General features: G+C 52.6%; 1 protein-coding gene across 3 annotated transcripts; it reads left to right on the forward strand.

Moving 5' to 3' along the window:
- The first annotated feature begins 16760 nt into the window (after positions 1 to 16760).
- On the forward strand, positions 16761 to 53322 carry LOC106489864 (Krueppel-like factor 5). 3 transcript variants are annotated; one of them, XM_013949136.2, is made up of 5 exons: positions 16761 to 17010; positions 36728 to 36772; positions 40176 to 41079; positions 44811 to 44870; positions 48612 to 53322. In XM_013949136.2, the coding sequence occupies exons 1-5, from the start codon at positions 16843 to 16845 to the stop codon at positions 48788 to 48790; spliced, it is 1356 nt and encodes a 451-aa protein (XP_013804590.1). In that variant the 5' UTR covers positions 16761 to 16842; the 3' UTR covers positions 48791 to 53322. The 3 variants fall into 3 exon arrangements, with proteins under 3 accessions (XP_013804590.1, XP_013804591.1, XP_013804593.1); XM_013949137.2 differs by having other exon boundaries at positions 52366 to 53322; XM_013949139.2 differs by lacking the exon at positions 16761 to 17010 and adding an exon at positions 35906 to 35914.
- The last annotated feature ends 16544 nt before the right edge of the window (positions 53323 to 69866 follow it).

Consider the following 69866-nt stretch of genomic DNA (forward strand, 5'->3'; position numbering starts at 1 on the left):
GCCGCTCCGCTCGGAGCTGAGAGCGCGCGGATTTTATTTTTCCTTAAACTGAAAATATTCAGGTCCCCAATAGTCCCTTCTGAAGGCAAGCAGACAGCTGATTTTTTTTAAATTATTTTTTTTCTGTCCAAGATCAAGATACAGGTTTGCAGGCGCCTTCCAACCCCGGCAGCGTCGGAAGGCGGGATGGGGGCGCTGGAAACGGAGGCTTTTCGCGCGGCTCCGAGGAAAGAGGGCAATAAAGCGGAGCTTCCCCCTCGCAGAGGATGCTGTGCTGACGCCCCTTTGAGAGAGAAGAACAGACTCTTTGCAGTTGCACGGCGAAGCGCTTCCACCTCTGGGCGCTGTTTACTCAGGAAAGTGCCCCAGCGCGTGCAACAACTAGGCGCAGCCCAAACCCAACGGCGGAGCGCTCGGCTCGGCGGCGGCCGCGAGCGCCGCGGATGGGCTCCCGCACGCGCGCCTGGACGAACGCGCCGCGGCGCCCGTGCTTTTGCCTGGGTGCTCGTGCACGCGTTGGTGGCGCCTCGCTTTTGCTAAATAGGGGGGGGAGGCAGAAGTGCAGGTTGCTTTGGGGTCCCCCCCCGCTCTGGCCACTTGGGGCTGCTGCTTCCCTGGTTTTTCCGGGCTGGCCCCGATCCTCCTTTTCTCCCCAAAGGGGCTGAGCGAAGGGTGGTGACTCCGGTGGCCTCCGAGGTGACGTCTGCTGCTCGCTGGGAGGAGGAGGAGGAGGGGGGGGGGGGAAGCGGGGGCGAGCAGCCCTGCTACCTGGCGTATCTCCGTGCGAATGTGAGCTGGGTTTTGCAACGGCCCCGACCGGAGGAGCAGCCGGCTGTAAATATTTACCGTGGCGACGGGTGCGGAAGGAGGCCCGGCGTGTCTCCGCAGGCAGCGCCCGCGCCCGCTCCTGGCCGCTCTTCCTCGTGCCGGCGGCGGCCCCGAGGTGCGGCCCTGCGCTCGGCCTCTTCTTAAAACTCCCTTTGGCCGCTCATCTCCCGGGCAGGTCGTCTCCTGCTCCGTGCCTCGGTTTCCCCAGCGGCGGCACCCGGGCACAGGAGGAGTGCGGCGCTGGAGTCACCCCGGGAGGGGGAGAAGTCCCTTAGCGGGGAGCAGCGTCGACAGGGAGGCGCCAGCAGGCTCCGGAGCCCCTTTCCAGGAGGCAAATGGGCCGGTTTCCGGAGCCTTTGGGGATCTCCCCCGGGTCCGATCTGCTGAAACGCGGCTTGCCCAGGCGCCGGCCCCGGCGAGGCCTCTGCGCGCCGCCCTCCCTTCCCCATCGCCCTCGCGAATCCTCCCCTGCCCCACGCAGGGAAACTGAGGCAACCCAGCGACCGGGCCCTGGAGAGCAGCCGGGCCTGTTTCGGGTGGGAACGGAGCGAGAGCTGGGTGGGAACGGAGCGAGAGCCGGCCACGTCCCTTGGCCCCGTGGGCCGCCGGCCAGCTGGTCCGTCCCCGTTTTTATGGCAGGAAGCCGCGGCCCTTCCCTCTCCTCGCCCTGCCCCGGCGCTCGGCACCTGCTGCCCGGCCTCTCCGCCAGCGCGCGGCGCGAACGGGGGCGACGCTCGCCCGCACCCCGGCCCCAGCGGGAGCCCGGCGCCCGCGGCACCCGCGCAAAGCCCCGCCATGCCCTCGAGGGCCCTGCCAGCCCCGCGTGGCGGCTCCTGCCCTCGTCCGGCGGCCTGCGGGCATCCGAGGGCGAGGGGGGATCCCCACCGCGCGAGGCTGCAGCTGGGGCCGGAGGCGGCCTGGCCCAGGGGAAATGGCATTTTGGGGGGGGGGGGGGGGCGCAAAGTCCCCAGCATCGGAGCCAGGCACGAAGGGCGTCTCGTGCAGCACCTAGCACGAGGGGGGGGGGGGGGCTGCCCGCGGCCCGAGCCGGGGCCGGCGTGGAAGTGCAGCTTTGCGATTCGGCCGTTTCCCGATGCCCCTTCCGTCCCTCTGTCCGTCTGTCCCCGCAGGTGCCGTTTGCTTCTCCCTGGGTTTTTGCATGTGACCGGGCCTGAGCGGTTGATCCGAGCGCGACCGGCCGAGTGGCATTATCGAGGCAAGGCAAACACTCCAGCCCCTGAGCAAACATCCCTCCTCTCGAGCCGCGCTCATGACTCACGGCCTTTCCAGCCGAGCCCTGAAAGCAGAGTGCGCCGCCTGATATATGAGCTTGTAAAACACTCAGTGAGGGCCTCCCGGTGCGCGAGAGATCCCGCGGGACGGGCCGTGTGCCGGGGCCGTCCGTCCGTCCGGCACCCGGGTGGGAAGGGCCGGGGCGGGAAGGTGTGAACGCAATGGTTATTCCCCGCTTGCGCGGTGCGATTTCGGCTTCGGAGCCCTCCCTGCGCCCCAGGAGCCGCCGGTCGCACTGCCCGTGCTCCCGCAACCGGCTTGCCGAGGGAAAAGGTGGATTTTGGGGGTTTTGGCCGCCCGGGAGCTGCCGACTCCCGCAGCGAGGTCTCGCCGGCCCCGAGCGCCGTGTCCCCAAGCCCCGGCCGGGGCGGTGGCCGAGGCGGGTCGGCTCGCGGCTCGGCACCGCTCGTTTTTGCCCCGTGATGTCAGCACTCCTCCGGCAGCGGCAGGATTACGAGGGAGGAGGCGGTGGTGATATAACCGGGGAGCAATCCAACGGACGGCAGCGGTACCTGCCAGGAACGGCAAGAGGAATGACGTCGCCCAAGGAGAATGACCTCCTTTCACCTGCCACCCATGCAGGGGACGTCTCGACAGGAGAGAAGCCGTGGCCCGAGCACCTGCGCTCTCAGCCCCGGGGCAGCCCCCTTCGCCCCGAACAGAGCCCGGGGCCTGGTCGCACTTCGTGCAACGTTTGATGCAGCCCAGGGCGATGCAAACCGCAGTGGGGAGGTGGAGACCCCTGCAAGAGCTCCTGGCCTTGCTCTGCGCCCCACGGGGAGCGATGCACGGGGGGCAGAGCGAGCTCCAAGCACCGGCGAGCTGGGTAGTGACGGACCGAGGGGCAACAGGAGACGTGTGTGTGTGTCTGTGTGTGTGTGGTTCAGCTGAAAGCACTGTTCCCCTTGGGGCTGCAAGGGCTTGTCCTGGTGGGCTGCAAAGGATGCTAGGACCTGAGCGATCAGGGTTAAAGGCCCAAAATCACACCGAGTGATTTGGACGGTAAAGGAGCATGATAAAACCAGTGGGACCCTGCAGCCTCGCTCCAGGTGGACACCAGAGAGCAGCTGGATGCTCCCTGTCTCCACGCATGAAGTGGATCAGGTCTGGGTGGTTTAACCCTTTTGCTAAAGGCAGGGACAAGCGGTGCCACCGCTGGCGCTGTCAGGTTGGGCAGCGCTGCGGTGTTGTCTATGGTTTTTGCCTTAGCCAAGGGAGTGCGGAAAGAGCAATCTCCCCTTCTCATCCCAGCTGTCGTTTCTGATGTGCGTGCTGGTCCTGCATCCCCCGCGCCGCTGCGCTGTGAGCGGTTCCCGTGTCCCCTTCTCCCGGGAAATCCTGGCCTCGCGCAGGGTTACCACTTTCTAAGAACCGGGCTGCTCCGTCTCACCTCTGCGATACTTGGCCGGGGGCAGGAGATGCCTGCTGCCAGGCTGCCGGGCTGACTCACCCGCTCAGATTCCCGGGCCCTGGCGTCATTGCGGCTCCGCACAATGCCTGACGGTTCCTGGGGGCTGGGAGGTGAGGTGAGACTTCCCGGGGGCTGCTGATCCAAGGGAGGGATTTTTCCTGGGGAGGAGACACTTGTGCTCTTCCCAGTGCTGCTGGGAGCAGCCGTCATCCTGCAGCCCGTGCTGCCTTCCCCAGCGTCGATGTCTGGCCCTTGCTACTGCCGGTGACATGGAACAAGTGCAGGTCTCGCCCGTGCCTCAGTCTCCCCATCTTCTTCTGCAAGAGGAAAGAAAGTGTTTGCTTTACCAGTCATTGTGATAACAGCCAGGGGTCAGCTCGATGTGGTGCAATTGCCGGAGGAAAGCTCCAGCCCGACAGGTTCATTCTCTGGCATCCCAGCCTCTGAGCACCTTCCCCCTCCTCCCAGAGCCGTGTGCTTCCTGCACCAAGGCAGCAAGGCAAGGGCCTGCACATGGGTGCCTCACAGAGGTGACTTTTGCTGCAGATCAGCCTCAAGTCCACCTCTGGTGCCCCAAACTAACCTGTCGTTTCCTTGCTGGGACCCTGGTCTCTGCCCAGAGCTGCTCTGATGGACCCTCAGCTATTTTAGGGTGACTGGGAGTGTTTGGAGCTCTGGGCCAGGTTGCTCTGAGGTTTATTCAGTCTGAAGATCTCCATAGCCTTTTCCAACATCCATGAATTGTAATCCTACCTGGGGACACAGAGGACAGTGACTTACGTTCATGGTTTACGGAAGCGTTGGCCTAAATGACCTCTCAAAAGGGTGCAAGCATTTCTGAGCCCCATGCAGAGTCCTGGGCGAACTGGGTCATGCCATGCATTCCTGAAGACCTGGCCTGCCCACTGCAGTGGTGGGGAAACTGAGGCATGGGGTGGGAAAATGTCTTTTCCATGCTGGGCAAGGCACTGGTGTTTTCTGATAACCTCCTACCACCAGGACACCAAGGTGCCTAAAGGAGTTAGCCAAGCAGAGGGCTCTGGCAGTCTTCCCCTGCCGGGAGGCAGCATCCTGTTACGCAGGTGTTTGCTGACTCACATTTGCTGGCATTTCTGCCCTGCCTGTAAATGGTCTGGCTATTTATATCTCCTTTCATTGCTCATTCTTGGCTTTTATGAGTTCTTGGGAAAGGACTTAGGCCTTTTTCACTCGCCCACTGAAGGCAAAGAAACCACAAGCCATTGTACGCTCGTGGCAGCTCAGATCGCGGGGCAGGGCTCTGCAAAGGAGACAAGGAGGAATTGCAACGCTGGCGCCATCGGTCTTGGAGGGGTTGGTGTAGCCCAGACTGAAAGTCCTTGGGCTGCGGCTTTGTTTCAGAGGTGACCACCCTTCCCAGGGTTTGCTTGGGACTGGGGGAATAACCCTGGGGATGGCTATTAGGACGGCCTGTTCCCAAAGACGGAGGCCATTCAGCTTCGTGGAAGGCTGACCTGTTTCTGGAGCCTGCTCAGGCATGCGAAATGCAGCAACTCAGCGCTTGCTGATGAGCTGGTCGCTTGGCTTTGGGCATTGGACTGATTTCTAGTGAGGAGAGAGAGTGAGGGGAGAGAAGGGAACAAAATCACTCCCTGCAGCTCGAGGGTTGTGGTGGGATGGCCAGACAGGTGGCAGGACAGATATGCAAAGACTGATTGATTTGCCAGGATCTAAACCTTGACAACCTTCTGCTAGGACAGCCCCAAACCTGGGAGAGAGGACCATCTGGGCATGTTTCCATGCTCTCTGCACACTTCTCAGTGTTGGTGTGAGAGCAGCGAGGCAGCAGCCCAGGGACCATGGCTGGACCCGGGGCTGGAGCAGGTCGGGTACCACACTAGTAGCTGGGCTGCCTAGCCGTGCTCCCCATCACCGTTAACGTCACAGGCTCCCCCTCCTCGTGAACTAATGTGATGCCCCTCCAGAAGGAGTCCCTCTGACCCTGCTGTCTCTTAGCCAAGCCTCCCTTGAAATGTGAAGGTTTCTTTGTAGGTGGTGATGCAAAGAGGCATCAAGGTGGGCACCTGAGCTCTGGCATCTGGGGACTCAGGGGTCATTTCCCCAGTTTCTCTAAGTGTGGAAGATGTTTTGAGGTGACTGGTATCACAGAAACAGCATGCTGGTGAGGCTGGAGTGAGACTCAGTGTGCTATGGGCTTCAGAAGTGCTTGAAATCCTCGCGAGGCAAAGACGGGTAGGCCTGAAGGGGTACTGGGCTTCGGCCTGGCTTAGATCTGCATCCAGCTTTCAGTTCAGATTTCATGGTATTCATTCTTTCAGACGCTTCCAGAAGATTTTTTGCAGTGTTGGACCTCAACAACTGTCCCAAATTTAGATCTGAGAGTATGGGATCTGGGCAAGGTGATGAAGAGGATAGCTCAGAGCAGCTCAGGCCAGAGGGGGTGATCCTGGCCTGGTCCCATAACTGGGGACAATTGTATCCATATTCAAGGATGAATTCTGAAGTTGGGGCATGTTTGGGTCAAAAGTGAGGAAGGCCTCAATCCTAGAAGGAGGTGTGTGTGGCACAGAGTTGTGGGAGAGTGCGTGTCCTTGCCATTTGCGTAGGGGCCTCTGGTGAAAAGCATGTGTCAAAGGGAATGTTAGTCCTTTTTCCAAGCTTAGTATCTCTCTGTGGTTTAGGAAGACACTCAGGTCCTGACAAAATGGCAGTGGGGTCCTAATCCCTCCCCAGGACCACAGACTAACATCATCATTTCATAAGGCTCAAGGGACTGTTGTTTCCCTAGTCTGATCTCTTGTGCCAGAGCCTGGAGGGCACAAATTGGCCTTAATTGTCCTAACCAGCCTCATCTGGGACCTTCACCTCCACCCTGCCCATTGGCCCAGGAGCCCCATTTAAGCTCAGTTCTGGGCCTTTGGTCCCTTTCTGGGATATGTTGTAGGTGTTTCTAACTCCAGTGTAGCTATGCCTGGCTGCAGACCCTTCTGGTCTGGACCCTGACACACAGACTGATGTTCCAGTCTGTCCTTGACCCACTGCCACACAGGTGTCTGATGCCTGGGGCTGTCCTCCGGCCTGCCCTGCTCCTTTGCTGGGGGGTGGTGGAACTGGCCCTCACCGGGAAGGCTGTGCTCTGCAGGCCTGGGGATCCCTCACAGTGCCCCTTCCCCAATGGAGCTGCTGCCCTGAGTGGTGTCTCAACTCCTGTGTGCCGTGCACAGAAATCTGCATTTCATGACCTTCATGCTGAGGCTCCAGGCACCATTCGGTAAAGCTTATCTTCCCCCAAAGCCAGCCAGGCTCTGTTTTGGAGACAGCAGCTCTGAATCTTGACCCCATGGTACCCATAGGTGCCTTTCCCACATCTCTGGGAGCCCTTGAACTTTCTAGCTGACCCTGCTGGGACATGTGTTCCTGCCCAGACTGACTCGATGCCTAGGAGAAGTCATGTTCAGTCCTTGCTTTTGCCTTTGTGTGTCCGGAGAAAGAAGAAGGTGAACTCCAGGAAAGCGTGTGCCAACCCCTTTCTCTCTTGGGGGGAGCAACGCCAGGTCCAAACCCAGCCTGGGTTCAGCAAAGCCCCTCAGTGGCCTCCCAAGGCTGCTGAATTGCATGACATTTTGGGGAGCTGCATGGGTGCCTGCTCTTATCTACTGGGCATGGAGACAGCTGATTGCAGATGAAGCGAAAGTGAACAACATGCAGGTGAGTGAGTAATAATAGAGGTAAAAGGAGTATAATAGTAGGATAAAAGCAGGATAACTCCTTGAATTTGCAGAAATATAGGGCAGGAAGAAAGCACCAAGACTTTCTGGTGATGCTGAATCTGGCTCTAGGGAATCTCCATCAGGGTGGCCCATGTTTCCACAGTTGGGGCCCTCCTGGGGCAGTGGTGTTTGGATCTACCTTCCCAGCCATGGGCCAGGGCTGTGGGAAGCACTACGTGGCCCTCCAAGAAGCTACTCTCCCATCCCCACTGAAACTGTGGTGATGGGTGCTTGTGAATTAGATCCACTGCCTGGACCTTGCTGCTCCCCTCCTGGGACGCCTCTTTCTTCTGCCATCACGTGGGTCCTCCCCATTGCTGGAGGTTTTTGTTTCCCTCCTCTTGCAGGTGTCATTGCCCTTCCCTCCATGCTGGCTTGCACGGCCCTGTCTGCAGATGAAGCCAACTTCTTTCTGTCCCATCCCTCCTTGCCCTGTCCACTCACTCATACCAGTCAAAGCCAAACTGTGATTTTTTGACCTGCACCCAGTGCGTGGTGTCCTGCACTGGCAGCCTGATTGTGGTCCTCTGCTGCACCAGGTCTGTGGCAGCCTCCACACCACCCTAGTAGACATGGCTACCCTGAGACTCCGTGTCTCAGGTACAGCCAGGTAGCCCTTTTCTGCCAAAAACCTTTCTTGGGGGGCTGCTGCTGTGGTCGAAACTGTTCCTCCAGCAGGTTGTGGAAGGAGAATCAGCAGTACAAAGGCACCTTCCAGCTAGGAAGGGCTGCCCCAATGTAAAGCCCTGCATGGTGTAGCTGAGTGGATCCACACCAAAGACAATTCCTCCTCACCATGGAGCTGAGACGGTGGAAGCACTGGGGCCTGGGCAAGTGCACTGCAGGGAATGAAGTGGGAGAAGAAGAAACCTGCTGAAGCTGTAAGGAACTGTGTGCACAGGCATGTGTGTACGTGCAGTAGCTGTCCAGGCTATGCCCAGCTGGGGCGCTAGTCCTGCCTAGCTTGAGACCTGAGGAAGATGTCCTTCAGAGCTGCAGAGGGTAATTACGTGGAAAATGGGGAGCCAGGAGATCTTCATGGCATTGCTGCTGATTCAGGTAGATTGTGGACTGAGGAAAGATCAGGCTGGAAGGAGCAAGGGCAGATCTGCATGTCTCTCCCTGTCCCAGAGCTGGGGCAATGTTGCTACACTCTTTGTGGAGGCTTGTGAAGCCTGTTCTAAGTCACTCCAAGGAGGACAAATCTGCTTGCTCCATGGGACATCGGTCCCAGTCTTCAGTAGCTTTCCCTTTAGAAATACTTTCTCTGAGCTTGTCTCCAATTCCCTGGCTGTCAGCAACCCCTGCTCACAGCCCTTCCCTCCGTTTGAAACCCAACCAATCTCCGTGTGAATTCCTCCAGCGAGTGAAATCTCTTCTGGACTGAAACCTGGGCACAACACAGAGGCTGATGAGCTCTTCCCTACAGTGTCTGGGCCTATTTTTTGGTTGTGGGCTGTAAAATATCCTTCCCTGCCTTCTGGATGAGCCCTCTCTGTAGGACCCCACTCCAAGCCTGACCCTTTCCCCCACCGCCTCCCCCTGCCATGGCATGGCCCCCCTGCACATTGCTCTTCTGCCTGGTCCCAGCCAGACCTTTGGAGAAAGCAGGTGTGGGGTGGAGAGGTGGTGGTAGGAAGGGGTTAACCCTGCAGGAACGGTGTTCTCATCCCTCCCGTGGTGGTGCTGAGCCCTAGTCTTGCTCCAAGCTGACTTGGGCTCCTGGATGGCTGCCAGGAGCAAAATGCTTGCCAACGCACCTCCGCAACAAAGGCTGACGCTCCTGCCCTGGCGCTTGGTGGCAACCTGGTGAGACCCAGCCCCTCGAACAGCGGCCAGCGGCTCCAGGACTGCAGTGGGTCTCACCACACCTTCCTGTCCTCTCCACTGGCTTCCAGTGCTTCTGCCAGCTGCTCAGGCCTGTCTGAGCTGTGCCCTTCCAACTGCCTCCCTCTGCGTCAGGCTCTGACTGGGTGCCTGCTCCCCATCTCCGCTCTGCACCTACGTCCTCGTTCCTGAGGGCCCTGGCTGACCCATGCCGTGGACATTCCTGCTCATGGGTTGGTTTGTTGAGAAGACCCAGGTGGGAACAAACTTCCTGAGTGTTTTCTGATGTTCTTGGCATAGCAGACTCAAAGGTATGAGGCTGAATTTTTTTGGGGAAGGAAGGAGACAGACTCTTTCCCCTTTCTTCCACACCCACAGATGACCTGGAAACCCACCTTATCCTCAGACCCTTCTGCTTCCTCACAGACATCCCTGCCTGCCTGCCTTCTGCTTTCCCAAGAAACCTGGGATAACTGAATTCTCCTGCCCTCAGGAGCAACATCTCCCAGTGACCCTGCTCCAGTGACAGCCACCTGGGGACACTCAGGACCTCCCTGGCCTTATCCTGTCTTGAATGGGTCCATAAGCTTGTCAGGGCGTGGGCTGGGTCCCCCAGTATGATTTGTACAGCACCGGACGTAATGGGGCCTGAGGGCAAGCAGGGCCCCTTACGTCACAGACCCATCTAGTTGCATGAGCAGAAGTTTCTTTCCCCCCGCTGTGGATGAGCAATCTCTGCTCAGAGGACTTTAGCTTGCCTATGCGTTTCCTGTTGGCTGCCAGACTTCCTGTGTGTCTTCTTTCCCACCATGAGCCGTGCCACTGTGGGTTGTGTGATGCTGGTGGGCAGGGGGTCCCGTGTCAGACAGGGCTGTGGGAAAGGTGCTGCCAGCACCGCTCTAAATGGTGCGGGGGTCCTGCAGGGTTGCCCAGCCGGGTAATGTCCCTCTCCTACTGGATCCATGCCATCCACACTTGCTGATGTGTGGGGAGCAGGGCTTCGGTGCTGCAAACATGCAAGAGTGGGATGAAGCTATGAAGGGACAGAACAAGGGAGCAGGATAGATGAGCATTAGCCTCATCTCAGGCCAGAGATAACTGCCAGGACTAGCAGGAGGTAGAGGATGGGCCTGGAGATGCCTTCATCCCGGAGGGATCCGATGCTCCTCGAGCTCTTTGCTCTGGGGAGGTCACACAAGGTCTCTCCGCTGCAGCTGACCATCTGGCTGATTTCTCAGCAGTTTCCTGGTTCTGTCTCTGGCCCAGCTTGTCATCCCGTTGATTCCTGTTGCGTCAGGGAGGTGGGGTGCCGGAGGCCTCCCTTGTCTCTCCTGGCCTCTCCTCCGAGCCAGGACCGCAGTGATCAGACTGGTTTAGCAAGTGGATGGGCTGCGAGGCTTGGGGGGCTGGGAGGGGCGGCCGCTTTCCCTTTGAAGGGCTCCCAGGAAGGATTTGATGGCTGGAAATTTCACAAGGAGGAGAAAGAAAAAGACAAAATAGGTGGTTTTGGGTTTCGGTGGGGGAGAGGGAGTCAAGACAGCAGGCCACTGGTTGTTCTGTCAGCTTTGCAGACCTTTGTTTCCCGGCTGTGCTGAAAGGCAAGCGGCAGAGTGGGAGGGGGGGACTTTCCCCCCTGCTCTGGCCAGTATGCTTCTCCCATAAGGCTCTAAATCAGCACCTGAAAGCACAGAGGCTGAAGCACAGCTCCGTGCTCAAATCTGGTTTGGAGTCACCCCAGTGAGGCGGAATGGGAGAGGATTTGGGTGTTACCAAAAGGTGTGACATGGGGACGTTCACTTCTCTGCCACGGTGCAGTGAGAGGTTGGTGCTTCAGTCTCTGAGCAATTCCCACTGCTGTGACACTAAAGCTCTGTCTGGCTGTAGTAACAGCAGGTGAAGGGCTGTATCAGGCTTGCAGCAGATGCAGGTGTGGGGAGCTTGGGTTTTGCTGGGTATGAGTTTTGGGCCATAGGGTGGGAAAAAGCCACTGCAGAATGAAAGCAGGGCTCAGCAGCCGCTAGCTAGACATCCACAGGAGGAATCAAACCTGCAGCATCTTAGACCGCAAGTGTCATCCCCCTTCCTATGCCCCAAGTGTCTGCCTGCCACAACCTCCTTGGCAGAGCATGCTGTGGATTCATAACCTCTTGGGGACCCCAGGCAGAGCTGCAATCTGGGGTTTGCTGCTCAGCTGTGACCACCTGGGGGTCCTGGGGTGGGAGGCAAGTAGAGACCCACAGGGATATGGCTGCCTTATGACCTGACTCAGTGGTGGCTGGGCATATTGCGTTGTACAGGCTGGGACCCTGCTAACTGGAGAGGTGTGGGGAAGGATCTAAATACCTGTGTCCCAGGAAACACTGCTGGGTACTGGCTTGGAGGGTTTGGGATCATGGCTCTGCAGCTGCTGGCAGTGGCACGGATGGTTTGGAGGTGGGATCCAAGATTCATTTCTCATCCCGATCCAAACTTCCTTAAAGTTCAGAGACTTTCTTGCTTTTATCTAACCAGTAAATTGTTAGCTCAAAACTCTGCATAACTCAGTCCAGGGCTTTCACCTCTTGGCTCCTGCACCTTACTCCTCTGCTTACTGTTGAGGAAAGGACCTGGACATCCTTCCTCACCATTCTCATAAATCCTGACTGCTTGATTCCCCACCCACTCAGAGCCGGGAGGAGAACTGAGGTCCAGCTCCCTCGTTCTTCCCCACTGACCATGAGGAAGCCCCCTTCCCTTCCCTTCCCTTCCCTTCCCTTCCCTTCCCTTCCCTTCCCTTCCCTTCCCTTCCCTTCCCTTCCCTTCCCTTCCCTTCCCTTCCCTTCCCTTCCCTTCCCTTCCCTTCCCTTCCCTTCCCTTCCCTTCCCTAAGATGTCAGATATGGCCCTAGGTTTGAATGTCTAATGTCCAGTTGCCTCTGTCAGCTCCACAGTGAACCTTCCAGGGCGTTCCTGATCCAAAACCCCTTCAGCACCTTGGAGTCAGTTTTCTACCACAAAAAAGATTTTAACAGCACTTTTTGTACTCTCAATGACTGGAAGAAAGTGGATTGCGTAGTCAGGTCATAAGAGAACTGCTGTTATCATTGTACGTCAGTTAAGCAAGACATATTGTCCTCGCTGTTGCGTGACACATCAGGACAAAATGGAATTTTAAACCCACGCCTCTCAGGTTTTGTCTTACTTCATGGATTTGGTATCTCAGGGCCTCCTTGGAGGCAATATCTGCCTTTGATTGGAAAGGTTGCAAAGGTGTTGTATGAAGCAAAGTGCCCTGAATGTTGATAGACTCAAGGCCATTTCCTTTTGATTGGACTCATGGCAGATAAGAGTGCTGGAGATTGCTTTGTCTGATTCCTGAAATCAAAAGCTCCTCTTCCTTGGGAAATCATTTACAGGCAGAGCTCTCCAGCGGCCCCCATGGCTCGGGTGGCCTGGATGTGAAGCAGGCTCTGAAGCAGGGGAGAGCTGGATAGGCCTCCATCCTGCAGGCTCAGGCCTGGCTTTCACCCTGCTTCCAAGAGTGGGATTCCTCTGGTCTCACTTTTGAAGTCTGCAGGTCTCGCTGCCTCCATTTAAGCTGATCGCCAGGCTCTCTGGATAAGCCCAGCAAGAAATGAGTGCTTTCTGGGCCATGTTTTGGGTATCTTCTTCAGGCGAGATGAATTGCTCTCCCCAGTCTTTCTCCATCAGCTGCAAAGGGAGCCCATGGCAGTGTCACCCTGACCGCATGTATCTCTTAGTGCTTGATGCAAGCTGTATTGGGGTTGTACCTGGTTGGTGTGCACATAGCATGCTGAGGCCCTCCACCCTTAGCTGACAGCCCTCACTGGCTACAATCTGGCAGGGCTCAAATCGGACACAGCAGCGACTGAAAAGAAGAACACCTGAAGGTCCCCCTGAACTCTTAGGGAGCCTCAGGAAATATGAGAGGTAGTGGAAGATCTGTTTGCTGCAAAGGGGAACAGTCTGGGGAATAGTCACCTTAAAATGAGAACAATGAATATCTGGTTTCAGAGCCTGGGTCCTCAGAAACACCTCCTTCCTCAGTACTTCACAGGCCCTGATAAAGATGATGGGAAATACTGTTTTTTTTCCAAAGGGTAGTTATACAAACTACAAGATCACGTATATTTGTTTATCCTCAGCTGTGCTCTGGGAACACTTTTAACACTGCTGAAGGAGAGTTAGTGTTGGAAAGAGCTTGCGCTGCTGATGTTGGTCCACTGACTTGTTTCATTCATCACTGACGGTGAATACTTGTTTTTGCTTTCACTTCCCTGCTTCTGGTGTTCATTTCATGGCCCGAGGAACTTTCATCTGAGCTCATAAGCTCTGTTGGTTGGTTGGTTTAAACTTCCAAGTGTGGCTATGCAGGTTCTGCAATGTTTTGTGGAAAATGTCCCTGATTTCCCCACCAGCCCCAGCATGATTTGAGAATTATGAGCTTCACACTTAGACTGCTCCTGTCCTGGTTCCCAGTCTGCAGTGCTGCAGGTATATAGCTGGCTTCCAAGAACAACACTTGCTACAATCCTGCTGTGACTGGGTTCCCTGGAAAACAAAGAAACACCAGAAAGACTCTTCTGATAAAGCCTGATTTATTCCCACTTGTGATTAAAGGGACCAACATTTCTGAACATCTAGTCCTGCCTGCCTGCCACATTAGCTGAACTTTCCCTCATTCAGTATGCTGGCTTGGAGCTGTTCCTGGGAGGGAGGATCTGAACGTTAGTCGGTGTCCCCAAGTCCAAGGTCTTGCATCTGATGTAAATGATCTGGTTTGCATATTTGTTGTGCGTTACAGTGCCAGAAGCCACGGGTGATTAAAAGCTGGTTGATTACTATCATACATTGCTTTTCCAGTGTTTATCAGTGGTGGTTGTATTCAGGGCTTCATCCTGTCCAGGGCTGGTTGCATTCATTTCTCACATGCTGTTGCCTGCTGCAGGGCTGTTGAGTACATAGCTGCCTGTTTATACAGCTATGACTGCGGTTTACTTGCACCGTCACTGTGACGAGGGGCCAGGAACTGACTGTGTAGAGGCTGTTCATGAGTGTGCTAATGAAAAACTTTTGATGCTTTTGCTTGTTTAAAAAAACCCAAACAACTACTAAAGCAGCTGTGATGGCTCCTGCTCTGCCTCATCAGCAGAAGTTTCTTGTAATTGGAGGCTGTTTTATGCAAGGCACTGAGTGTTTGGTCCAACTGTTTAGACCTGATGCCCTAAAGGAAGGCATTTCCCAGGCTGAAGGCCCAAAGCCGTTGTCCTGGTCAGCTAGACCCACTTTCACAACGCACAGGGTAAAGAAGGGAAGTCTGAACACAGTTGGCTTCTTAGCATGACCCCAGCCTTTTCATTCCACCATCTGGATGGCTTCAGCATGGCCAGGCTCAGTCTGGCCCACCAGCAGGTACCTGGCACAGGGTTTTTGTACACCAGTTTGGATGCAGCAGCTCCAGCAGGGAAAAAGAGCCAGCTGCAAGACCTGAAAGCTCACCAGCCACAGGTCCATGCATAGTTTGGTTTGTAAATAACCATGGGCCTCAACTGTTTGTATGGCTGGTGCTGAAGAGGTCTGCATGGCCTGAAAGGATGGGGGAGAAAAACCTTCCATGCTCTTTGGGAAGGCAGCAGCCCCATGAAAATAGGCTTTTCCCTTCCCTTGCAGGAACCCAGCTCCTTTCTGCTTCCCTTTGGCATGGAGGCAGAGTGACCTTAGGTGGGGGGGTTTCCCGGGACCCTACTTCTGTGGTCCATGCATCATCTCAAGGTGCTGGGCATGTGCTGCAAGGTGGTGACTGTGGCAGCACCAGGTATCTGATGTGTCCCTCTGCAGGGACTCAGCCTATGCTGTATCGTGTTCAGGAGACAAGGGGCCTCGGCAAAGGGCCAAGAGGGCACCAGAAATCAGGGAGGAAAGTTCTTGGGGTTGATTTGGGGTTGAAAAGCAGTAAGAAGAAGGAAAGAGCCTGGGACTGGGTTGTTAGTGTAATGGCAGCTTGGATATAGCTTGGGAGGGAAGGTGGGTGAGCGGGTGCTGGGGAGAGATGGAGCTGGGGATGTTTCCAGCATGTCTGGAGGAGAAGTCACTGAGCTGGGAGCTAAAGTGGCACCAGACCTACTGCAGCTGGCAGTGCCCCCACCACTACACTGAGATGCCACGAAGTGGGGCTGCCGGGGAGCAGAGAGACTCTGCTTCGCCTGCAGTGACAATACTGATGGTTGTGACAAATGCTGGAGGAGGCTGGAGCCAGAGGCACTGGGAAGAGGCAGTGTCCTGGCAGGGTTGGGGGGGTGACCTGAGGACCCTGGGAGCAGCAATGCTGGGCAGCAGTGCCTCTGCTCAGAGCAGAGGCAGCAGCATTTTGGGATTTCCTCTGAGAACCCATGGAAGAGACCAATGGACAGGTGATTTTTATTCCCTGGCTTTTTACACTCCATTTTCCCCAATCAGAAAAAGACCAAAAAATGACTGCTTGGCTTTTCCATAGGAACCAGGCTGGAAAGCAGTGTGTCCTCTTCTCATATATGCACCTTTTGAACTTCTCCTTTGCTTTTTTTCCTACTGGGGGGAAAAAATAAGATTTATTCTCCACCTCTCTTCCACTTAATCTATTTATTTTTAATCCTTCTTTTCTCCCTGGGAATAAGAACTGAGATGAAGCAGGAATCTCCTTGCCATTAAAAAGGGGAGGGAGAAGTTTTTCCATGAGCTTTTGTGTGAAAAACCGACGCTTTCACCTGAAAATGGCATTTTCTCATAAAAATGCCATCCTCTTTTAAAAAATAAGTTAAAAAACAAAACAAAACCCAGACCCCTCTTTTCAGTGCAGGGGGACCAAACTCAGGAGACACAAGTTTGTGCTGTGCATTGTTTTGGCCTTGGAGGGCAGGGTGGTGGGGTGGGGGCCAAGGTCAGGGCTGGCCAGGGTGGCGAGCAGTGGCGTGAGCAGGGACCCAGCCACGGCCAGGTGCCCTCCAGCCAGCCACGGGCGCTGGCGGAGACCCAGCTTGTCCGGAGAGAGCTGAGCTGTTGTGCTGGGTGTGAAACATCCTTTGCCCGGGGGTTGCACCCAGGCTGTCCCCGCGCTGTGCCAGGCCTCTGCCTGTGCCCCCAGCGGGAGAGCGGCCACGGGGCACACTTCCCACCACCGAGGAGATGCTCCTGGGCCACGGCCTTCGCCGGGGACGCGCGCCCGAAAGCGCCCCCGTGACGGGGAGCGCCGTCCCGCGAGTGGGCGCTCCTGCCCTGGCGGGGTCGGGGGTCTGGGGCGGTGACCCCCGCCTCGGGGGCTGCCGGGCGGCAGCGGGGAGGGCGGCGGGTGGCAGGGCTCCCAGCGCCCCGCTCTCGCTCCCGGCAGGCCTTTTATGCGCCCGTGGCCCGCAGGAGCCGTCAGCTGGCTCATTGGTGGGGCGGCGGAGCCTGATTGGCTCTCCCCGGCGTCGCCGGCTTCCAGGTTGGCGTTCCTCCTCCCGCAGGACAGGTAAAGCCTTCCCGCACTGCTCCGCTCCCGGCGGCACCTGGCTTCCGAGGATTAGCCGCAGGCTCGCCGGCTCGCGCTTCTGGGTTGCCTTTTTTTTTTTTTTTCCTTTTTCTCCCCCTTCCACCCCCCGCCTCCCCCATTATTATTATTTTTTAGATCTTTTTTGCGCTCTTGGGGGAGCGGGGCTGGGAGGCTCAGCGCAGGGAGCTAGCGGGGCGCGCGGGAGGAATGAGCAGCGGCGGGCTGGTGCTGCGCACCCCGCTGCCCGACGAGAGCTCTGTGTTCGCTCCCCTGAAGCCCGTCGCCATGTCGGGGGAGTCCTGCGAGGACGCCTCGGTCTTTGAGGACATCAAGTCGGCCGGCCGGAGCTTGGAAAGCCAGCCCGACTTGGCGCAGGTAAGGCAGAGGCCGGCAGCTCTCCGCGCGCGTCGGGGAGACGGGGCCGGGCCCCCTCTGCCCAGAAGGGGTTTTGTGTGCCGGAGTTGGTGTTTCCCTCTTCCATCCCCTGAGCGATTTTCTTCCAGAGCCTCCGAGTTATTTGGTGCTTTTCAACGTAGCCTTTTGTGAGGCCGAAAGGATCACACAAAATCCGTTTGAAAACACGGAGCAGAAAAACGGGGAGACGTATCAGCTCCTCAGCGGGCGCAAAGTTGGGCGGGTGCTGCAGAGTCCCGGAGAGCTGTGCTGATTTACGGCCGCGGAGATTTTTTTGCCCAATTAGGTGTACTTAGACTTCTAATGCCTTCAGCTAAAGGCAGTTGATTGCACAATGATAGCTCCGTGGATGTGATTTAATTCTGCCCTTTTTTTTTTTTTTGGTAAGACATTTCCGTTGCTTCGTACACTTTGTTTCCCCTCCTGCTGGCTTTTCTCCTGGCTTTTGGGGCGTGTTTTGTTCCGTATTTTGCTTCTCCCTTTTAAATACCCCCAAACCATTGCAACTCTTGGAGGAGTGCGCTGCCGGACGGCTTTGCTGCCGGGAACAGGTTTTGCTCGCTCTCCGGAACATGGTTTCATTTCACCTCTGCCGGCGGGTTGTTGTGTGTCCGGGAAGGCTCCGGCCCCGTGGCGTCCCGGGGAGGTGTCCAGGTGAGGGGGTATCGCAGGGCCGGGAGCGACCCGGCTTTGCGCTGCCTGTTGGGAAAGACGTGGGGAGCAGGCTCTTTCCCTGCTGTTGGAGTCGTGCCTGTGTGCATGTGTGTGCGTGGGGGGGGATGTCTCTTTTTTTTTTCCCCCCACCTGGCAGAGGCAGGAAAGGAATTCTCCTTGAAATTCCCTGGCTCCGCAGCTTCCCCCTGTGAGCAGCCAGGCTGGAGATAAAGCGCCGGATAAGCGGCTCCGGGCCGGAGCGGTGTGTGGCCGCACGTGCGCAGTCTCCGGCGGGGGCACGCGCGGCCTTGCACGTGTGCGTGGTCACGCGTCCGTGGCGGAGCGGCGGCGGGGCTGGCGGCCTTGGGCTGAGGGGGAGAGCGAAGGCCCGGACCCCCGGCGGCAGGCGGTGGCCCACGGCCGGCCCCATCCCGGCCCGCAGCCGCGCACGTCGCCCCGCGGCGACACGCTGGGGCACCATGTTACGGCCTGGTCACGCTGCTCCCCCGCGGCCACCGCCTCCTGGCCCCATCGGAGGCGAAGGCCAGGCGCCCGAGGGCTGGTTCCCCGGCCACCTCTGGGTGGAGGGAGAAACGGCCTTTCCCCCGCCTTGGCCCCTCTCCCCCGCTGCGAGGGAACGGGGAAGAGTTTGGAGCTGCCCTTCCCAGGGGAAGAAACACTGGGGAGAACGGGGCTGGCGTAACCCGGCCGTGCCCCTGCGCCTGGCCTTTCCCATGAGGGAGGACGAGGCGACTCGGAGGGCTCCGGCCTGGTGACGCGGCGGTGCCGTCCCGCCGGGGCGCCCGCGTCGGCACGCTCCCCTTCTCATCGGCGGCAGCTAATGATTAACCCTGCGCTCCGGCCTCCCCAGCGCCATTTTGGTTCGGGGGCCCCGAGGTGCGGTGCGGGGCAGGGAGGCTTCTCCCGCCTCCGCATCCCCGGGGCGCAGGCCCCCTGCTCGCCTGGCAGGCGCTGCCTGGGGCTCCCCTGGAGCCCGTGGAGCCTCCTCCGTGCCACCCCTCTGGCTGCTGCCGGCCGCGGGCCTCTCGGGGGTGATGGGGAACTGAGGCAGCCCCGGGAGGCTCAGGGCAGGGGATGGTGCTGCGGCCATGGCGGCCGGGCCGGGCCGAGCTGGCCCCCGTTCAGGAGTGTGCCTTCCCCAGGGCAGGCTGCGGCCGCCGTTCCCGACCCCGTGTCGCTCCCAGACACCAGCCCAGTGTGGGACCCCCAGCCCAGCTCTGGGCGCCGGGAAGCCGCCTGTCCCAGTGGGCCGGGACCGCCCGCGCCGCCTGGGAGGCTGCGGCATGCAGCCCACCCACTGCGCCGCCCCTCGCCCCCGGCCGCAGCCGGCCCCTCCGCCGGCTCCCGGGAGCGCTCGGCGCCGGAGGGCACGGCACGCAGAGGGGGTGGCTCCCGGGAGCCCCGCAGCAGGGAGGGGGACACCGCGCCAGCACTTCTCCCCAGACCCACAAGGGCACTGCCTGTCCTGTGGCGGCCTGCGCGATGGCCACCTGCTCTTGGCTACGAGCAGCCCAAGGCCAGGCTGAGGGAGGCCCTGGACGGCAGCTCTCTCCGGAGGGGCCCCGGCCACCGGCCCCTTCGCCGGGGTTTGGCAGCCCGTGAACTAACTGCCTGCGCTGGTGCACAACTCACTGCTGCGCCCCAGGCACGCAGCCTCCCCGGCAGGGACTCGTCCCACCACCTCCCGCCCTTCCCTTTGCCCCACCCGCCAGCCACGCGGGGGGCCTCGGTTTGCAGAGACCCCCCACTCGCTCTGCCCCAAGCGCCTCCCAGTGTTTCCTTGCATACGTTAAAACCCTCCTCCGCAAGAAATCCTGCACCCCCTCTGCTAGCGCTTGCTGCTGGGGGCTGGAGACCCTCCGGCAGCCCAGCCTCGCCTCTAACAGCCGTTCCCTTCCTGCGCCCTCCCAGGGAGGATCTCGTACTGGCAGCATTGCAGACTGCCTTGACGGGGGTCTCAGGAAGGGAGCCCCCAAATCAGTGTGTCTGTGAGACAGGGATCCAGTAGGGCTCTGGTAAGCACGTGTGATCTGCAAGAGCGTTCACCCCATGCAGCTTGGAAAGGGAGCTTTAATTTGGGCTCCGTGATGGATCAGGCTCGCTCAGGTCGTTATCCTCATGGCAGGTTGCTCCGGTCTGGCTGAAGGGCTTGGGCAGAAGTGTGGAGCTATGGAGAAGGGGTTAGGGCTTTGTCCTGCTCTTTCCTTGCTCGCTGTCCTCAGTTCACCTCTCCCAGCAGCAACATGCCACTCTGATGCCTGAAGGGTCAATCTTGAGGCTCCTAGCCTGGCTTGCTTCCTAGCTAGTTGCCTCCACCAATTGCAGGGCTTGAGAACAACAGCTGAACGGATGTCTGCTCAGGGAGCTGTTTCTTTTCCTAGGAAAATTGCCCCAATGAAGAGAAGGCCAAGAAGGAAGTTGGTCAGAGCCCAGGATGGCCATCTCCTGGGGAGCTGCTCTTCTCCCTGCCTGATAAGTTGATTGCTGGATGAATGTGCTGTGCTGGTGGTCCTGAGCGGGGCCAACCCATGTGCACCTGCCGCTTGTGCCAAGGGGTTGCAGTCAGGGATATCCTTCAAAGGAAGGTTGTGAAATGAAGGCAGTGGCTCCTCTTACCCTATTTTCGTTTCCATAATTCCCTAGTGATCCAGCAAATAAAAATGCAAAACAGTGGCAAGAGGTGGTTATGGATGTGTAGGGATCAAATTAGGAGAGAGAGTGCATTTGCCACCCAGGCCTCCTCTTTTCCAGCAATACCTGTATTTCTCATTGCTCAGAGCTGCCCTGTTTTCTCCGTCATCCACAGGCTTTGACACTCCTTGTGCTGCCTGCTTTCTCCCCAGAGCCCCTGTCCCTCAGTGCCTGATTTGGGCAGGTTATCTGAAGTTGGATAGTAAAGAACCACTAAAAAAAGGAGGTGTGGGTTATCTCGAGTGCAGGTTATATGTGTGAAAGTATGGTAGCTCCCTATTTGATCTGGGAGGAGGGTGAAGTTTGCTTTCTCCCCGTTGTGCAGCTCGTTAAGCAGCTGTAACCCAAGCTGCCGGAGGATTAGGCAACAGGGCTGGTGCTTACTACTGCACCAAGGGTTCAGCACGTGACCTGGGGAAGCAGAGCTCACGCCTTGTCCCTGGCTGGTGGGAAGCACTATGGGGAGAGATGGGCAGTGGCTCTCTCCGGAGTGGTGGTTCCTCTCTTTGGTCAGCCCATTGCCACGTCTTGCCCTCGCACGTGGTGAACGTGGGGACGCAGAGTCCACCGTGCCTCTTCCACTGCTGTTGGGAATGCCTTCATCTCAGGATGCTGTCTCTGCTGCCCTTCAAAGGGAAGAAGGATTTCTCACCCCAGTTTGGTCACTGGGGCAATTCAACCCCACTGCCAGTTTCCCTGGGTTGGAGGCAGCTGAGGGGAAGGGTGGGTCTGGTGGGAAGCCCTAGGGGTAGCCACTCAGCAATGTCAGCTCTTTGGCACAGGACCAACGTCGTGCCACTCAGTCCCTGTTTGGACAAAGGGGTCCCTGGTGCTGGGGACTGTTTGGATGATCAGATCTGTTGGTGGTGACTGGGGGCATTTCCATGGGAGTGTGATAAGTACCTTGCTGTGGGCATGACCTGTGTGTTGTGCAAGGCTGTGTGTAGGGGTGTGTGAGGCAGAGATTCCTTGCCAGCAATCCATATCCAGCTGGAAGGAGGCTGGAAAGCAGGGAAGCTGTCCTCAGCAACGTCCTGTGCATCACCAGCTCAGCCTCCCACAGCTGTGGCAGGACTTTTGACCAAACCTACCTTGGGGCCTATAGTTACAGGTGGCAAAACCCTCAAGGAGCAGGGCTGGCCCCAGATCTCCCAGGAAGGAGCTTTCTATGACTTGGCCCACACAGCTTTTATGAAGGCCAAATGCTCTGATCGCTGTAGAAAAGAGACACTGAAGAAGCTGCCATAGCTGCAGGGTAGAAAAGCTGGATTGCTTTAAGTTTGGGAAACCCTTTGCTCCAGGAGACTGTTTTTTCAGAGCCATTTGACAAGACTTATGAAAAGGGCTATGACCTGTCAGAGATCCAACGATGGCTGTTGCCCACAGGGCATTTCTAGCTGTATAGTGCTTGAGTTGTCCTGCCTTTCTCTCTCACTGATCACCAGCAAAGACACTAACAAACTCCAGCCATTCTTTTTATCTTATTCATTGGAAAATTCCACCCTCCTCCACAAACAGCTTTTCAAACAATAAGGGAGGGTGGGAGATACTTTCTACTGAAAATATTATTCAATATCTGGTTCAGGTGGAAATGGATCATTGTGGACTTTACAGATAATTTTACCCTTTGCTCTGCCTTTTCAGCCACCTCTTCTCACCTTGCCCCAAAATAAAAAAAGAAAAAAAAAGTGAGGCGGGAAAAGGGATCCACATGTATAAAAGAAAAGCATTTTCCCATTCTGATTTGAGTCAGATTGACTGGAAATAGAATTTTCCCCTTTTAATCTCAAGAGACCAATGCTAGAAGGAAGATAAAGAAGAAAAACAAATGAAACCCAAAGCAAAGCATGTTCAGGGAAGCGTTTTAGAACAGAATGGAAATGTATGGTATGTATATCTGCAGCGAGAGGACTAAGAAGGATTCCAGGGCTTGTCTGCTATCCTACCCCAAGGGCTGGGCTGGGCTTGTAAGGCCAGGTCCTGCCCTTGCAGGGTCTCTTGCCCTGCCTGTTCCTTGTTCTTCTTTCCCACTCTAAGCTTTGGGGGGCTGGGAGGTGTGGGAGAGCGGGAGGGTAGTAGCATTTCCCCTCTTCCCTGCCAAACACCTGCAGGACAGTAGTGGCGGATGCTGGCTCCTGAATACCCTTTCACCGAGTCAGTGGAGCAGGTACTGGTGAGGTGGAAGGGTTGGCCCACGCTCATCACCATGATTGTATTTGCTAAAACTAAGGAGGTGGGGAGAACTGGGGCCAACGCGAGCGTTAGCTTGCTGGTTGCAATAGCCTGTGCTCAGAGGATTAGGGGAAGGAAGCAGGAAGTGCATATCTCAATGAGTTGGGCTGTCTGCAAATTCAGGCCTGCTCTGCTGATGTTAGAGGAGTCACTCATCAGAGTTACCTGGATATGCAGCAGCTGAGTGAGGTCAGGACCCAGGGAAGAAGGAGGAGTGGCTAGGAAGATAGATGGAAAAAAAACCAGGCTGTCCCACTGGGTTAACCCCTCACCTGCCTCTCTCTGTAGCCACAGGAGCAGTTGGGTTGAGGCCAGCGAGCACCCAGTAGGGGGCATGGGCTGTCACAGCATGACAGAGGAAGGCCTTGGTGAGTGTGGCTGGGGAAGGCCCAGAGCTGGCATGTCATTCATTGCCTCCCTTTTCTTGGGTGGGCTGTGCAAGTAGAAAAACAGGAGCAAATCACTCCCCCAGGCTGGCTCCAACAGCTGCTAACCTGGATTGGGGCTGGTTTGGTGCATGGAGCTGTCCCATGAATGGTGAGGACGTCCTCCACTTTCAGCTGCTCCAGAGTGGAAAGTTGGCCCCTTAGCCCTATGTACTGTCTGTTCTTCTTTTAAGCCCCACAGGGCCCCAAACTGCAGGTTGATCTGAGCTCTCCTTGGGTCCTCTAAGCTCAATTTCTACTCCACATGCCACGCTTGGCACACCTTTCTTTTGGCCTGTCCAAGGGCTGGGTAGGGGGTAACACAGGAGGAAAACAGCTCCAACATCAGGGAGGCATTTAAACAGATTAGATGGTATCAGAATGGTACTGGTCTCTGAGAGCTTTTCTTGGCACTTCAAGTCCTTGCTTCTGAGAATGGAGTTTCCCAGGCCCTTTCAAAGGAGCAGAGGTATGTGTTGTGGTGTTCCTTTGCCTCTGGTATCGCAGAAGACATTGGATGAAATAATTTTAACTGTGCCCTGGCTTTCTGAACAATTTTGGAGCTATTTCTTTCTCACTCTCTCCATGCTGGGCCCTGCGTGATGTGTCCTGCTTCTCATGGGTCTCAGCCCTTTCAGCCACATCATTGTTGTAATGCATGTGGCTGCCCTGTAGTGCTGACTAGATGTTTTGCCTTTTTTGGACTGGGGACTGGCCTTTCTGGTCTCCAGTGGTACCGCACCTTGCATGGCCTAGTAGGAATCTGGGTGATGGGTCTTGCTCATACAGATATGGTTTGTACTGGGGTCAGGAAGCTCTACTTTATTCATTAGTAGAGACATGGAAGTCCACAGCATAGCCATCAAAGAGTGATTCATTTCCTTGGGCCATCAGGAGTTTCATGTAATGAATGAATTCAGTTTTTCTGTGGGAAAAAGAAAGACAGTAGCTTTGGAATTTTACTGCAGACCTGAAATTTGTAATGGGATATTGACAGTTTGTTTTGGCTGGGGGTGGCTTATCTTGGGGTTCTTTCTGCAGTTTAATGCCACTCCTTGGATGGCCTGTGCTCAGGGAGGACTGAAAGTATTGTGCTCCTTGGTCCCTTCTATCCCTCTTCTGGTTTTCTCATAGTACCCAGCAAATTGAGGTCAAGGAGCTCACAATACTTCCCTGAACACTGGCCCAAGTATGGGGACACCACAGACATGAGCTCAACAGTGCAGTGCCCATTTTCAAGGCTGTGCCCGCGTTTGAGGAATGGCTTTGTGTGTAACGCTGAGCTCTTGATGTTGCAACGTGGCGGCGTTCCCCTGTCTATCTCTTTGCCAAATCATGACATTGCAAGGGGACTGTGCAAACTTTACACCATCATGCATCAGACAAATCATGATTCAGAACAGTGCACAGGACCTGTGTGCTGCCTTGAAACCTCACCCACTCCTTGCTCCACATGCTAAGCAGGGAGCTGAGCCCAGGCCTCTGTACCAGGATCCCGTGATTACGACTGTGCAAACAGGCGTGGAAATGGAGCAGAGTGGTATCATTGCCTAGGATTCGGTGACTCAGTCCTTTCTTCCTCTTTTCAAGCTGTCTAGTTTGCATAACGCACTCTTGGGCAGTGTGAAGTCAGGGCACTCATCTTCCTCTTAGGTGGCCAGGATGTTCTGCTCTCTCGGATCTTCCTGACTTTGTGGAAGAGGTTAGAAATGTCTGTGGATCCCAGAGAGGAATGCAAAATATTGTGTGCCAATCACATTCATTTTCCAAGGGTGCCAGCAACCCAGGCAGGCTCTACAGGTGTGCAGAAACAGATCAGTGATACTGAGATGTAGAAATAAAGGCTGGGCAAGGAGGAACTTGCTCATTTGATCCCTCTTAGTACAACTGGAGATCGTGGGTTGGCAGCCCTGAGTCAAAAAGAGCTGGTGCGGCTGAGCCCTGTGTGGCCTCTGGCTAAAGGGATCTCATGACGGGGTGATCCTCTCAGGCTGCAGGTCAGATGGAGCCTGATCCTTTCAGGGCCAGCTGCAGTTTGCCAAGTCTGGTGAGACTTCCCTGCCCGGTAAGTGGCTGCAGGGTCAGTGGAAATTAAGGTGAAACCCCCAGAAAGGAAGAATTCGTTGCTCTGCTCCTGCAGGAAGATCGTACCGGAGCCTACCCCAGGCCAGATGCCTGCCTGCCGTAGCCCTGAGTCCAGGTGGTGGTGGGTGCTGTGACTGGTGGATCGGATTGGATCCTGTCATGGGGGCAGGCAGCAGTAACGGTGGCTGGGATGGGCAGGTTGCTTGCCTGTCTCCTTCCTTCTAATGGCTGAGCGATGGCCTGGTGGTTAGAGTGCCAGCTTGCAAAGACAGATGCTCAGTTCCTGGCTGTGCCACAGATTCCCTGTGTGACCGTGGCTGGACCTTATTTCAGTCCTTCCACTTCCTGATTTGCACATCTCAGGTGATAGCCTTGCAGAGCCTCTGAGCGGTGCAGATACGCTGGCATCATGGTTATATAAACACTCGTGGCTGCCAGAGTCAGGAGAAGTTGGGACTTTGCTGTTTTGCTTCCTGGTAGTTTTCTGTGACCTTTATGGCCAGGTCCAAAGTCAGCGCTGAGCTTCCTACTGCTCAGCAGGCTTTGGACAATACCTGTGCTACCGGTGAGCCAATGACTGGGCAATTTGGGGGAACTTAGCCACCACAACTGTCATTTTTTTTTTAGTCCCCCAAACCAACAGATTTCATTGTGTTTGTGTGTGTGCGAACACAAGAGCTGCTGGAGGCAGACAAGGTATAGGATGAAATGGTTTGGTCGAACTTTGAGCTCATTTGAGCACAATGGCTTTGTCCACGTGATACAAAGGCTGATTGTTCTGCTTTGGGGAAGTTTAGCTCTGCAAGGTGGAGAGTGAGTGAAAGGGACAACACAGAAAAAGAACAAGATTATAGGCCTGCAGTTCCTTTTCCTCCTGCACAGACCTTTCTGGAAACTGGTTTCCATTTCCTGACACAGGAGAGGTTGCAGGTTAGCTAGAAAAGCATGTTTCATTTTTGAACATTAAAAAAGCAGGTATTTAAGTGAGGAAATGAGCAGGGGACTCCCACTCCATAATAAATGGGATGGATTTCCCTTTATCGCTATTTCTGAGTGATCTGTGGGAAGCAAACACAATTATCTGAAATTAATCATGAATGTCTTGGAAAGTGTGTTTCTGGCTGGTGCATCATCAAATGTGATTTTTCACATCTCAAACCTGTTTGGTCAGCTACGTATGCTATTTTACTCTCATTCCCTGGTCCAGTGAGTTCCTTTATCTAACCATGCACTGCAAATAATCACACTTACGACCGTCTTGTTAGCTGAGCTCCTTGATTAGAATATTTGCTTTTCTTGTGCTCTATTGGTGAATTACATGAGTCACAGGGTACAGTTGGTGTTTGGGGATTGGATAACTAATGTTTACAATTCAGATATTCTCGGAACTTGAGCTAGTATGAAAACACTCAAAAAACCATGGGCTGTTTCCCACATCAAAGAGGTTCAGCTCCCTCCAAGCTCAGATTGAAACTCAAACAAAGAATCTTTCATTAAGTTCAGAAATGCTTGGAGAGTTCTTTTAAAATTATTATTACTTTTTTAGGGTGATGGGGACCTTCAAGTTTCCACCAAAGACAGGATTTCCAAGTATTAAAATGTATTTAACAGCCTTGCTCTTTGTAGTATTCATGGTGCAATTAAGAGAAGAGAATTGCAAGCAATTGGTCATAGTATAATCTAGTCAGATCTTTCAGCTTCCAAAACTGCAGGTACTTATCCCTTGCAGGAGAGGACATCCATCCATTATCACCTCTATCATGCCTGTGGCAATTGTTTCACAAATCTGAACCCATCCAGGAGAGGGCAGAGATCTGTGGATACCTACTCACCAACCAGTTCAGCCCAGCATTTTAATGTTGCCTGTACAGCATTATCATTTTCCATTTTGCTGCTCCTCAGGGACAGTTTATGGAGCTGAACCCATGGTTGGTTGAACAGTTTCAAGTGAAAATTCTTCTTGCAATGAATAGAAAGTGTGATGGTGTTCTTTAAAGTGTGGAAATGACCCAAGTCTCTGACATTGAATGAAAAAATTGGGCCATTTCTCCTTTCCAACTCACTATTCAAAATATTGGAATTTTAGAACAAAATGTTTTGTTGTGAGTAACTTCCATATTTGATACTGTGGTGGTCTAAGTCGTGCTTCTGGGAGAACTCAAAATCTTTAGCTTGGTTAACTGTTTTAGCTCACCTTTTGGACACAACTAGTGTCACAGTCTTCACATTTCCTAGGGGCTGGCAATTCTAAGTCTCTGAAATGCTCCTGCTGGAACTTCTCCAGGGCTCAGTGCCTTCTCCACAGGAACTGTCAATTGCTTGTTAATCAACCTGTGCCATAATCAGTCTCCCTTAATTAACATCACTTGGCAATTCATTTCCATACAGGGGATATGTGGAAAAGAGGGTTTAAACTGAGTTTTTCTCTAAATTCACTGGCTGTGGTGATCTTGATCTTTGAGGCTTTCTCCTCCTGGGCTAAAGGAGAGACTCTCTTAGGAGCACACATGCTGGGAAACACAGATGGTAGGAGCACATGCAAGAAGGGGCTGCAGCAGACATACCTGCTCCCATGCCTACCTTGGTCCATGTCAGTAATTCTGGCAGTATTTAATTGGCCCTATACTGTGCTAGGTGCTATGCAAGCCCATAAGAGAGAAGTTGGCCCAAAGATCTGTTCACTCAGAAACCCTGTTTTCACATGTCTTAGTTTTCTCTTGCTTGCCATGCGATGCCACTTTCTCCCAGCAAGGCTACCGGTCTTGTCAAGGGCCTATGCAGTGCCCAGCTTTTTCCTTTACATCAGGCTCTACCTGGCTTACCTTCCTCTTCCCCTCAACCTCCTGCTGCCCCTGCCCCATTAGCCAAATAGTCCTTAAGGACTGAAAAATCAGGAGGGTTATTGCACCTGGGGGAAAGAAATTGTTCAGTATTATCTGAAGAGGGCTCAGACTCCAGCACTAGCTGGGCAATCCCTACGCTGCTTGCTAAATTGTTTGGCAGGGAAACTGAGGGCCGTGCTGATGGTAGGATCTGCTGTCTGCACGTGAAACCTGACCTGCTTTTCCCAGAAATGCATGGGGTATTGAGTCTGCTTTGCTGCTTGTACTGGGAAGAACAGGCTTTATGGCCTGTTTTATCACTTGCTGAATGCCATGAGGACTTCACAAGCCCCAGCAAGCAGCAGATGACTCATTCTGCCTTTGTCAGACCCTGCCTTGGGAATGTGCATCATCTCTTCTGATCGGAGGAGGCTAGATGATGTGTGTGAGCTTTTAGATGGTTTGTGTGAGGTGGAATGAATCCCACCCATCATTCAGGAGTGTCTGGGGAAAGCTCCCTCTGTGCTCTAACAGCCTCTCCCATGCCATGCTCAATTCAAGACCTGCAGCATGGATGCATAACTGGAAGGGAGCTGGAGAGCTAAAGGACACATGCTGTGTCCTGTGGCCATGCAATAGCTAGAAACAGGTGGATGAATTTGTCCAGGTAATCCTGGGGAATGGTGACATTTGAGATGCTCCATCTTCTCAGGTTCAGAAGGGAGAGAAAAAGAGAGGGAGGGCTGGAGCAGAGGCTGCAGCCACGGAAGAGAAATGAAGCTGCAGGTGGGCCTTCTCTTAGCTGATGATGCCAGCTGGGGCTGTGTGGCTATCCAAATTCAACTTTTGACTGTATGCATGCATAAACTGATGAAACGCTTGAGGGCCTGGGTGTTTTGGCTGTGGCTGAAATAGCTCCAAGCCTCCTGATCTTCCAGGAGTTGAAATAACATTAGACCACCTGATCTTTCCAGAAAAGTATCCAAAGGGCTGTACCAGCTCATACCAAAGTCCATCCAGCTCAGTCTCCTGTATCTGACAGTGGGTACCCTCTTAGACTGATGGAAAGCCTCCAGTTGGCTTTGATGGGCTTGACCCAGGCCTTTGCTGAGCAACAGCAGTTTGGAAATAGAAAATTGCATATAAAGACATGAAGTGGGTGTTTTCATGTCCCCCCCCTCCCATACACACACACTTTAACAGAGTTGCCCTCCTTTCAGGGCAGAGCAGTGAGTAATAGGTTGGAAGAGAGGGCTGTTCTCCTTTCCCTACCTGCCTTTGGACTCCGTCTAGCTGTTTGTTCTGTGCTGAGGTTGTGCAAGGATTGTGTTTGGTAGACCTGGGAGAGGGGAAACGGGTGTGGCTATTCTAATATTGACCTGTGACTTCCTCCCATGAGTGTAGACCTACCTAAGGCCAGATGGGGAAGCTGCCTTGAGCACCTGCAGAGCAGTCCGTTTATTCTGGTGTCCTGCTTGGTCTTGGCACGGAAGGCCAATGTTTTCTGCCACAGCCAGTGACTCTGGATGGCCACAGCATTCCGTACAGCCTAGAGATGATGCAGCAGTGCCACAGCTTCCTCCAAGCTCCCTGCCTCCAAGGTTTATTGTGCTAGTTGTTTTTCAGTCCATGTATGGCACTGTCTTTGGAAACATTTCTGCTCGCTCTCTCAAAGCTCCCCTTGGAGCCTGGCTGTTCAAAACTGCTCCTCTTCTGGGCACTTGATCTTGGAGTTGGATGAGGGTTTTCTCCTGGTTTCTCTCTCCCTTGGGATCACTGACCATAGTGGCATGGTTTCTGTGATAAAAGATCAAGGTAGGCTGCCTTTTAGTGAGTCTTCATCAGTTGTAGGAGGAAAGGAACAGCGAACAGAGTTACCAAGTCTGCTGGGAACATTGCAGCCTACTGTCTCAGCCAGAGACCAGCCAGCATCCTGGCTGCCCACATCTGCCCTGATGGGTTTCTTGGGCTCAAAGGAAATTGCTTATTTCTGAGAGGTGCTAATTAACTCAGGTAATTCAAACAAAAAGGCAGAAGAGAGTCTTCTTTTCTTCCAGAATAAACCTCCAGAGCAGTGGAGCAGTGAGCAGTGTGGCTCAGTTCCTGAGCCACTTATGAGCTCCCAGCAGAAAGCTGGGGAAAAGGCTTAACTTAGTAGCCTTGTCCTGCTCCAGGAAGTCCTCTTTCAAGTGGAAAGGTGTGAAAGTTTCAAGATGGAAAGCTGGCAGGGTAAATCACCTCTGGCAGTCTTCCCATGGACTCCAAAGAGAGCCTGCACAGAGAGTTCAGCTTAGATGCTCACTTTCCAGGTGGCAAAAGTTAGTGAAGCTGCATCTTGCCCCATTGCATGTAATGCAGACAGAGCTGAATGCTTTGAAGACAGTGCTGGCTTCTTGGAGTTGCTCCTAACCTCTTTGGGAGCCTGTGATGGAGCAAGCAGAAGACTCCAGCCGGGCCCTTCTGCAGGGCAGCAGCCCTTGAACATAAGCACAGGACACCGCTCTGCTGCCTGCAGTGGCGCTCTGATTATTTACAGCAGCCAAACATTTTGGCCCTGCGTGCCTGTGTGTATTGAAAGGAGAGTCCTGGGGGTTTCTTTGCTAATCCCTTTTTGCAGAGAGTTCCAGAAGACATGAGGAACAAACAGAAAATAACGTCGATTGAGGTCAATATCAAAACTGAATGATCAGAGAAACAAATATTTACTCAGGTCAATATTTAACTAGAGAGACAATAAATGCTGATATTGAACCAAATCTGTATATAAATACAGTCTATTTATAATGTGTCCCCTTAAGGGGGTACTGCCAGGTACTTGCCATGGTTTTTGATTGATGATTTTCCTCCCTATTGTTTGCTGATTCCCTTGGAGGCTGGAGTTTCATGCAGGTGCACGTATGAGAAAGAGGTTGCACTGCGTAATCCCAAGGCCCGGACAACAGGCACAATCATTGTCCCCCACGTGTGTGCTTGGGGAGGGTCACTTGCCTGAAGGAAGGGCTCCCTTTGCACCTGGAGGAGGTGCCCTCCCTTTCCCCATGGGTAGCCATGCCCACGAGCTCCCTTGCCTTGAACCTCCGTGTTGCAAATACCGCTCACACAGGGGTCATGTCGCTGGCTGATCTGCAAGGGGGAAGCTGGCATCTTCCTTGTACCCCCCTCCCCTCTCCCAAAAGCTCTTTGCCTCTCTGGGTTTGCGCAGTGACTAGCACAGCAGGGTCTTCTTGGATGTTTTCCCCAGATATTGCCATGACCAGGGCTCACTGTGAGCCAGAGCTGGACACCCAGCTGGGGTTGGGGGTATCAGGCTTCAGACTCAGGCTTGATGCCCTCCCAGTATTGCAGAGCGGGGCTGGGGCCAGATGGAGGCTAGCACAGGGCTTGAGGCCGCCGAGTGTAGAGAACCAAAGAAACTCCTTCCCCCCAACCCCTCCTTCTACCAGCTTAACAAGCTCATTCCCTGTTTAGCAAACATTGATTTCTCTCCGCGTTCCCTGGTGCTGCCTGTGTGGTGACAACATTTGATGTTTCTATGGCGGTTTGTTATTTATCAACTTCAGATTAGAAAGTGTTTAATCATGGGAAAGACATGTCCCGCCTACTGTCTTGGCTACTTGCAATGCCTAGCACTGTTCTAACGATGTTCTTGGTTAATCACTAGCAAAATGACATGGTTAGCTCAAGCATCAGTTTTACTGTGTCCTCCCAAGAAATGGCGATCTGAGACTCTCCATGTATTGATCAATGCCCTGGTAACTAGTCCTTCCTAGAAAGGCAAGAAAATGGTTAATTCCCTGCCTGTGGTTAGCAGGCAGGGAGAAAACAATGGACTGAGTGCTCCCGGTCATTCCCTTCTCATGTGAGCCATCCAGCACATAGCAGAGCCCACCACAGTGTCCTCAGCTACCCTTTCCTGAGCTGTCCCTCTGCCAGAGCTGGAGTCCTGCTGTGAGAACCCGCTCCTGGGGATGGGCGAGGAGTCTGCAAAGAACATGCATCTGTGGCGTTTCTTCCTGGCTAGGGCCAGCTTAACCTGGAATTGCTTCCTTGTGTATTGGTGCTGTTTAATAGGGCAGGCCTTGAAAGCAGCCGTCTGGCAGATAAGGGCTGAGACAGAAAAAGGTTTTGTTCATCTTCTGGGAGGGGGGTGGGGTGGTGTTGGCTCCTTCCTCTTCAGTTCCCAAAATGGGGCTGCTTCAGCCCTCCCCTCCTTTCTCACCTATATGAGGCTGGACCACCACTTGGAGGCTCAAGTGTTACCTGTGAAAGAGTTTGGCAGAAGCATACAGGTGTTTCTGAAGCTATTTTGTCCTCTTCCAGCCAATGGGCATGAGTGGGCGCAGCTCTTATCCCCAAAGCCCTTATGGCTCTGACCTGAAAATTTCATGTTAAAATATCTCCTCATAAGCAGGCCCAGGCTGCACATGGGAGACCAGTGGTTCTCCAGGGATGGCTGGTGGTTCTCAGTGTCCTTGGCCCAATTGGCACCCATTCTTTCAAGGTCATATGGCTCCGTGGGCTATCAAGGCCTTGCAAGGAACACCCTCTCATTTAGAAGCAACTCCCAGAATATGGGTGCCCAAAAGTGGGAAAACTGAATCCAGAGAGTTGATTTTGATGGTTCATTGTGGGAGGCAGAGAAGCCTGGCCCATTTCTAGCCCTGGTTGGTCCAACTGGCCAGTCTATAAAATGTATGAATGACTCTGAACTGGGAGGGCAAGACGAGGATTTACCACAGTGTTGATTAATTGGAGAAATGCTAATGGTTAGGGTGAAGCTAAGCGGTTGAGGAGAAGAAACTGAACACAGTGATTAAAAACAAGCAGGCAGCAGCAGAGAAAAGAAGGATGTGGAGTTAAAACAGGGCACAGGCTGATGCCAAGCCCACAGAAACCAGACAAATACTGTTTTGGGCTGTGGAGATAATTATTCCCCATTGCTTGGTGCTAGAGGACTGTGGCCTGTTTTCAGCACTGAACTTGGAGAAAGAGTCCAGGTCAGCATGAGAAATGTGCAAAGAGATCAGGTCCTCAGCCCTCTGCTGAAATGTGGAGGGAATCCACTCTGGAGAAGAGAGGGACGCAGGAGATTTTTCAAGCACGCTGCAGGAGGTGTGGGGGAAGGATAACAGAGATTTAAGTCAGGTCCTGCCAAAATCTTTCTGCCTTGGAAGGTGGCTAAGCACAAGAATGAGCTAGCCAGAGGGGGATTGCAGAGGTCATCACTGAGGAGTCCCTGGGGACCCACCTGCCAGGGATGGCCAGGGGCACGGGATCATGTGCCTCAGAAGGCAACACAGTAGAGGGTCCCGTGGGATGCCACAAGTCCTCTGTTCGTAGGAGTATGGCAGTGGTGTGATACTGAGAACTTGACCCTCAGAGGGGCTGAGTCATGGCTGGATCCACCTTGCGGTGCTGCCCGACTTCTGTGGGAAAGTGTGGCCTGGCTGAGCCTGATGGGCTTGGCCAATGCAGCTCTGAGGCTGTTCATGTGGGAAAGCTTCTCCTGTCCTTGCTCTTGTAGACACCACGGGCACCTCTGGCCCATGGCACAAGGGGTTTCTTGTTTGTCTGAAGGACTGTGGCTGAAGAGCTTCCGGAGGAGGCGGCCGTCCAAGGCGGTCATGGAAGCACAGCACACCACGGACGAGCAAGAGCTCCAGAGGGCTCTTGCCCAACTTGTCTCAAAGCAGGGCTGATTTCAAAGCCAGATCTGTCTGTCTATGCCCTCTCCTGGTTTTGCCTGTGGACCCATGGTAGGGCTGTGGGTGGGTGCTGTGGCCCAGGCGAGCCTGCAAACCCTGGGGAAGGAGGCACTTCCTGGGAGCTGCGTCATGCGCCTCTGTGCACCAGGGGACACATGTTGCGCTCCGCAGCATCATTCACGTTGCACAGCTGGTGGGGCGGTCTGTCCTGCACACGCAGCATGAGACTGCCTCTTTTTTTCTCCCCAGAGCAAGCGTCCTCATTTTTAAGCTTGCCTTGTCCCTTTGGACGAGCTTTCTTGTCTGGGGAAGGTCTGCTTTACCTCTGCCTGGTGGGAAATGGTTGTGGAGACCAAAGAAGTAGATGCACATCCTGAGGAGTCTCAGGAAGCAACCCCTTCTCTCCCAGGCTGGTATTAGGCAGAGAAGAGGGACTGTGTCCGAGGCCCCAGTCATGCAGCTGAACAAAGCGTCTGCCCAGGCTATCGCCGCACTCAGCACATGCAGGACTGGGTGCTCGTGCTGGGGAGGGGGTGTCAAGATGCCAGGGGTTTGGCACCGCCCCAGTCTTGGGGGTGCAGCAGGTCTCTCAGTCTTCATACTGTGCCTGAAAGCCTTCTCTAGAAAGCTCTGTGTTTCTCAGCTTTTTCCCTGTGAGAAACCCTGCATTTACCAAACTTTGCAGCCTGATTGAGCTGCTACCTACATTCCCCAAGAGGATGTCCTTCCCAGCTGAACTCCAAACACCTCGGCAGATCCCTCTCTGCCTCTCAGCAAGGATTAAGAAATAAAAACAGAGACTTGCTGTGCAAGCTGGGAACCAGGTCCTCACTCATCCAGCGGGTTGCTCTCTCCCTCCTCCCGCCTGCCCTCAGGACAAGTGCTGTTCAAGAGGAAAGAAAGAAAGAAAGAAAAAAAAAATGTTAGTAAACTAAAGGAAGATGATGTCATTGCAAAACCACGCTCTGTTCCTACCTCCTGACAGGAGGAAAATGGAGGTTTTTCCCCTGTGCTAACTGCCTCAGGCCAGACTCCTGAACACCATGTACCAGCTAACCTTCAATACTGGGAAGCCAGTGATAAATAGCAATGATGTCTCACTGCTATTTTCAGACTCCCGGTGCTCTTCACAACCCAGCCTACCACCGCAAGTACATGTTACCTAGCTCAACAGGGAGGGAACTGAAGCAGGAAGTCCTTCAAGTGACTTGACAGCAGCCATATCTACCCATAGGCGCTGGTGTTTTCTTGGCTTATGCTCCAGGGACTGATCCCAACCCCTTTCTTTATTAGTTCTGCATGGTATAGTTTGGGAAAACCAAGCCCAAACCATCAGAGCAGATGAGGGCACGATCCTTGCACATCTAAGGCAGCCAGGGTCATCTCTTGGTGCACTCAGCACAGATAACAGGGCCTCAGCCCATGTTTTCCATGATCTCGCACTTTCAGCATTTCATGGCTTTTCTCATAGATCAAACCAGAAAGGGAAAAAGGGTGCAGGAAAGGAGACAGTAGGAGCGAATTTCTGTTCACCATCTCCTTTCCCAGATCTGTTGTCCCCTTTGCTTCTGCCAGACATGGTCACGGGGGTGAAAGTCTCCAGCTCACACAGTTTGAGCCCCAGAACCAGAGAGGCCCAGAACTTGTCGGGGCTGCGGTGGCTGTATCAATACCGGCAGGCTGGGCTGGTGGGGATCCCAGTTAGCTCCTCCCGGTGTTCCCACTATGGAAAAGGTCTTGGGAACCGGCAAACACAGTGAACTGCTACCGCTATCTTTCCTACACCTCAACCCTGAACTGTACAAACCACCCCTGCAAGACACACGCGTTTCCCTGCACGCATGAACGCAGAGATCTCCTAGATTTGCTTCGGCCTTTCCCCCGCTTCCTGCAGGAGACACACGTTTTTGTCAGTCATTGTTGCCCCGAAATCGTGTTTGAGACATTTCTGACCTGTGGCAAGGCAGGACTGCGGGTGCCCCTGCGCCTGCCGCACCAGCAAACATCCAGCTCCAGGTGCTCTTCAAACGCCCTTCAAAACCCAATTTTCCTTTCTGCATGCAAAACTTTGCAAAGCTGGATTTGCACAACTCTGCCAACGGCTCTAGGGAAAACAAATGTAAACTGATTCCAAGTGCATTGAAACGCTGTCGGGTTAGAATGTATTTCTGAGCAACAGGAAGTTAAAAAGGCACCAAACCAAGGGAGGGGGGAGATTTCTGCCATCAAGGTAACCACTTTTTAGGGGCTTCATAATGCTGGAAATTGCTTTTTGGAGAAGTACTCTAGAGTTGGCCAGTGAAGGCCTTAAAGGGGAAAAAAAAATCTCCATCACAGAGCCCATGCCAGCCTGGCACTGTGGCGTTTGCTTCGTGGCTCTGCAAATACCATTTCGAAAGGGGCAGAAGCTCTCCCTGCCCAGCCCTGCCCAGCCCACGGGCGTGCGAGACACGTGGGCAGCGCATCCACGTGCCTGCCACGCGGGACGGGCACCGCCGGTGGTGGTCGCCCATGAGGGCTCGGGCCTGCACGCAGGCTGCTGGGGTGCCAGGCCGGGGACAGACATGGCGGCTGCCTCGCCCCGCCCACCGCGATCCCCGCCCACAGCTAACCCCGCCCACAAACCCCGTGGCCCCCCCCAGGAGGGGCCGCCCCTGCCCCCTGGCGCCCCCTGCGCTGTTGCTCCTCCGGGGCTGCAGGGGGCGGCGTGGTGCTTCCAGGCGGGGAGGCGCTCTGGCCTGGTGCTGCCTAGCAACCGTCGCCAGGCAACCAGTGGCCCCCAGAGGCCTGGGGGATGCTGCAGGCCCCGAGGGCGGGTGGGAGGGAGGTGGGTGACGGCGACGGCGGGGGTGATGGGGGGTGGTGGCCCAGGGTGGGCTGGGCTGTTTGAGGCAGGTGCAACCTGTGAGGGCTGTGGGGAGGTGTGTCCCTCTGTGCCCCGTGGGGGGCCGGCAGGGCCTGTGCGGGAGCTGGGGGCAGGGGTGCCCGCGGTCCCCGAGCTGACGTGTGCCGCCCTGTTAACCCAGCTGTGTTTACTCTACAGCTTCACCCCATGAGGATGGAACAGCGAATGCCGCTCATTCTAGAGGTGAAGAGCTTTCCTCACTACTTCCTCATCTGCATGTTTCTGCCCCACCTCCAAAAGCTATCCTAGAGCCTGCAGGCAATTCCTCTGGGACCCTTTCACCCTCCCTTCTTGGTGTAGGACGTCCAGCAGTCCCCTGAGGACCCAGATAGAGTGACAAGGACATACTGGTACCCCCACTCACTCCTTGAGTCCCCACACTGCCACCCAGCGTGGACTCCTCCCACCCAGCTGTCGGTGTCTCCATCTGTGCTAGCTGCCTTGGGCACCAGGGTGTAGGTACCTCGTTTAAGACAAGGTCAGTTGTTCTTGGGCCTGCATTAGCTGTGCCTGCTGGATCAGCATAGACTGTAAAAAGAGCCCTAAGTGACAGCTCAGAGACACCTGCGTTCAAGATGGTTGAGTTGGATCCCAACCAGGCATGTCAGGAAAGCACCCATACTTAGTCATCCCAGCTATTGTGCCAGCTGTGGGCTGCAGAGTTGATTTTTGGGTAAAGCAGTGGGCGGGAGCTGCTTAGACAAGTGGCTTGGTGTTCAATATTTGCTCAGCACCTAGCACAAGCAGTGCCAGAGCTGACTAGGGTTGCTAGGCATTCCTGGGCCACAAACAGAGAGTGCCCCTTCCTCCCTCTTCAAAGCACACTGGGGCCCTTGGGGGTCATGTCGTAACTCTAACTCATAAAACAGCATTATGACAATCTGCATTCCACCAGGGTGGGTCCTTCACCTTCCTGGCCTGGTCCTACACTAGCCAGTAGGTCTGCAGCTAAGGTCAGGGCTGGTATCCTTTCCTGTGAAATCCCATTGCTCGCTGTCCTGACCCGCTACACCTTAACACCCCCTTTCCCCAGGACCCTGGGGCTGCTCAGGATCAGGAGAAGTGGATTTATCAGGCTTCACTGGAATGGCAGGAAGGAGACGTTGCTGTGCAGGTAGGGGTGGTTATGAGAGAAAAGGAGACTGGGAGACACTGGACAGGGACTGATGGTACACAGGGGCAGATAGTGGTGGTAGGCAGATGGGGGGGTCTCTGGCTGAGAATGCAGTTTGGGATCTGAAGTTAGGGCCCTCTCTACCTTTCTACATCCATATGCCTGTCTGGCCACCTGCTGTATAAGGACCTAATGGAAGTGGGGGGGAGACCTTCCCTGGGAACTGAAGGTGAGAAACTTAAATGCCGGAGATAAGGGAACTCTAGAAGTAAAAGGTATCCACTACTTTCCCCCTTCCCCCCACTCCTAGCAAGTGGGCCATTTCATTGCTTAAGTATGTGTGGCATTCAGAGCCTCAGGTACTATCTAGCAGCAAGCTGACTCCCAAGGGTAAAAATAATGTGCCAGTGTGGGTGCATAGTGCAGGAAGAGGCTGGAGTTTGCAGGGTTCAGCTCCAAGGCTTTGGCATGGTTCTCCCTATGGTTGTCCCTTGAGGAAGAACCCAGGTTGGAAATGGTGGAGCAAGCAAGGGGAGGGTAAATCAGGAGTTCAAATCTAAATGACTCCCTGAAATGTTTCTGGACCAGGTCCTGAGACCTGTGTTGAGAGTATGTGCTACTCTACCCCCAACACTAGCTCTAGGGCATGCTTGGGATGTCTGATCCAGGGTTTCCTCACTGCAGCACTGGGTAGGTGTTGCTGGAGGCAGCACTGCTTTGAGCAGAGGCAGTTAGGTTAGGATGTGACAGAAGCCGTGTGTGTCAGCACATTAGCCATGCTCCTCTGCTACAGCTTTCTTTCATGAGAGCAGGGAGCTTTTGGGGCTCCCTGAACGTGGATGGCATGCAGAGTGCACCAGATGGGGATGCATGAACCTTCTGGTTAGGATGGAGGTACTGGAGATGGTGGGGCAGTGTGAATAGTGTAGGGTTTGGAGCTTCAGCATATCTGTTGACCCCAATGCAGTATAGGATTCACAGCACAGTGTGTACATGCACACAATGCAGTGAGTACCGTCTCAAAAGTACAGTCCCAGTGCGGTGTGCTCAGTTACAATGCAATGTGTACAGCCCTGCTGCAGTATAGCACTTCCAAGCCCAGCTGCTCTGAGCTTGGTGCATCTTGCACACTACCCCCATAGAAGAGGTAGTATTTGGCATGTACCTGTGACTGGGTGGAAGCCAGCTTACCCAGGCATTGCCAGTGTGGCTTGTAGAGGTGCAAAAGCTCTCTGAATTAGCTGGAAGCACATGTGATGTGTTTCATTGGAAAGGGTGAGGAAAGTAACTTGGGTCCAGTCCAGCTTTGTGAAGAGCAATGAAGTTGCAACAGGGATGACTTTGGCCCATTGCACTCCAGTAGCATAGTTCAGAGCTGCAAAACCTTCAGCTCAAGTGTGCTGGGAGTGGGGTGAGATCAGCTTGCTCTCCTGAAGTGCGCTGCAGGCTCTGCCAGGGAAACCAGGTGGTTTTGCCAGCTCCTCTACATATGAATGGGTCTACGAGGGCTTTCCAATGAGCTTGACACATGGATAACCACATAATTAAAGGCTGTAGCTTTATAGAGGAGTATTAGCAGTGGTATCTCTAACCACAAAGAGCAGAACTTGAGTCATCAAATGCCAGGGGATGAATTTCCTAGCGGATTGCTCCATCAGACTGCCGAGTTATTGGGCCTGGATCCAGCGGGATGCCACATCAGACATGAATCAGGAGAGAAAGATATCTGACAAGTGGCAATAGTCTCAGCTAGAGGTCTTGTTAGCTTGGAGAATCCAGACTTGTAAAAAGAACCCTACAAAACTAGAACTAAACAAAAGATTAGGTAAGAGCTGGGTCACTTTACTCAGACATGACAGTAATAATATGCCTAGCAGTCTCCATTTTAGGCTCACAGTTCATTCAATTACTGCCCAAATCACTTAAGTTGCTATGGCTGTAGTCCAGGTTATTCTCAATTAATTAAAGATGTTGCCCACCTTAGTCTTAGAATAAAATGTAATACTCCTCAGGCTGCTGAGTTAAAAGAAGACCAGAGTTAGCATTTCTAAGGTGGGTTGCAGACCCAGCTCCAAACACGTCCAAAGCATGAGGGTGACTGGAGCAAGGTTTCTGATTTCATCTCATTTCTAGTATTAAATTCTCATTTGTATGACTGAAATATTGTACCAAAAGCTTGGCTCTTTATCAGGCTGTATCTTTCTCATGATTGTATCCTCTTGACTAGCTCACCCTTTGGTACCAATGCAGACAGGTAGGAGGGAAGTGGGCCAGAGGACAGATTGAGTGATTCACCCCAGGGCAGTCTGTGGCTGAGTCAGAGGCAGAATCCAGGTCTGTCCCACCTGTGACTCCTGGGCCATCCTTGCTGCTCTCTCAGTGTCCTTCTAGTTTAAGTACTTGTTGAACTCCCACCGCTAGTGTGTAAGTCTCACTTCTCACAAATTCTCTCTTCTGTATTTGTCTCCATAGGCACGGTCTGAAATGGATAAGTATCTTTCAAACCAGGTGCCACCCCTTCCAATGATACCAGACAAGAAATACCGCCGGGAGAGTGCCTCAGTGGTGGATGAGTTCTTCTCAACAGAGAAGCCAACTTCTACACCGTACAGTGTGAACATCAATGTGATTCTGCCAGACACAACACACCTGCGCACTGGACTTTACCGGCCACCCAAACCCATGACGCCATTCCCCCAGATCAAAACAGAGCCTGGCACGAGCTTTGCCCAGCCCTGCTCTTCCACCTCTGGTTCCACACAGACCCTGCCTGATTTCACCAGCGTCTTCAGCATGCCCCAGTCAGTGGCGGTGAACAACATCTTCATCAAGCAGGAGATGCCCTCTGACATCCCCTTATCTACCAGTCCACAGCAAGCCCAGCTTTATCAGATGCCTCTTGGCAATGGAAGCGCTGACATTACCACTATGACACCCTCCTCCAACAGCACCACAGCCATCAACTCTCTCAGCGGTGTCACCATGTCCACAGGTAACGCCATGTCCAGTGTGCTCCACAGACCTGTTCAGCCAGGAGGGCCAGTTAAGCAGTACCCGCATGTGTCCCAAGGACAGGGAAACTTCAACATCACAGGGCAGTTTTACCCTGTTCCAGGAGTGAGCCTGCCCCCCTCGCCCCCCAACTCACAGCCTGGCAGCCCAGAAAATCAACCAGAGCTCATCAACACCATCTCTCCCCCACCGTCCTATGAAGCCACTTTTGGACTGAAGCTGGTCCAGTCATCCCAGGTCCCCCCAATCCCCAATGGCCTTGGGACCCTCTCCCAAGGGCACATTATCATGCAGCCCCCCAAATACAACAGACGCAACAACCCTGAGCTGGAGAAAAGGAGGATCCATCACTGCGATTACCCAGGTATGGTCATGGCTGCTGTATTGGCTTGGTTTTGGGGTCCCTTCTTGACACACTGAGACTGGGGGCTGTCTTGGGCCTCCCCATGAGTTTAAGCAGAATTGACTTTGTCTATCTATCTGCATGACGAAGGGAGGTATGGAGCTGTGTGGAGAGTCCCAGGGAAGTGGGGTTCCTTCTGCCCCAAGGGAGTAAAAAAAGAGGCTGATCCTGTCTATGCTGACTGAAGCCCTTCCCCCCCCCCCTTCTCTTTTCCCTTCCCACCGTGGCAGCAGCAAGCCTGACTGAGAGGCAGAGAGCTCCAACAAAGCAAAGGAATGCTCCTGAAAATCTGCTGCCCTAGACAGCTGCCTGTTTTGCTCATACATTGCCTATGCCTGTACAGCTGTATGGTCCCTCTGTGCGCTCCACCGGTGAAACCATGCTGGCTTTCTGACTGACATTTCCTTTCCCACTGTCCCATTAGGAGTGGCAAAGCATCTAGTAATTTCCATAAGCAGCCTTTCCAATCTCTTTGTGGAGCCTGAACTCTCCTATTCCAAAGAGACTAGTGAGCTGACTATCTCTGAGTCATAATTCAGCAACTTCATGTATTGAATCAGGATGGTGTGGGGAAGGCATTCAGGATAATGTTCAGTCCAGAGCTGTGTCATGCCTACAAGACTGGTGAAGATGTTCCCTTTGTGTCTCCTGATTACAGGAGCATGTGCAGGGAAAGATCCATCCAAAGACCTGTAATAATGCCTTGGCACCTTGTGGGAGGAGATATTGCATGATTTCCTGCACTGTGCACAGGGAGCTTATGGACCCACTGCTGAAAACTCTCATTCATGCCACACGAGAGAGCTATGTCCCTCATGAGAAACTCCAGTGACACCAGAGCGAAAACTTGAAAATTACCAAGCACTTTTAAAGGGACACAGACGTCCTGCTTCCTGGGCCAAACCCCCAGCCATCAAACTGTTGGGGATTAGCAAAAAACTTTCCCATGGGGACTGTGTGAAGTGGGGAGTTCATTTCCTAACTGCCTCCTGCGAGATTTATTTGATCCTTTCATGGCACAAGAATGGCTATAAAAGGTCAACCCAGAGGCCTGTCTAGCCCAGATCCTGTCTCCAGCAATGACCAAGGAAGTATATAAGAATAGGGTGTATTTAGAGAGATCTTTCCCTGCTTACACACTCCCAGGCTTTGGCAGCCTTCAGATTAGGGACTTTTTGAGCCAGAAGCTGCACCCATGTTTTTGTGGTTAACAGCTTGTCCTGCATTTTTTACCTTGTGCTGGTCACTGTGGGAAACAGAATACTGGTATAAATGGACCACTGCTCTGAGACAGACTGGCAGTTCCTCTGCTTTTGTCAGAACAAGAGTCACATCCTGCAGGATGCATTACCAAGGAGAAGCTTGCCTGCTTTCAGTAGGATTTTGGCCTGCATAGCAAGTCAAGACCACGTCTGTGGTGCAAAAAACCTGCACTGAATAAACACTGGGTGGCTCCAGGTAATGTGTACGTGCAGAGACATTGGAGGGCTTCTACAATCCTTTACTCTGAGGTTCAAATAGAGGTTAAACCAGTCAGCACTGATGACAGGGAAAGGAGTTCTTATTGAGGTGGTCTGAGTGAGGAAGTGACAGGAGTCATGTTGAATTCACACCAGTAACTGGATGAACAGGGGAGACCTGTTTCCAAAATCCTGATTCAGTTTTCCAAGTGGTGGCCCCAGCATTTCTCTGCATGTTCCTTGGGAAATGCAGCTCAGCCATGTTCTGCTCTGGCTTCTTTGTGCTGCTCCCTCTGGATCTGAATAGCCTGTTCGGAAACTGCTCTGGGTTGCTCAGATAGCTTCTGTTCCATGCCCAGCAGGGAGGCAATCTTTCACCTCATGCATCTCCTGAGCTCTCTGGTGTGAAAGACCTCTGAGGCTTCAGAGCCTTAGAAGTAAAATTGAATTGCGTGACCATCAGGTCAAGTGGGCCTAACTGCTCCTACCACAGGGAGGGGAAAGTATAGGGCTGGACCAGGGAGCTCTAAGGAGAGACTGCAAGCCAGGCTGGCCTCTCTGGGAAGACGAGGGGAGAAGAAAGGGGTGATCCCCACACCTTGATCTCTCCTTCAGCAAGAGTAGCCAAACAGGGTTCTGCCATAGGTGAAGAAGGATCATTTTGCTTTCTCTTCCTGTCGATTACCCTAGACACAAGCCTGCTTTGCTTCTGCTTAGAGCTGAACCTGTTTCAGCCGTGTTGTCCATTAGGAGAAGAGTGCAAACAGATATGAGTTGAAATGCAGAGGTAGGCTTTAATCTTCTTCAGCACCTGTTGCCAGCAAAATCTTGTGCCAGGGAATTCAACAGACTAGTTGTGTGCCATTGTAAAAAAGACCATTTCCCTCCATGAGTTTTCAGCATTTTACCAATTGTTAGCCTTAGCTTTTCTCTGATGCTGTGAACTGAAAAGGGATAGTCAGTCTGGGAGGAAGAACAGAGTTATGTCCAAGTGGGATTTTTGCTCCGTAAGCTGTCTACTTGCCCTCCTGGTTGACGTTTGAGGCTGTGGGCCTCAGGGGGCCTGGAATAGCTTGTCTTAAAAAAGGGAGCTTCCAGAATTTGCCTGGGGAAGTGTTGATCGGTCATTTTTATTTTCATGGATGGGAGCACAGTCACTCAGAGGAGAGGGTGAGTCTCATAAATCCCTGCTGATCCAGCCAGGAGTTACCAGATGACAGGGAGAGAGTTCCCATTCAACTGAGTGAGAACATGCTCTGTTCTGGGGACATCTTTTTCTAATTGGCTTTAATGCTGTATCTAAACTTGGCTCAATATAGCTTTCTCAGCCTTTGTAGCTGGGAAGCAGTGACAAAACAGACCCTTGCTGCAGGTAGAAAGACAAGATTCAGCATAGGCTTGTGTGAGCTCTGTTTTGCCCGCCTCCACCAGTGGGACATAAATTGGCTCCTACCAAAAGTCCTAAGATCCCATCTATGCTGCTCTGAGCCATTAATGCTATATTCCTCAGTGCTATGCTAACACCAAGCATCTTGGTGTTCATGCCATGGTGTTCACTCTGCCATGGTGATACAGTGCTGAGGAAGTTGCGATGATTCATTTTGACATGTCTATTGTTGAAACTTTTGTCAAAATCATGGTGTTTCTGTTTCTTTGAATAAACATCTTCGTCTGATGTTCTGCAAGCTTTATTCTGAATCTTGAAAACTGAACTGTAACTTCTCAGTATTCCTGCTTCCTGGAACATTTACAGCTGCATCTACTGGGGCTGGGACTATTACAAAATACATCTTCCTTGAAGGCTTGAGATAGCGATATCAGTTACGTCTGGAATCCAGAAAGACAAAAAGCAGCATAAAGCCGAAAACTAACAGTGCTGAATTTAGTATTTTCATCCTGCCTCAATGGTGTGGTCAGGGGAGGGGAGGTTTTGGAAGCCTGTGTCTGATTTTCTTTTAAGTCCCATGAACTCTTCCATTCCCAGCACAATGCACATGGGTGTCAGGATTGTGTGACAAAATATAGGGTGTAGTAAAAGTCTGTCTTATTTGGAGATCACATGTTCTTTATTTACTGCTGAAACAAAATTAGCATAGCCAGACTTATTTGCATACTGTTACCCAGAGTCCTTTACATGCCTGCTCCGTCCGTAACCTCAAATATAAATGTTCTAGATTTGTTTGAGCAAAGGCCTCTTTTCACAGGGAAGATGTGTCTTTTCTGTTTTCACAGGTTGCACAAAAGTTTATACCAAGAGCTCCCATCTCAAGGCACATCAAAGGACTCACACAGGTAAGAGTACCAAATCATCAGTAGGCTCTGCCCCCCCAACAGTTTTTATACTGTTCCCGTTACTGCCTGCAATGATATTACTGAGCCGATTAGCAAAAACCTGGGGATTGATCTAGGGTCATTATTGGGTTAAGGAGCACAGTTTGGTTAAGCTGATGTTAATGGTGAAAATCCCCCATGGTTTTACTGTGTTATAGCGACTGTATATTGCTGTGTATGCTTGCCTCCCTTCTTGAGGGGTGGCCTAGGATTTTGGAGATCTCTAGGAGGGTCTCAAGTCAATGGATTTGCAGGAGGAAATGTCCCCAAATCACTCACTGTAATGTTGGGACTCTTCCTTGCAGCTCTCCCAAATCCTAAAAAGGTCAGATCCTGCTTAGTCAAGAGAGAAATTACCTAAAGTGCATATACATGACCTCTGAAGAGAGAAGGGCTGTCTGCTTTGTGACAAGCATTCCCTTAGTTACCAGAGAGACACCTCACGTTCACACGGCTTGATTTTCTGGGCTCTTAGTAGGGCTGGAAGAAATCTCTTGTGTAGCAGCTGCACAGACCACTTATATCCGGTGACTGTATGCTCGGTCAGTGCAAGCGGCGCGTTAGCTGCAGAATAGATGTACGGAATGGCTGTGCCCTGATTCCCAGGGCAAAGGTGCGGTGGGCTGGCAGCGAGGAGAGAACTGCATCCCTTACTGGCGTAAATATGGTCACTAACACAAAGGAATACCCACCGTAACCAGCTTGCCCTGAACAAACCTAGTTCAGTGGCACTTGCGCATTCAAGCTCAGGTCTTCTCATTAAGACATTTATTATACCTGAAGCTTTATCAGATCCCCAGCTAGTCCAGGAACCATCGGTGCCCTCATAAATCTCTTTTATAGAAGGGCTGATCTTTACTGAAAGCAATTAAGCTGGCCCAGAGTTCACTTTTCTTTTTTATTAACAACGAACAAAACCCGTCCTGAGGCTGGGAATCAGTTCTCACACTTGGCTCTGTTCTGTTTTCATCTTATCAGTTCTCCGAACAAGCCAGTGAAGAAATTTTCTTTGTGCATGAGGTACAATATTTTCTGGCAGGGCCCTGGGCAGGAGCAGGCTAGAGAACAACATGGAAGGGCCGGAAGAAAGGAACAGGAAGGACATTGTTGCAGCTCCTAAAGCTGGGTGGTGATAAGCATTTGTCACAGTGGCATTGTCTTCAGGGCTACATTGGCATTCTCTAAAACTAAAGATCTCCTTTTCCCTTCCATTCAGACCACTGGTGTTAGTTCTGTGCTTAGAGACATATGATCTATATGAGACATTCACCATTCTTACAAGCTGCAATATAAGGTTGCATCAGGCAAACTTGGACCATTTTTGGGCCCCCCAAAAATGCAGTCATTTTTGGGAGTGTCATAGTAACTAGGCTGGAAATCCAAGCATGTCTTTTTCTGCTTTACCTGCTCTAAGTGGAAAGGGCAGAGAGCCAAAGAGGATGTGACCTGAGTAGTTAGGAGGGTCAAAAGAAGGGAAACCTAAATAGCAGAAAGGAAGCCAGTGGTGAGCCTGCACTAAGAGCCATACTGAGAGATGGCTCTGATGAATCAGTTATAGATTATCACATGGGCAAGCTCAGGGTGGCCACATTCAGCTTATAGCCTCAGCCTCACTGAACACAGATCACCAGAGCTGCAAAGGCAGGGCAGCCTGTCTGCAACTACGAATTCTTGCCAAATAAGTGCACCTGATGCTGATTTAGCTCCATCACTTGAAGGGTTAATAATGCCCTTTCTCTCGATTCCTTGCCTGATGGGAGCTGGGCTGAGAAGTACATGATCTCTAAGATCTTTTCTTGTGGTTTGCCTGTTGCTATGGGCTGGGCTGTATTCATCTCCTGGAGACACCATTCATTTCCTGGGTGCCATTGTGAGATTAAATATATAACCCGATGGCTGCTCACCCGCCTCCCAGGGGCTAGGAATGCCAGTTTGGGTCCTTTGTTTGAGCTTGCCCTGCCGTGCTGTCCTGGGAGATGGAGCCAGCTTGTGGGACAATGGAAAGCATTTTGTTTCTATCCTGGAGATCAACCTGTTATTGTTTGAAACTAAAGGGCCTTGGTAAGGTTGACCCAGCCAGGTGACCTGGCTGGGACAATGTCTGTGGCTGAGCAGAGCAAATCCTGCCTTTGTCTTAGCGTGCTAACACAGATGATGACAAAACCCCAGAGATCCCCAGCATACTGTAAAATATCCAGTGTGCTGCTTGTAAATTGACTTTAAGTTCTGTGTTTACCTGAGTCATAAAAATACAGCTCTCTTCTCCCCACGGTGCAGAGCCCAGGAGCTTTCTGGGGAGCAGGATGTGGTCTCAGTGCCCTGTGTGCTCCAGGTTCATGTGTCTGTGCTCTCAAACCCTGGAATATTTTGTAGGGTGCACGCGGGACATTGCAGATCTTGCTGTGGCTGTAAGACTTCTGTTTCCTGTGCAAATCTGCAGCCTATCTAGCACACGGGTAGGGGGAGGAGGAAGAGCTGTTCACTGGGGAAACACGTCAGTGCACAACACACATGCCTGTGCATGTATGGTGCATGTGTACGTGCACTCATGCTGTGATGGTGCGCTCAGCAATTGGCCAATGAAATGGTAAATATTTGAGGTCGGGAAAGTCAGCACATTCCCTGAACTCTGCCTGCTTGTTCAGGCTGTTAAGAGCGAGGGCTAATATTTGAGAGTACCACACCCATGCACAGAGAGGGCTGCAGCCAGGGTTCAGCTCTACAGCATGGGCATGCAGGCAGCTGGAAGCGGGCACAGTCTTTTCCAGCCCAGTTACCAGCTGGCTGAGAAGTTGCACAATGTAATTGATTTCAGTTTGGGGATAGGTGTGTATAGGGCGGGGGGGGGGGAAGTGGGGAGGAGAGGGTGGAAGTACTACGTCACCCAAACACTCTGAAGAAAACACCAGATTTTGTGTACACCAAGCTATTGCAGGGCTGAACTTTGAGGCAGAGCGAATTAGATGGTGGGTTCAAAAATGCAAGGTTCTGAGAAAAATTTAAATGGCATAACCCCCTTCTTTCTTGTGATGACCCCTCCCCAAATTAGTAGCAAAATTTTCCATAGAAATTTTTGGCTTTTTAATTAAAAAAAAAAAAAAAAACTCAGAAAAGTTTCTACCCAGAAACGCTCCAAAATCCAGCAGGAACTTGAACAGCACTGGGGAAACTGGCAGGAGTGAGCATGTCAGCCTTCAGAACTGGTAGCCCACTAAGAAGGATGTAGTCTGAAAAGAGGCAGTTAGTAGATATCAAGCCTAAAAAGCAAGGGGGAAGGAGTAGATGAACAAGACCAGGTTGCCACAACTGCTTAGCAATTTATTCCCCCTCAGTGGCAACTGACTGTGTACAGCCTTTCAGCTAACCCTAATGAGAAAATGAACCCTGGCAGTGTAAAGCATCAGCATGGTCAAGTACTTTATTTGGCAGCTGGGCAGCCCTAGGACAGGTGGTGCTGGAGGAGACCTCCAAACAGAAAGCAGGCATTTCTTAGCCCTCAGTGACCTGAGTGCTTTTTACCAAGCAACCAGCCCACGGATGGATGTCCATCTCATAAGAGATCTCCCAGCTCTCAGAAGGGCTTCTGAGATAAAGGGATATGTGTTTGGGAGGCTGGCTGGGCAGATGTGTGGTTGTGCAGGTCCTAGCTCTTGCACGCTGTGGCTGCACAGCCTGTGACTGACCTGTGGCTCTGTCCTGCAGGAGAGAAGCCCTACAAATGCACATGGGAAGGCTGTGACTGGCGCTTCGCCCGCTCTGACGAGCTGACCCGGCACTACCGGAAGCACACAGGTGCCAAACCCTTCAAATGCTTAGCCTGTGGCCGGTGCTTCTCCCGCTCAGACCATCTGGCTCTCCACATGAAGCGGCACCAGAATTAGGAGCTGCCTCGTTCACCATCTCTCCTCTAGGAGCAGCTGGAACTCTTTCTTTTCCGAGGGACCTCTCCTCTTCTTGTACATAGGAACAAAACCATGCTGTGATCAACCAGCAGGGTAGGGCCAGTGGGCATGCCCCCTCCACAAGCCCTGTCCCCATCATTTCTGGTTTTAAAAAAATATTCATTAAAAAAGAATAATAATTACAGACTGATCTTATGACAAGCCTCCCTGCAGCACTAGGGAGATGGGCCTTGGATTCCAAAGTGCTTTCTTCCAGCAAATCTGCTATTTATTTGTCACTCAGGAGCAACCGTCATTCATGTCTCAAGCTCTTTGGGATGTTTTTTCCCTTTTCAGGGCAGTGTCTCTGGTGAGAACAAGGAGGGTTGTGACAGGTTGTTAGACTCACTATGCATGAGAAGTGTCACTTCAAGCTGTCAGTGCAATTCTCTTGGACTCTTCCATGGCATGGCCATGGATGTGGCATCTGTGACATTCATTAACAAGATCACATGCCCAGGGCTGTTTGGGTTGACAATCCCAATCTCTGTGGGGGCACAGAAGAATGGGCAAATGAAATGCCCACCTGACATGCCTTCAAGCAAGGGACGGCAGAAAAGCAGATGACAAAGCCATCATCTAAGTCCCATTGATTCCATGTGGTTTACTGGCAGCCAGCTCACTGGAGGCTGTGAATATCTGCCCTGCTTGGCCAGGTTTTCTGGTTGTGTCCTTAGCATTTCTGCTTCCAAGATGAATTTTGACTTCAGGTGTCCCTGGGAGGACCAGGGTGGGTCTTGGAGCCAACCAGGGGACTGCAAAAACCCACCTATAAAGCTCTGGTTTCCCAGAATACAATGTGCCTTTCTCTAAAATGCACTGTGTAGGTTCCGCTCATGCCTTGAACACACACACAAGGAACCAGTCATTGCCAATCACATTGGTCTTTTGCTGTTGTTGTTCCACCACGTTCAGACAGAAAAGAGACCAAAAAAAGCATCTTTGAAACAAATTCTGATAAATCCTGCTGTTCAGATTGTAATCGTGTTACCTACCTCACAGGTTCACAGCCTTGGGCTCTGTAAGGCACCTTCTCTCATCTTCCTTATGGTGCCATGATGCATGGTGCACATCATCTATTCTTCAAAGCCTACCAGGGGTTAAACTTAGGCAGAACAAGAACTAGGCCATGCCAATTTAAACAGCAGCCATGTAGGTAATAAATAAATCAGGAACAAATAATGGGCCTGGTGTGTTCAACAGAATATCGATTTTTTCCCCCCCTTCTCTTTTATTCTTCCTTGAACAAATGTAAGTAACATTCAGACTGTGATGAGTATTTGCAAAATGAACTGAGAGGCCGCACTGAACCACGGCATCTTCAGGCAGTGGAAATTCAAAGGGCTCCAACCCCCCGGCCCCCTCCACTATTGCCTAACTGCACATTAGCCGAAAACTCCAGCGATGTTCCTGGTCGCCCTTTGCCTTGGATAAATAAAACTGATCACACCTGCAGCGAACACAGCCAGTCTGGCATGACAAGAGCTGAGGGAAGGGCAGAATTTGGGATGCGTGTGCGCATTATAGGCTTTGAGATTACACGCCTGAGCCTGGAGGTGCAGAGCTGTGGTGAGATGCCCATGGGGCCCATTGTGTGGTGCAAGAGCTGAGCTGTTCTTCGTGAAGCACTGTTTAATCTTCCTGCCTACCTAGTCAATGCGGAGAGGGGGAGAGGAGGGGTGAACTAAGGCCATGATTCAAACCCCAGCTACACTGAATTCCTGGAATCCTACTTGAGTGACTTCCCATGGCAGTGGGTGGAAAAGGTTTTCCAGACCTCAGTACTGAGGCCAAGACCAGGTCTTAAGTTCATGCCTTGGCATGCTGAGCTCTGCTCCTTTCTTGGTCTCAGAGCTTCAGGCTTTCTCACTTGGTTGAGCATCTGTCTGACTGGCTGGGAAATCTGGTGCCCTTGACTTTCCAGAGGGTTTGATGCCAGCACCCTCTTGATGCTGATTAATAGCAGCCATATTTAGACAAGGACTGGAGGGTCTGGCTCATAAATGAGATTCTCCTAACTGTAACCACAACAGACAAGGCCTGACTCTATGTATGAAGCTCTGGATGTCCCCCATGTCCTTTCTCCAGCTCTTCTTTTATCGCATGCCTGCACAGCTCCCTGGGGGTCAGCAGGTGCCCTGTGCATATCACTGTAACAAATGCAATCTTTTGCCATGTACCTTGTTGACTGGGAGGGGGGCTGGGGGTCCTTGTGTGCCCCGGGGACTCAATCCCCTTCAGGGCACAGAGCAAGGCCTTCCTAGTGCTGCTGTTGTAGACTGGGTTCCTCCTTTTTCCCACCTCATCTCTGAGGTCAGGCTGATCCTAACAAATGGGTAAGTCATCTAGTGCCATCTCCCCGCTAAACGCAGAGCGGGTTTTGAGTGGTGCATGGCCTAAAGCCCTTACACTGCATGCAGATGCTGCCAGTTTTGCCTTAGTAACCTACTTACCTCTGTTTAGAGGCAGTGACTCACAGAGCAGAGTCTAGAGAGGGTCAGGGCAGATGGGGAGAGTCTCTTACTATGCAAGAAAAATCCCTTCCAAGAGTGGTGGCCGTTCCAAGTGTATGAGTGAGTGTGCTTGCATGTGTGCATGAGGGCACACGTACACACACACACACACACACACACACACACACAAATTCCCCTTCCTTTCTCAGGTAGGTTTAGCTCACATCATAGGAATTTCAGGGTAACACTGCAGATGCCCCAGGCAGTCACAGCCAGTGTCTCCAGGAAGTTCAGGCTGGTTCAGTGATGTTGGTGGGAACCCAAAGCAGCCATGCTGGGACCTGCTGGGCCCCACCCAGGCATCGCTGGTGCACGTTCAGCCACTCCGTGGGTGCAGCGTATTGCAAATGTGAGTCCTTGCACACCAAGCCCGGGGCACTGTAATCTGCTCGGTCCCCTGTGGAAGCTGTATCACAGTGAGCTACAGCAGTCCCCATGTTCCTGCAAAATACAACCTTAGGGCAGGAAAATGTTGTCACCTGGTGCCTCTTGTGCTCGCCTGCACCTGGAGTGGCTGAACGTCCTGATGGTGTGAGCCAGAGACCAAAAGCCAAGGACCACAAGATGTGTCTCATGTTCCTTGGTGAGGCATGAGGAGGGACTGCTCAAGAAACACGTTATGGTTGGGAGATGTGGGTCCTGGGAGGCTCAGCCGTAGCCTCCTTTGCTCACCCACACCCAGGGTGCCCTGGCCACCCCAGCCTTCCCGCCAGGCTTTGGGCAAACGGTTGACACAGTCACCACATGTGCCATTGGGCCAGTAGTGGGCTTATCCCACACCATTGGCCCTGTCTGAGCAGTCTCATTGTTTTCTTTTTTTCCCCCATAGCTTTTCTCCCTTATGCTATTTTTCTTCTCCTGTGCTGCGGTGGGCTGTCCACAGCCTGGGCACAGTCTGTTCACTAAAGTACAGTAAAATCCCCCAAACCCAACAGGCAGCTTTAAATCTGTTTCTTAGGGGAATTTTGAATAATTTTCCTAATGATGTTTTTTTCCCTACAGAGAAAATGCACCTGCTCGTCGTCACCTAGACATACATATATATATATATATATGTATATACACACACATACATACATACACACACACATATATATATATATATTTTTGCATTTGAAATTATTTGAGATGGGGAGAAGTGTCTTAAAAACACTCCAATCCAGTACTGCTTCTCCCATATGTCACTTCTGGTCTGCATATAAAATGCTGACATGCAAATGTTTTACTAGCTCAAAGGCAACACAAAAAAAAATTGTTTGAAACAAACCCACGAGCCTTAGCTTTTTCCCCCCTTTATTTTGGTGTGCACAGGAAATGGACAGCTTCTATCACTGCATTTCACTGATGTTTTCAATGGTCAAGTGCAGCTCTTTGCTCCTGAGCTCCACCAGACAACCAGGGGAGATGAGGAGTGATGCTGACAGAGCAAAGTCCCTCTTTCCCTTGGGAGGGACAGCTCAGAGCCCAAAGATGTAGGTAGGGATGTGCTAACCACAGCGGAACCAAGGTCCGTCTACCCCATGTCCTCGTTTGTGGGCCTTTAGGTGACAGGGCCATTGGAAAAGGTCTGCAAGCACACTAGAAGCTTTTTCCTTGGCGGGTGCACTGCAAGTTTTCCTGTGCTTCATGCAGAACAAACGGGGGTGACTCACCCGACCTTCGTCAGCAGGGAGAAACAGGGGACGGTCTCTTCGTCTCTGCTGAGCCTGTATCATAGCGGAGGAATCTCTGTAAATAGGCAAGAGCACTGTATCGCTTATCCGGTTTGTATGTGGATTGAAAGTGATTGTTTATTGTCCAAGATGAATACAACGTGAAAAAAATTGGGACCTGGAAAACTTGGGTGGAAGGTTTATTTTCTGGTGATGTTTTTGTTTGTTACGTAACCCCTCTCCCCACAAAGCTCCCTTACGACTATTAATCTATCTAATATTTTGTAATAAAATTTTATCACACGGAGACTTGGTATTGCTTCTGCTCCCACTCATTGCAAGTGCTGTTCTTGCCCGTGCTAGCTGCTGCCCTTCGTGGCTCAGCATTGCTGGGGCTGTGCCTGACATGCAGGGGCTCGGAAACGTGAAGCTAAAGCGACTGGGCGCCGCGGTTTGGCCGGGCAAGCTGATCTCTACCCAGCAGAGATGGGAAGGCACACAGACGTGCATGTGTGTGTGTGTGTGTGTGTGCGTGTGTGTGTGTGTGAATGTGGGTTATACAAGCTTAAGAAAAACAAAGTTTTTTTTATTAGATCGGATTAAGAAACTGGGTATCCAAATGTAGCAAGGAACTGTGGGCAGCATAAACCTGGAGCGCCAGGCAATGTTATGATGTGGCCTAGGCTGACACTCCAGGCGGGTGCTGAGTCCTCCTTCAAACTAATTCTGCAATGCTGTGAAGGGAAAAAGGTGGGGATGGGACCCCCTTTCTTATCTCCACGAAAGATTGCCTGACACACAACACAAGCCACTTCTGTGTTTACTTACTATAAGCTCCCATTTTTTGCGCTGGAAGGCAAAATACAGAAAGGCAGTTGGAGGGTTAATGGGCAGCTTCCCCTAAACCCCGGGCTGTGACCCAGTCTGAGGCTGGGAATGGGTGCGCTGAGTGCACAGATCAGGGCAGATCTGAAACGACTTCTTTTTTCCTTTTCTCTCTCTCTCCCTCTCTCCCTCCGTCCCAGGCCAGGGACCAGCCAGCTCCCGTGTGCACGTGCGCAGACACACACACACACACACACACACACACACACACACACACAGCCCCCCCCTCCGTGCCCATACCAAGCGATGAGCACATATCGTATCTCCTTTGCATGCATGACTTCTCTCTAGCATCCTGGTTCCTGCAAGGAGAGAAGGGAGGCATTCACAGGCCAGGCCATTTAGAGGAAGCAAGACAGGAGAATGAAACTCCCTCCTCTGGGTCAAGCAGGGAAAAAAAGAAACAGAGTGAGAAAAAGAGAGGCAGGCAGAGACGGGGAATGGCCAAGGAAGTGCTGGACTGGTGTCCTGGCTTTCAAAATCCCCTTCTATGAGCTATTGTGTTTGTATATAAATATGCACACACACACACACACACACACACACACACACACACACACAAATGTATATATGAATACATGCTATGTATATATGAATACATGCATATATAAAAATATATACTGAACTAAATAGCTCTTTATAAACTCTCCCTGGCTGGATCCCATGTGTTTTCACAGAATCACAGAATGGTTGAAGTTGGAAGGGACCTCTGGAGATCATCTAGTCCAACCCCCCTGCTCAAGCAGGGTCACCTAGAGCACATTGCACAGGATTGCATCCAGGCAGGTTTTGAATATCTCCAGAGAAGGAGACTCCACAACCTCTCTGGGCAACCTGGTCCAGTGCTCTGTCACCCTCACAGTGAAAAATGTATTTCCTCATGTTCAGATGGAATTGTCTGTGTTTCAGTTTGTGCCCGTTGCCTCGCGTCCTGTCGCTCGGCACCACTGAAAAGAGTCTGGTCCCATCCTCTCGACACCCTCCCTTCAGATACTTGTACACATTGATAAGATCTCCTCTCAGCCTTCTCTTTTCCAAGCTAAACAGGCCAAGCTCTCTCAGCCTTTCCTCATAAGAGAGATGTTCCAGTCCCCTGATCATCTTTGTAGCCCTTCGCTGGACTTGCTCCAGTAGTGCCACATCCCTCTTGTACTGGGGAGCCCAGAACTGGATGCAGTACTCCAGATGTGGCCTCACCAGGGCTGAGTAGAGGGGGAGAATCACCTCCCTCGACCTGCTGGCAACACTTCCTGATGCACCCCAGGATACCATTGGCCTTCTTGGCCACAAGGGCACAGTGTTGTCTTTGTGGCAGCTTCCCACAGTTGGCTCCTGGCCTGGCGATGCTTGCAGGGCAGCAAGGGTGCTGAGCCCATCCTGGAGCCCATCCCAGCCCTCATCCCTTTCCCAGCCATGGTACCTGTACTAGGAGGCCCCTTGGCGGCACCCAGGTCCCTCTGGCAGGGTGACACCCCAGAGATCCTGTCTGCATGCCCCCAGGCCCATCTACATCTGGGGCATCCAGGATGGGTGGTGCACAGGTGCGAAAGGGCCACCCCAGCCCAGTCTGCAAGAGTTAGCTGGAACTTGGCTCTCCTTAAGCACAGCAGGACTTTGGTACCAGCCCATAGCCAGGCTAAAAGCCGGCACTGTGAGTGGAGCAAGCATCACAGCCCCTTCAGAAAGCTCACACCTTCATGTGAGCCTCCATCAGCTCACAACACACTGCTCTGTTGTCTCTTCTTGTCACACTCCTCTGAACACTACTGGGTAACTCCCATATAATCCAGCTGCTGGGACAGATGTTCGTATGACACGTCTTCAGCTTACAACGAGTTTCCATGAGTGCTTGCAAACATGGGGCTTGGTCTGCGCAGGCAATCTATGGGCTTTGCTTTGAAATCCAGTCTTACAGCTGCGCTCAAGGGGGGACCTGAACTAATGCACCCTATGGCCGCTGGTTCCAAAGCAGGTGTAATCTCTGCCTCAGTCTACAGTTTTATGAGGCTCGTTTACAAGAATCGTTCAGAAAAATGATCATTGCAAACATGGGGAAATCCACTGGCTTTGTCCCACAGTGGCATACAATGTTGAAATAACAGTGATGTTTCTGTGGAATAAAAGTCAACAAGAAGTGTTTTCTGGAAGAGCAGAATGAAAAGGGGAAATAACATTTTTAAGAAAGCCAAGTGCTCAGTTTGGAGGTACTTTCTTTTTTCTGCTAAGTTTGAAGCATTCATCCTATTTTATGTCTTCATCTCTTGATATGGCAATATAAATATCTGTGTGAAATGGGTCATTCTTAGTTTTTTCTGATTAAAGGACACCCCACCCCCCAGTCTTGTAAAATCAACAATCTCCTATTGATTTCCAAAGATCTTATGTTTCAGCTGCCTTTTTCATTAAAAAACCCCTCATCTTTCCTCTAGTGCTCATGTTCCCTTATTTTGAAATTCATTATGCTGCTAAATGGTTTTACATCCATCTCCTATGTTTTTTATACCCTGTTGACAGTCTTCAGTCATTGCACAATTTTACTATTCAAGTCCTTCTCTTCCCTCTGTTATTTCCAGACTTAACTATCATTTGAAGAATAACTTGAGGACTGAGATCTAATTAAGATTAGGGAGGCAGGAAGAGTAGGATATCAAGTCATGTCATCCACTGGTTTCATCCCACAGTGGCACACAATGCTGGAATAACAATGATATTTCTGTGGAATAAGTCAAGAAAAAGTGGATTTTGGAAGAGCAGAATGAACACCTTCTCTTCAGAACGAGCACCTTCTCTTATTGTCCCCCATTGGGATGGGGACTCTCGTTCTGAAGCACAGGGCTAGCATGGTGTGCCTGCTGCACAGGAAGAGTGGTTTGGGGCTGGAAAAGGAGACAGGGAGTTTCTGCAGAGCTAGGAGTTAGGAAGATGTGGGTGAGTGTTTGGAGTCACTGTGGAGGTCCAGCTGGCTGAGAAAAGTCTTGTGGAAGGTCCCCACAGGCCCATCATGGACTGACTGACTTCTAGGTACAACCTGCCTTCTTTGAAGCCATCTCCTGCTCTGCAAGTATTTGTGGAGACTAGTTTTGACACATCATCTCATGCTGGCTGGTACAGACAGTGCTTGGATCTCGTTCATCTTTGTTAAATATGTTCCCGGTTCCCATGGTGAGAAGCAATCACATGCCTGAACACCTGAGCATTATATTGAACCGCTCCTTCAGGTCAGTGCTTACTGCAGCATGTCCTTTGGCACGCACCTATTCTGTGGACTTTACTCTGGCTGTGAACCCAAGCTGTTCCTGTCGAGATCACAAAGATCAGTGAATAACGGGGAAGATCTGCTGTGACATCATGAAAGTCCAGAGAATGACTGTTTATTGCATGTGAAACTATCTTCCTCGACAGAGCTGCAGCTGGGAAATACACCCAGGGCCACCCAGGGCTTGGGGAAGGCCCCCTGCATTACTGAAGAGTGCAAGGATGGGGTCTGCCACTGCTTTCTCTCCTTGCTGGCTCTTGCTGGCTTTGTTATTACATGGGATTGGGAGCAGGTCCAACCCCAGGTGCATAGAAAGGCTTCCCATAGCCGTGGACCATGGCTGTGGGTTGGATGGAGGTGATTCCGGAGGTGGTTCATGGGCACATGAGGCCTTGGGATGCAACACCTGCTGAGGAAGGGGGGTGGAGGCTGAGCAGCACTGGAGGAAGCTGCTCACCGATCTGCCCATGCATGGAGCTGGTCCAGGGCCATGGTGGGGAGCAGTGCATTTCAGAGCGGGATTTCATAGCGGGCACACTCATAGACAAGGCTAACTAGAGTACCAGCGAAGCTTTAGAGAGAGTAAATCCAGTTGATATTGGCAAAAGGGGAGCCAGAAAAACAGACACAGGAAAAGGGGAACCTGAAGGTAACTGTGGGTGGCCAAAAAAGTTCAGAGGATTGAGAGTGAAGTGTGCCCTCTCCCCAGGACTGGGACCGCAGCCACCTCTGCAGCCCAATGGTCCCTCCACCAGAATGTTCTGCTGATGCCTCAGTAGTTCAAGTCCCAGGTGGACAAAGCAAGGCTGAACACATTGATGCTGCAGGACAGTGGGAGTTGGCGCCGTGCACCAAATTAAGGATTAGTAAAGGGTACACTGTGCCCAGTCCTTCTGGACTGCAATTTCAGAAGCAGCCTTTCTGCTTTCTTAGGGGTGTGCTGAACAGGGTGTTCCTCTGGCAGTGCATGCCTTTGGCTCTGCTTGACACCTCTGGGCCAAGGTGAGAGGAAAAAGCACATATCCTTATTTGTCTCCATTGCCCCACAAACAGGCTGGCAGCCAATACTCCATGGAGTTGCAGTAGCCAGCACAGAGAGGGCTCTCTGTCTGCTCAGCTTTCCCATGAGGAGAAACAATGAGGTGGAAAAGGCAAGGGAACTGTGCCTTCAGGAATTAAGGAAACATGGCCAGCTTTGCAGCCCATAAGAGTGAAACATCTCTGGAGAGCATGGCTGGCACCATGCAGACTCAACACACACGTTTACTTGTCCTTCCATCCATCCACCTGTCCCTGCACCTATCACTGATGGCCCTTCTCTTGCCCCACGTCTATACTAAATGATTTTTCTTCCTGGATGCTGTCATCTCTTCTTGCTTCTTTCATCAGCACCAGGCCTTTCCCTTGGCTGACATAGCTCCTTTAGGTCAGTGGAGCAATCCTGATTTACTCCCCTTGAGAATTTGGTCCTTAAAGGCAAGCCTACACCTGCCTACCAGAGGGATCATCCTGTCTCCAGGTTTCCCATTTTTGAAGACAGCCTTTGGGCCTCCACCAGGCAGTTCTGATCACCTTAAGGCCCTGAAAGACCTTGCTGCTGTTGTAAAGGATACATTTCTCTCTCACATCCCTCCACGACCGCCTTTCCTCTCCCTTGTGCCTGATTTACCCACATGTCCATTCCCCCCAGCACAGAGGGAGCCAATTTTAAACTAGTTTTTATAGCTTTTTGTGAGCAGGATTAATTTTCAGATGAATCAGTGACCTGATCCAACTCACCTCACAGTTGCTATATTGGAAGCAACAGTGAGCTGGGGACAGTGCGGTGGGCAGGGATGTGTGACCAGGGGACCACGGGTGCATGCATTTAACAACAGCCCTTCATTAAATCAAACCGATCTGAGCATCCAGCTGCTCTGTGATGGCACTGCTGCCGAAGAAGATCTCTCACGTGAGCAATTTGTAAATATACCACCCAGAAACAGATCTAGAGCAAAAGCACCCAAACCAGCTCTGCTACAAACTCACCTGCTGGCTCTCAGCATGTGTGAACTACATGCCCACCAGATCATCCCCTCTCCCTTGCAACACTGCAGAGATTAGACTAGAGAGAATAATGCAGCAATTAAACTTTTAGGAAAGGACTGGCTGCAGCTGGGAAGAGTTGAGATGGATGTGCCCAAGCCAGCCCATGGGAAAGGGGCAGGTGTTTGCCCTCACCGTGTCTCACACAGGTCAGCTGACGTGAGGCATTTGTGGGGTGCTGTCATGTTCCCCACTTCCTCTCTTTGCTTCTGTGCTGGAGCCACTGGAAACAAATGGGTGCTTGCTCCAAGGAATGTAGATGTGAAGGGGCAGGGATATTTTCCCTGAAATGAGATGCAGAGGAGAGTGTATCTTCCCATGAAAAAGACTGTTACATTGGAAAGACCCAAAGGAAAAACAGAGTTTTTCCAAAAGGGAGGAAAAAAAGAACAGCTACAACACTTTGCTCTTGAAGGAAAATAAGGCTGCTTCAAATCATTTTGTGCTTCTTCATCCTCCAGGTACTTTTGAATTCTTCTGATCTGTTGTCTTCCTTTTCCAACATACTGATTATAGCAGGCAAAATAGGCTGCAAATGAGAAAGCTTGTCAAATACATAGCCTGTTCAAGCGGCTGTAATTTTTCTTCTGAACTCCTGAGTAGATGCTTAAAAATGGCCAAAGCCTCCTGCTCCCCTGCTTTGCAGGAAACAGAGACGAGACATGGTGCTTAGAAAGGTTTGGTGGCTGTGAGTTTATGGTCAAAGAATGTTCCACGTTGCTTCTAGGATGTGTCCAGGTTCATGGTGAAGGTGAACACCTGGAGGTCTTCAAGCATCCCAGACAGTCAAAGCTGCCATGGGATGGTCAGTGTATGCCAAAGCAAGGAGAGGGATGCAGCCTGCCCCGTCCAGCAACCCCCGGTGCCTGGCCCAGGGCAAGCAACCCTTCAACCTTAGTTACCCCAGATGCATTTATCTACTTGCCCTGGCAAGACTGGAGCCCATGGCAGCAGCGGTGGGCAGTAGGGGCCTGGGGAAGGGAAGAAATCCCCATCCTGACGGGTCGTGGCACTGGGAGTGAGGAATGTCAGGGCTTCTGGCTCTTTCTGCATGTCGGGTCCATGTAACCCTGTGCATCCCACCACTGAGTGGTGCTTGGGACTTATCACATTATTGGATCAATCAAAATAAAATGCTGAGGGCAGAAAAGCCTCAGGAAGCCTAGCAGGGCAGAGAGGAGGGCAGGGGAGGGGATTGCCTTGGAGCTAGGAGCTGCAGCTCATCCTGCTGCCCTGCCTTGTGCAGGAGGGGCACTGCTGCACCCGCACAGTGGCCCTACGTCCAGGCTGCAAGCCACTTGGCAAGGCTGCCTATGGGTCTGGTGTTTCAACCATCAATCATAAAAGCAGGGTGAGCTTCGCCGTAAACCAGGGCTGTTGTAGCAAATCTATTCCACCAAGGAACCCAGGTGTTTGCGACTCTTGGAACGCCAAGGCTCCAACCCTTGGCTTCCCTTGGAAAGCTGCTTCTGGCTGATGAGGGATTAACATTGAGCCCTGGGTGTGTGGAAAGTGAATTTCAAAATGTTCCAAGCCTGTCTTTTTGGAATACAGCATTTCAGGCCTGACCACTGTGATTTCTGCTCACTGGTCTCCACCCACTTGCCAGAAGTGATTTGAACCACCCCCAGTTTTCTGAGGAGGAAATTGAGGCAGGGATCTGGGGAACCTGCTCATGGACAGCTGGGGGACACAGTAGGCAGGTGCCAAGGACAGCAGACAGCCAAGGACACCAAGATGCCCATCGACTTTCCTACCTTTGCTGTCGGAGCACTGAAAAGCCAAGAAGGGATTGAGTATCTCCTGATTCCCCATGCTGGCCCTGGCCCTTTCCCTGCCCAGTCCCCGCAACCCCAGCTGTTCAGCCTGGGTGCAGTGAGAGTCTGCTGCACCCACACTTCATGAAGGCCCTGCTCCGGTATGAGGGCCAGCTGCTGACTCAGTGTTTGTGAGTCCGTCTCAAGGTGGGGCTGAGACATCCTGGGAGGACACAGTCTCTGAGTGATGGGGAGTTGTTTTACTCTGGGCCCTGGCTGGGATCCAGAGGAGGAGATGTGTGCATTGGGCATCGTCAAGGGAGAGATGCGTGACCCTGTACCAGAGAAAACATTAAGGTGCAGTAGTCCAGGTGACCTCTGGGTCATGTCTCTCCCTGAAACGCAGAGGAGAAAAAGACAGTTAAACCCCCCCCCCCTAATTTTTCCAAATAGTAGCAAAGTTGTCTTTTGGGAAAATCAGAGCTGACCATTCAGGCTCATCCAGTGAGGGGGCCCTCAGCGCAGCTCTAGCCCTGGAACAACACACAAGGACCTCATGCTGCTGAAAGCTGCTCACCCTGTCTGCAGAACCATCTGGCAAACAGGAGCCCGTTGCCCTCCCATGACTTTCACTGTCTGCAGTGTCTCCCCAGCCGCCAGTACCTGCTCCTTCTTAGCCTTGTTTGTGCTCCAGTGATGAAGCAACACTGGCTGTAAAACCCTGGCTCAATCATATTAACTGTTCCTGAGCAGTTATGGGGTTGTTAAAGCTGCAGGAATGCCAAGAGCACTGCTGGTCAAGGACAGGGAGGGAAGGAGGAGACAGAGGAGGAATAAAAAGATGAGAGGTGAAATCCTGGAGAAGGAACCCTGCACCATGGTCTAGCATGGCAGCACTGAGTTGTGCCAGGAGATAAAGGAACCTCCATGTTACCCTGTCCTCCATACTTTCTGGAGAAGACCCATGGATATATTGGTTTTGTGTTTTTTTTTTTTGTCTGGCATCATAAGCAAGCAAAGTGGATGCCATTGTACCGTCTGTCTATCTAGTGCCCAGGAAGAGATGAAAGTCACAAGGACAGGATGTTCTGACAGGTTTTGTGGAGATAGATAGGTAGCTTGGTAGAAGAGTCCCAGTTAGTGCCCCGTTACCCCCTCCACCTGCCTTGGATGTCTTCTGAGGGGAAGGCTGGAGGTTGAGCCCGCCCTGTATCAGACAACAACGAACCCACACAGCAGCACCCTACACCTTCAGCAAAGCAGGCACTGCTGGGTTTGTTGTCTGCAGGGACCCCACCGCTGCTGTACTCAGTGCTGCACATTGGCCTGGGCCTGCGCAGAGCTCTCCTGGGGGGCTGGCAATGAAAAGAGGAGAGCAAGGGAGGAGGAGAGATGGTGGAAGATGTGAAGATGTGAAGGTTGGGGGCTGCCTTGGCTGCAGTGACCATGAGATGGTAGAGTTCAGGATCCTGCGAGGAGGCAGCAGGGCACCAAGTAGGATCGCAACCCTGGACTTCAGGAGAGCAAACTTTGTCCTCTTCAGGGACCTACTTGGAGGAATCTCATGGGTGAGGACCCTGGAAGGAAGGAGTGTTCAAGAGAGTTGGTTAATATTCAAACATCACTTCCTCCAGGCTCAAGAGCGGTGCATCCCTATGAGTAAGAAGTCAAGCAAAGGAGGCAGGAGACCTGCATGGATGAGCAAGGAGCTCCTGGCAAAACTCAACCAGAAGAAGGAAGTATACAGAAAGTGGAAAGGGGGACAGGCCACTTGGGAGGAATATAGGAATGTTGTCAGAGTATGCAGGGATGCGACGAGGAAGGCTAAGGCCCGTTTGGAATTAAATCTGGCTAGAGATGTCAAGGACAACAAGAAGGGCTTCTTCAAATACATCAGCAGCAAGAGGAAGACTAGGGAAAATGTGGGCCCTTTGCTGAATGGGGTGGGTGCCCTGGTGACGAAGGATGCAGAGAAGGCAGAGTTACTGAATGCCTTCTTTGCTTCAGTCTTTACTGCTCAGGCCAGCCCTCAGGAGCCCCAGACCCTGGAGGCAAGAGAGAAAGTCTGGAGAGAGGAAGACTTTCCCTTGGTGGAGGAGGAGTGGGTTAGAGATCATTTAAGCAAACTTGACACCCACAAATCCATGGGCCCTGATGGGATGCACCCACGAGTGCTGAGGGAGCTGGCGGATGTTATTGCTAAGCCACTCTCCATCATCTTTGAAAGGTCATGGAGAACAGGAGAGGTGCCCGAGGACTGGAAGAAAGCCAATGTCACCCCAGTCTTCAAAAAGGGCAAGAAGGAGGACCCAGGGAACTACAGGCCAGTCAGCCTCACCTCCATCCCTGGAAAGGTGATGGAGCAGCTCATCCTGGAAGCCATCTCCAAGCATGTGGAGGAAAAGAAGGTGATCAGGAGTAGTCAGCATGGCTTCACCAAGGGGAAATCATGCCTAACCAATCTGATAGCCTTCTATGATGGAATGACTGGCTGGGTAGATGAGGGGAGAGCAGTGGATGTTGTCTACCTAGACTTCAGCAAGGCTTTTGACACTGTCTCCCATAGCATCCTCATAGACAAGCTCAGGAAGTGTGGGTTAGATGAGTGGACAGTGAGGTGGATTGAGAACTGGCTGAATGGCAGAGCTCAGAGAGTTGTGATCAGTGGTACAGAGTCTAGTTGGAGGCCTGTAGCTAGCGGTGTCCCCCAGGGGTCAGTACTGGGTCCAGTCTTGTTCAACTTCTTCATCAATGACCTGGATGAAGGCACAGAGTGCACACTCAGCAAGTTTGCTGATGATACAAAACTGGGAGGAGTGGCCGATACGCCAGAGGGCTGTGCTGCCATTCAAAGAGACTTGGACAGGCTGGAGAGGTGGGCAGAGAGGAACCTCATGAAATTCAACAAAGGCAAGTGCAGGGTCCTGCACCTGGGGAGGAATAACCCCATGCAGCAGTACAGGTTGGGGGTTGACCTGCTGGAAAGCAGCTCTGCTGAGAAGGACCTGGGAGTGCTGGTGGACACCAAGTTAAGTATGAGGCAGCAATGTGCCCTTGTGGCCAAGAAGGCCAATGGTATCCTGGGCTGCATCAGAAAGAGTGTTGCCAGCAGGTCGAGGGAAGTGATTCTCCCCCTCTACTCAGCCCTGGTGAGGCCACATCTGGAGTACTGCGTCCAGTTCTGGGCTCCCCAGTACAAGAGGGATGTGGCACTACTGGAGCAAGTCCAGCAAAGGGCCACAAAGATGATTAGGGGACTGGAGCATCTCTCTTATGAGGAAAGGCTGAGAGAGCTTGGCCTGTTTAGCTTGGAGAAGAGAAGGCTGAGAGGAGATCTTATCAATGTGTATAAGTATCTGAAGGGAGGGTGTCGAGAGGATGGGGCCAGACTCTTTTCAGTGGTGCCGAGCGACAGGACGCGAGGCAATGGGCACAAACTGAAACACAGACACTTCCATCTTAACATGAGGAAAAACTTTTTCACTGTGAGGGTGACAGAGCACTGGAACAGGTTGCCCCGAGAGGTGGTGGAGTCTCCTTCTCTGGAGATATTCAAAATGCGCCTGGATGCAATCCTGTGCAATGTGCTCTAGGTGACCCTGGTGGAGCAGGGGGGTTGGACTAGATGATCTCCAGAGGTCCCTTCCAACCTCAGTGATTCTGTGATTCTGTGAGAGAGGCGGAGGCAGGGGAAGCAGCCCTCCCAAGCCTAGGTGGCTGCGCAGACCAGATCCCCCGTGGTGACGATCACATCCGGCCACCACAGACCATCTCTGCCGGATTCCCCACCTGGAGCGAACTGAACCCTAGGCACGGTGGGACAGGAAGGGCAAAAGCCCAGGCCAGCTTCCTCTGGGATCTGGAAAAGACTCTGCAGCACGGATGTCTGCGTGGCCAGCCGTGCCCCATCCTGCCCCTGGAGAGGCATCTCCTGGTGTTGTTTTGGGGAAGAGGGCTCGCAGAGCTGTCCTGTAGCTGAGCGCTGAACTTTGCCCCTGGGCGCCTGCCAGATGCGGCATTGACTTTTAGGATGGTTTTATTTTTGAACTTTATTGGCCCTTCCCCCAAATGACTAACTTGACGTATCTCTCTAGCATTAGATAGCTGTCTCCCCAAGGTTATTCTGTTTGATGTTTTCATGGCCTGGGCTGTAAAGTTATCCATTGACTTGGGAAAACACAATTAAGAGAGAAAGAGCTGTAGGGCGGGTTATTCAGGTATCTCTGCAGCTCAGCAAAGGATTCCAAGATGGGCCTGTAAAGCAGCTCCTGGTGGGTTACAGCAAAACCCCGACTGCTGCTGAACAGCCATCCCACAGTCAGAATGGTGTCTGTGCAGTTTCTACAGCAAGAAGCACCAGGTGCCAAGCATGGGCTCTGGGTGCTGGTGTCATCAGATGCAGCGGGGACTCAGCACCAGTACCTGTGCCTGGAAAACGTGAAAGCTGGAAAGTGAGTGCCTCCTGAAGCCAGGAGGTTTTGGAGAGAGAGAGACAGCGACTGTGTGTAGGGACCTCCCAGGAAGAAGCTGCTCTTCTCCCCTCTGCTTTTCCGCCTGGCACAGGTCCCTTCTCTCTGACAGGGAGAAAGCACCCATCTCACCCCATCCCCATGCAGAAACTGGATCTGCCCCCTGGCCCAGGGCAAGCCGGGGAGGGAGATGGGATTTCAAGCCCCCTCCGTGCTGTAGTGCTGGAAGATTTCCTCTGAGAGCTGTGCCTGGGAACCCCCGCAGGAACAACCACACTTGTTTTGACAGCAGCCATGAGTGTTTCCCTTCGAACTGAGACATTATCTCCTTTTCCTGAGGACTATAAACCCCTTGAGTCTCCCTGTGGTGCCCTATCAGGCAGCCAAAGCAAGGGCCGAGCCATTAAAGTTAACTATTACCCAAAGTGAGTGTTTATTTGGGGTAATACAGGCCCTGGGGAAAGTGAGGGAGGGGAGGAGGAAGGCTCTTGTTTCTCTTCTACAAGATATCACCAGCCTTGCAGCACAATGGGCCAGCCCTTAAGTGGTGCTTTAACAAGATGAATGCTTAAATAACAGACAGCAAACAGTGCTGCTGGGAAGGTGGCCTGGGGGAAGCACTAGGCCACCCTCCAGCTGGTGGCTGAAGAGGGAGCCTGAGCAGCTCCATACAGCCCCAAGAGGTCCTGAAATGCCTCAGGGCTTGCCTGTTCCCGGGGCCTCTCTCCATCCCTGCTCCGTGCAGAGGTGGGAGGGATTGTTTTGTACCTGCCTGAGGAAAGGCCCATACAAGGTTTCCCCCTGCTTTTTGTCACCAGACAGGACAGATTCCCAGCCCCAGGTGCCTGGGCATGCACTTGAATGCACTTCTTGGGAGAGGAAGCATCCCCAGATATCAGATTTCTTGCTTATTCTCCTTGTTTCCTTTCGCCCCCAAAAGCCAGAGAGGCTTGACATTAAAACAAGGAAAGGCCTTGGTGAGCATGAAGGCCAGAATTCAAGAGGCAAGCTTGCAATCCAAGAGTTAGGAGCAAAGCAAGGGTTTGGAGCATTGCAGTGGGCTGTAACAGCAGGCCTCCCAAACAGCTGTGAGGGATATTGCTGACCTAGATTTCCTTGATGGCATCATAGCTGTGAGATCTGGGGATGCGGGAGAAACCCTGCCCTCCCAGATCTCCCCCCATTCTGGATGTCATCTCCTTCTGCCTGCACATCCACTTTGTATCTTCTTCCCCTGGTCTGCTGAAAGGCAGCTCCACCAGAACTGCAGGTCGTCCTACTCCCTCTCCCTCGTCAGCCGTATGCGTATCACTCAGGATAAGGAGCCAGGACAGGGATTCTTGCCAACCTATTTCCACAGACCTGCTGTCTCTTTCTCCATCCTTCCCTCTTTGTCCTCCTCGTTCAAGCCTCAGATATCTGGGTAACCTGAGCATACAGACGGGGAAACATCCACATGTAGGCGTTTTGCTGGGTAGCACAGAGTACCCAGACACTTGGCTTCAGCTCTGAAACTGAAGGCCCCCAAAGGAGAGAGCATAGCTTGATCCACAGTCCCAGCTCTGCCCCAGGCAAATCACTACCCCAGAATCCAATGAGTGCTCCAGAAAGCAAGCACTTTTTTACCAGCTCTCAAGACCCTTTCTTTCTCTTTCCTCTCTCCCCTCCATGGAGAGAACCCTGTGAAGGAGCATGTGTGAACCTCTGCTACAGGGCAAAGGACCTGCTTGTTGTGTTGAAAAAGGGGCAGTTCTTGCTGGCTACTGTGCCCACTTAGTTATGGGCAAAAATAACACCTGGTACTGTCAGTGGAATTGTAATAGCGCATAGAGTTCTCTAACCAACAGACAGATCCTGTGGTCCCAGTGTTACTGGTGCAGTGTTGGGTTTCACAGGCTGGTGAGTGTATTACAAGGAAATAGGGCAGTCTGCATAGCCTGATTCCTAGAGAAAGTTTTTGGAGGTGAAAGTGACTGGCGGATACTGATAGGGAACCCACCAGAGAGCTCCAGGAGGGCCTTGGGAAAAACATGGAGAAGGGAAGAGGAAGGAAGGTGTCTAGGGCCTTCAAGAAAGACAGCAAGGAGCAGTGATGGGATGCATAAGGCTGAAAGCAGTCCATGAAAAACCTCATAAAGGACATGGACACTGTGGAGCAGAAAACACTTTGATGGGAGGCAATGCTCAGGCAGTGAGAGGTGAGCAGTAGCTGGGCTGCAGGACTAGCTGGGGGACAGAGGCAGACCAGGAAGCAGGGTCAGAGTGGTGGGGAGAAGTGTGATGAAGGCACAGACCTCTGCTGCCTCTGTCCTGCTGGGGCTGGCGCAGGCGCCTGGGCAGGGGACAGAGCGCTCTTTGCCGTTGTCTCCTGTTTGGCTGTGCGAGTCATGTGTGTGCCCAGAGCCCTGTCTGGAGCCACCAGTGGGGCGGAGAAACCAGAACAGTGAGTCTGGCAGAACAGAAAATCTTGGGGGCTGTCACCCACAGTGACAGAGATGCATCTCTGCAGAAAGTTGGCCTGGACAGGAAGAGGGCAGAAGAGCATCTCCAGAAGCAATATCACAAAAGTCCATGAAGAGTAGGCTGGGAAACAAAAGAGCACCGTTTTCACACTGAGTTGACTTGCTGAGAGCAGCGGGAAGGGAGAGAGCAGGGGACACCCAGATTTGCTGAAGCTTTCACAGCCCCAGGAGCACGTTCTGTTGGTTCTTGTCCTTCACAGGTGTATATCTAGTCACACCGCTCCTGTGCTGGAGAGGTAGGGAAGGGCATGGGGCCACCATTCCAGCTGGAGGGGGTATTCCCACTCTCTTCAGGGCTGCTCAGGACAGCTAGCATTGCTGGGCCCCCACTCTAAGTCCCCCTAATGGCCATGACTGCAAGCTCACACCGTGTGCAGCATGCGCCAGCTCACCAACCTGAATGAGAAGGACCCTTCCCCCTCCTTATCGCCCACCCTCTGCCTGTGTGCGATTCACTCCTGGGCACGTGGCAGCAGCAGGGAGGCTTCCCACAAAGTGTCGAAACGATGCTGTTCCCCAGAGTAACTGAAACGTGTGCACAATAGCTAACCTGAACCCTCTAATCCCTCGTAATCCGTCGCCAAGGAGACCCGAGCATTACCTGGTGTCACGGAAAGCGAAGGGGCCCACGAGCAGGAGAATCAGTTTCTGCCACCGCTGAAAACTCCTTTCGCTTTTTGGCTCACCCTGACGCCTCTCCTGGGCCCGACAGAGCTCACCTTGGGTCACCAACTGTCATAGACAAACCGGAGGCAGGGAGAGGACTCGAGAAATCATTGCTTTCCTCAGCTCCTTGAGGGGAGACGCCACTTCAGCAAACCACTCCTGCATCCACCTTGTGCATATTTTGCAATTCACTTTTAACAGCATTCCTACAGCAGTTCCTGTGGCTCAGCCACCATCAGCACTTAACCATCCCCACTCCCGAAACCACTTTTCACCAGGGTGGACACTGGGCCAGTGTCTTTGCGGCACCATGAGGGTGGGAAGTCTGCACTGCAGCCGGCTTCGGTTTGAAGGGCACAGGAACCTTGAATCGTTGGCTAGCAGGGCTGTGCTCTCCATGCTCTCCTCTGCCCTAAGCCCTGGCAGGTTGCAGTTCAGCTGGGTAAGATTTTGGTGAAACCTCCCTACTCACAACTGAAGGAATCTGGGATTTCTAAACTGGGTCGAGAACATCCACACTGAAGCTCAAATCTATCTCAAGCATCAGGTAAAGGGGACAAACGCAGAGGTGGGGAGCTTCGCAGAGGCCAGAAAACAAGCAGGGGCTCAGTTGCTTACCTACAGCCACCTGAAGGGGAATATTGAGTCTAAGCTTGTCACCAGAGCTGTCTGCATGGCCAGCATGTACAAGTGTTAGGAGGGGATAATTCAGCCCACTTGCCTCTTCCATTTGCCTTCCGAATGCACCAGCCTTTCTCCAGTGATTATGAAGGAAGCAAGAGGAGGGAAGCAACTTCTATAAAGTTTATGTGAAAAGGGATTAATTCCACCCTTTATGGAAACTCCCTTTCTGCTCACACTGTCTCCTCTGACTTGCAAGGGTCATAGGACATTTCAGCCCCTGCAATCCATCTGCTCCTTGGCACTAACGGGATTGTCCTTTGAAGCTCCCAGCTCTTGTGATGTGGACGCTAGCTCACCCTGGGCCTGCACAGAGACCTTGCAACTCATTTCACCAGTGAATGGATTTTTTTCAGTGACTAACTTTATCTAAAACCCCTAAACTGCTCCCTGTCAATGCCTCTACTGGTCCCTCCCTCCAGACCTGGGTCCTGAATTGCCCAGGCTGATGTCTGCGGAAGGAATTTACAAGAGAGACTACAGCTTGGAGCAAGGGCAAGGAGACTTGGTGCAACTCTTGAGGCTGTCCC

The sequence above is a fragment of the Apteryx mantelli genome, chromosome 13 (genome assembly GCF_036417845.1).
Source record: "Apteryx mantelli isolate bAptMan1 chromosome 13, bAptMan1.hap1, whole genome shotgun sequence".
In the NCBI taxonomy this organism is placed as follows: Eukaryota; Metazoa; Chordata; class Aves; order Apterygiformes; family Apterygidae; genus Apteryx; species Apteryx mantelli.

What these genes read in the sequence shown, in the direction of transcription:
- LOC106489864 (XM_013949136.2), top strand. Translation starts at nt 16,843, where the DNA reads ATGAGCAGCGGCGGGCTGGTGCTGCGCACCCCGCTGCCCGACGAGAGC. An exon ending in GAATGCCGCTCATTCTAGAG is followed by an intron (nt 36,773 to 40,175) that starts GTGAAGAGCTTT and finishes TTGTCTCCATAG; the next exon opens with GCACGGTCTGAAATGGATAA. An exon ending in CCATCACTGCGATTACCCAG is followed by an intron (nt 41,080 to 44,810) that starts GTATGGTCATGG and finishes CTGTTTTCACAG; the next exon opens with GTTGCACAAAAGTTTATACC.